Here is a 72,089-nt window from a genome sequence, read left to right as displayed (position 1 = left end):
GCAAAGGTCTGAAGAATACTCCGTCAACACGATGTCAAGTGCGTGTTCAGCCCTTCAGCCAAGATGAAAGCCTTATTGGGATAACTCAAGGATGACATAGGACTTCGGAAACCGGTGGTCTTCCATATATCTTGTCAGCGTGAGAAAACGTATGAAGACCAAGCTATCCTGACGCTAGGGAGAGATGCACTGTTACGGTGGAAGAAACTGAATCGCCTACAGCAGTGCTTATGATCTCGTTTATTATGCAACTACCAATTTCGGTACTTCAGTGTGCCATCTTCAGACCTTAGTTGATGCTGAATGGGTTACTACGATCCATATGTATGCTGCATCAGTGGTCATCATAACTGGTTTAAGCTGACTATCTGTAGCTGTGATGCCAGTACAACCATCATCTGGCAACTGCTTTGAGTTGGAGCTACAGACAGTCTGCGTAAATCAGCTATGTTGGCCACTGATGCAGCGTATATATGGATCGTGATAACCCCTTCAACGGTATGAAGATGGCGCACTGAAGCGCCGAAACGGGTAGCTGCACAACAAGTAAGATTGTAAGGACGGCTGTAGGCGTTTCATTTTCTTACTATAGTGAACGGCCTCGTTCTCCAAGACGTCCAGTCACAAGGATGGGTATACAAAAACTTGTTACGGTGGAAAGCTGATCTACGGAGAACCTAGAAAGCTTGGTGTTTGGAAAGGTGTTTGTCTGTTGCATTCCATTCATGGGCTAAGTGTATCAGCCCTCCGCATTCCTGGCGGTTTATGCTGCACTAACTTGGACGCCGTGAGCCTCCTACGAGAGTCTACAGTTTCCTCGTGCATTTGGCGAGACGCTCAGTCGCGTGGTGGCTGATGCCGCGAGTTGTTTTGGGATGGCAGCATCTACCTTCCTCTTGCGTCGTATTGCTCTCCGGCACTTTATTAATGTTACTGTGAGTACACTTGTTTCAATATAGCTTTAAGGTCATCCATTTGTAACGGTTCCCCTATTTAGGTGTTTGTCATTCTAACCACACAATTTGTAAAAATTCCTCTGCAAGTGGTGATCAGTGCCCTTGCTGGTGACCTTATGGTGTGTTTAAGGTTACCTTACTGAGCTAAGGGCTTCGGCCCACGTCACTGTTGTTTGATATTGTCCACTCCCAGGGCGCTAGTGTCATATGAGTTTCTTCTCATTTGTGTTTAATACTGGTTATTCATCGAATGTACGTTCATGTTTTAATGTGTGTTCGTTTTAGTTATGTTTAAGTTGCGTGACCTGACCAGGTCCTCAAGGTGTTTATTGAAGCCATTAATAAGGAGAAATTGGATATTTGCCGCCATTTCCCTGTCTGATTCTAAGGTAAGCTCTTATTTGGCTTTTTTATGTGACTGCATCCGTTTTCGGCCTTACGCTCATGCCCCAACACCTCAAAATTTTTGGGGTGCTATCTGACCTTTCGCGCTATCCCTCGGGGCAAGTAATTGTAACTATTTTCAATCTAAGTAACTGGTGTTGCAAATTGTATTAAATTTGGTTTGTCTGTTTTGGAGCTTTTACTGAATGATTTTGTTTAACACATAATTTAATTGATTTCTATTTTAATGGACAGTAAGTCGAGTCAGTTTGTTGTCTAAAATGTTGCATTTCACATCACACAAGTGAAGAGGCTTAGGTGTCTATTTATCTTGCGCTTCCTTTGGTGTATTGTGCTTGTATTACTGTTCGGTTTGGAGCTGTCTTACTTAGGCGATTCCTGCGCTGCACTGTTTCCTAACCCGGCAGCGCTTCTCGCCATGGTTGCGATGCCTGGGGCGAATCGGTATCCGGTACTGGACTGGCTGCGTATTCCGGCGTACGTCTGCTCGGCGTGGCGCGAATCCGTCATTCCATCTGTCGGGCAGCGTGAGGTCTGACACCATCACTTACCTCTGCGGGCCCCTTTATGCGCTAAGTCGGCTCGCTAAGTGGGGTTTGCCTTTCCTCCTGAGGCCATTAACCGCTTGTTCCTCAGTGCATCGCATACTGGGATTCTGTCTAGTGCAATCCTGTGATATTAAGAACTTACTGTCCTTGACTGGAACACTTGTTATTCAGTTGAAGAAGTTTTGCTAATTAATTCATTCTCTTAGAAGAGACCTTTCTTAAAGATTTTTGTTCTGAAACTGTTTCGGGCCCCGCTGCTAACTTGATATTGCTTTAAATATAATTTTAAGTGTTTTTTCCCTGCTAGGTTTTGTTAAATTCACAAGTTATTTAGTATTGAATATCTGTCCAGCAGCTTATATGTCAGTTCTGTGGTGGTTGTAGTTGTAATTCAGCACTAACTGAGGATTTTAAATTAATTTTTTGGTGCTCCCCTTTCTCAAAAAAGAAGAAAAAATGGGTTGTGAAGCATAACGTTTGACCTTGTAATGTTATGAACTGTTTTACAATTGTTCGAATTCTTTGGGGCAAATTAGCCCCTTTTCAATTGTAATTACTTCCTTAAAAGATTTCAAATTGTGAGAAATAATGAACTATGCAGATAACCGCAGTGAATGCAACACTAATACGGCCCACACCGCCGAATACGACACATTACTCAAGTAAATCGGCCAATATCTCAAGATGTATTGGATTCTGGATATATAAGTACAGAAATTTCTCATTTTGTTTTGAACAGGACTACTCACTGTAGGAATATGTGACTCTTCTTTTTTATTTTTTTTAACGCGCTATTTATTTTGTGGTTGTGGACGCTTCAGTGAATTACAGTCACATAATGGAACAACCTTCGGTGAAATTAGGAGTGAATTGGGAATTCGATTGTTAAATGCAGAGGAGAGATCGGATAGGTAGAAAGAGTACATTGAAGGCCTCTGTGAAAGGGGAAGAAACGGGAGTCGATATAGAAGAGACAGTGCATCCAGTATTAGAATGAGAATTTAAGAGAGCTTTGGAAGTCTGAAGATGGAATGGAAAAGAAAATTGAGGATGTGTTTAATGACATTAGTTTTGCTGTAGGAAAGCTAATGGCATCAGAGAGGCAGCTTTGACGTCGCAGATGACAATGGAAGCAAGACTAAAAAAAATCAATACACATTCATTAGGTATATAGACCTGGAAAAAGCGTTCGACAGTGTCAAATGATCGAAATTCTGAGAAAAATAGGGGTAAGGTATAGGAACAGTAGGGTAATATAGAACACGTAGAAGAGCCAAGAGTGAATAACAAGACTGGAAGACCAAGAGCAAAGTGCTCGGATTGAAAAGTGAGTCACCCTCGGTCAAAGAGAAGATGAATTACAGGACCTGTTGAATGGAATGAACAGTCTAATGAGTACAGAGTATGGACTGAGAGTAAATCGAAGATAGCCGAAAGTAATGAGAAGCAGAGAGCTGCGAGAAGCAACATCCGCACTGACGATAAAAAACAGATGCAGTTAAGGAATTATGCTACCTAGGCAGCAAAATAACCCATGACGGACGGGGCAAAGAGGACACAAAAAGCAGACTAACATTGCCAAAAAGGGCATTCCGGGCAAAGAGAAGCTACTACTATCAAACATTGCTCTTACTTTGAGGAACAAATTTTTGAGAAGTACGTTGTATGGTAGTGAAACGTGGGCTGTGAGAATACTGGAGATGTGATGCTACGGAAGAATGTTGAAAATTAGCTGGACTGATAAGGTAAGGGATGAAAAGGGTCTCCAGAGAATCTGCGAGGAAAGGAATATATGGAAAACGCTGACAAGAAGAAAGGACAAGATGGTAAGACACCTTTTAACACATCAGGAAATAACTTCCGTGGTACTAGAAGGAGCTGTAGAGGCTAAAACCCGTAGAGGCAAACAGAGATTAGAATTCATCCAGCAAATAATTGGGGACGTAGGTTACAAGTGCTACTCTCAGATGAAGAGGTTAGCACGGGAGAGGAATTCGTGGTGGGCCGCAACAACCCTGTCAGAAGACTGATGACTCAAAAAGTAGGAACAAAACGTCATTGCCTTTTAGACATAATAGGTTACATGTACTTTATAAAATTTGCTATTAATATTATTTATTATTATTCACGTATGGGCCCCATAGGATCACGCGAGGTACAAGACAGCGATGTCATTTTCGACAGTTGACCTTCCTTTGTGTCCAAATTTGTTTCGTCCTTTCAGAATGAAGTCTCTTTCTTTCATCAGACCACTGTGTTCCAGCCGTTTTCTAATTTCCCTCTGACCAATTTTCCAAGTAAATATCTTTTAGCTTAATGTTTTCTGTCTGTAACGTCTGCCTGTGTTACGCCGGATACTTTAAGATCCTTCTTAATCGCAGCGATCCATTTAATTGGCTCAGTTTTGGCCTTGCTTCTGTTTTCGTAGAATTCTCCTATTTGTTTTGTCAACCTAGTGGGTGCCATTCTTTTAATGTGCTCATAAAATTTAAGTCTTCGTTTTCTCGTGTCACCATGTATGTCTGTGTAGTCTTTCTCCATTAGTAATTTTGGGGCCTAATATGTTCCTAATATCTTTCTTTCTTTCTTTTTAATTTCTTCAATATCCCCCTTTCTATTTAAAACAACAGTTTCTGCTCCATAAAGACATTCAGGTTTTATTACAGTGCTGTAATGCCTAAGTTTACTGAATTTAGAAAGTGACTTTTTATTATAAATATTTTGTGTTAATCTGAATGCAGTTGCCATTTTTTGACGGTGATCTTCGTTTGCAGCTTTTTCCAGACCGTTTTCTTGTATGACTTCCCCCAAATATTTAAACTGAGAAACCCTTTTTATTTTTCCATATTTTGTATTCAAAAGCTTTGGTGTTTGTTTGTTTGTTACATGTCATATATTCCGTTTTTTCGAACTTGTTCAAGAATTTCAATTTGCTTCTGAGCTGTGGTATTTAAAATTGCTGGTTCATCTGCAAAGGCGAGGCAGTCTAATATTACTTCTGTCTAACTTGATTGATTGATCTATATTTTGACTCGACTTTTGCTCTCGCCATTCTGTAATCACCTTTCCCAAAACACAGTTTAACAGTAAAAGGGAGAGTCCATTTCTCTGTCTAACACCAGGCTTTATATCAAATGGTTCAGAAATTTGCCCCATGAATTTAACTTTAGAGCTCGTGTCAGTTAACGTTTTCTTAATCAGCATTAGAGTTTTATTATCTAGCCCTTGTTCCTTTAAAATTTGGGAAAGAGATTCACGATCAACTGAGTCGTAGGCTTTTTAAAAATCCACAAATGTACATACAATATTGTTACCAAAAATCCTTTGATGCCTGCGGATTACTTTTAAATTAAGAATTTGTTCTGGACAGGATCTGTTTGGTCTAAAGCTTGCTTGGTATTCGCCAATTTTAGGTCCTAACTGCTCTTTGGCTCGGTCAAGTAAACAATGCGAGAGAATTTTGTATGTGACCAGAAGAAGAGAGATTCCTCGGTAATTATTAACACCGGTTCTCTCCCCTTTTTTACACAATGGATGAATTAGGGCAGTTTTCCAGTCCTCAGGTAATTTCTCAGTTTGCCAGACATGTGCTATTAGCTGAGTGATCTTTTTTATAGAGATAGGGATAGATGATTTTACAAGTTCTGCAACTATACCGTCTTCTCCGGATCCTTTATTGTTTTTAAGTCTCTTAACTTGTTTAATTATTTCAATTTTGTCAGGTCCTTTAGAGTTAGGGTTGGTGCTATTAGTTTGCTGTGGTTGGAATTTATTCGATGGTTCTGGACAGTTTAATAGTTTTTCAAAATAATTAGCAAGTACCTTACAATTTTCCTGGTTGTTAAGAGCCAAACAGCCATTTTCATTTTTGAAGCAAAGACTTTGAGATTGGTAGCCAGTTAGTTTAGTTTTGAATTTTGTATAAAAGTTTCTTGTATTGTTCTTTTGAAGTCTTTTTCTATTTCTAAAAGTTGGGGAGTTTTCGTAGTTTCTTTTAGTCTGCCGGATTAATTTAGATGTTTCTTTTCTTACAGTGAGAAAGGTGTTGTACGAATTTTCAGTTTTATTATTATTCCAATTTTGAATGCCTCATGCCTCAACTTAACTGCTGATTCACAATCCGCTTTCCACGAAGGGTGTTTTTGTTTCTTTTGATGCGGTACTAAATTTTGTGCTGTTGTGATGAACTTTTCTTTTGTTGGATTTTTTTTTGTCAAGTACCCTTCTTAGAGTTGGGATTATTTTAGCTGTGTCAAATTTTGGGATAACATTTTTTGTTTTGAAGAGTTTTTGAGGCTGAAGTTTTACTTTTATTCGCATTAAATAATGGTCAGAATCTACATTTATCCCTTTCCTAATGTGAACGTTTAAAATTTATTTGTAGTATAGGTATGAAATTTCTACATGATAGATTTGAAATTCCCCAATAAATGTATTTGGTGCCCACCAAGTTTTTATTTAGAAGGATTCTTTTTAAAATGCGTTGACATGATTTTAAGGTTAAAATGTTTGCATGTTTCAACAAGTCTTTAGCCAGTTTCGCTTTTCCATATATGCGCAGGAATTCTGCCTACCGTTCTCTTATATTTTATTTCCCAGCCGCGCTGAGTAGCCGCGTGATCTTGGGAGCATTGCCACGGTTCACGCGAATCCACCTGTCAGAGGTTCGAGTCCTCCCTGGGGGCTTCGGTCTGTGTGTTGTTCTTAGCGTAAGTTAGTTTAAGTTAGATTAAGTAATCTGTAAGCCTAGGGACCGATGACTTCAGCAGTTTGGCCACATAGGAACTCACCACAAATTTCCAAACTTTCTCCTTACCTAATTGAGCGTTAAAATCACACAATAAAATTTTAACATGGTTTGAGGGAATTTTCGAGTCGATGCTTTCTAACTTATCCCAAGCTTCATTAACTTCTTCAGGTTTTTTTACGGTTATCCACATTCACTGTCATATGGGCATTAATTAAATTGTATGTCGTATTTGTCATTTAATAGAAATTATCATTAGTCTGTTATTAATGGTTTTTAACTCCATTATTGAATTTAAAATATTTTTGGAGTCTGCAAAAGCAACTCCCAGATGTGGTGTATTATTAAGTTTTATTTTATGTTTTGCTTTTAAAAAGACAATAACTACCGAAATCCATGGTGTTACTGTCCGTGATTCATGTTTCTTGAAGCGCAAAAATTTTAATCTTCGGTTATTTTAATGTATCTCCCAATTTGTGGAGTTTACTTGGTTGCAAAAGTGTTTGTATGTTAAGTGTTGCAAAAAATCTATTTGTTTCGGTTTTAAGTTGTCCAGAGGACTCCAGCTTCCTCTCTTGAATCACACTGCATTTTAACCTGGCCGCCCCAGGATCCGAAATACTAGTTGCTCCAGTAATACTGGCGGTGGATTGACCACTTGAGGTAATAACAAAATGCTTCATGATGATTGTGCCTTTAATCGGGTGGGGTTGAATAGACTCACTGAGTGAATTCAGAGTGGGAGGATTAGTTCTAGAATATAAATTTCAGCGGCACCACTAGTGAACAAACATTCAACACTTTGCCGGTTGGTACAAGACAGATGCAAAGTAGATTTGGTTTTATTTTGCCTTGGTCCAGGACTGCTTATTCTGTATTCGCAGCTCTCCACCATATCTGGTGGGACGTTCACTATCCGGCACCTGTGACCCATCCATTACCCTAGGCAAAATCGGATTCTTAAAGCCTGGACTACTAATACTGTGTATACATTTAGAGAGAAGTGCAACATTCTCACAGTGAATCCTACATAAATAAAAAATTCGATAAACAGCAGATTTTCATATCTGCGTTGAAAGGTATCCGTACGGAACTCTCCTCCTACTCTCTGCAGAATTTTTTCACCGTAATTTAGAAACTGTCAGTTTCAATAACACTCATCTGTACGTAGTGTCGCAAGTTGATTGTTTTTCTTTTTGATTTTTGACAGTGATGTAAATCTGTAGTGACTTGTTTCATGAACAAAAGTCGTTGTCTAACATAGTTTCTAGAAAAACTAAATAAAAGCAGTATAAGTATGTTTAAAAAAGTCAGTTATTCTCTGTGGATCTTTTTTTGGTAACTATGGCGATTTGGAATACAGTATTGCATCGCGTTCGCGTGCACGCATCAGACCCACACACACACACACACACACACACACACACACACACACACACACACACACACACACACACACGAGCGCTCTGGCACACGCATATGTAGCTGGTTCAGAGATAGCTGCGATGCTGTCGACACGGCATATGGAATAGTTCGGTATGTCAGCAGCCGTTGCTGTGGCCGCCCTCGTGAGAGGCGAGTACAGGAGGGCAAGGGACCATTATATCAGCGCATCTGATCACGGACAAGCCATACGTACCGGACGAACACTCCATCTCCGAAGTGGTACAGGCGCTTAGCTTCACACGTGCCACCCTGTTCATGGTGCCCTATTAACTGAAACTGGATGTAGTCAACAATGTCTTGATAGCAGTGATCACCTCGACTCTCGTCTATTATAACCATAAATGGGCAAGCAATAGTGCACGGAGTCGCTCGCCAGTTCAGAGCTGGACAACATCCAGGAATCAGCCAAACCATCCGTTCTAAGGCGATGGAGTACAGAACTCAGCTTACCAAGCGTGTTTCTCCGCTGTCCGTGCATCACAGGGTACAGATTGATTGAGTGATCGATTGATTGATAAGTTTATGGGACCAAACGGCGAGGTCATCAGCCCCGCGATTCCGAAGAAAGAGAGTCCGCTAAAAGTGGACGGATACAATCAGGGGAGCCACTTATAAGATAATGAACTTAAATCACACATAGTAAAAGGCATAAAATGTGAGACCAAATCCAAAAACGAGAAAAAGGAGCGGTCTTTCCATGGTAGAGGGTTAATAGGATCCCAGACCGAGAAGACATGAAGAGAGGTCCCAACCACAACCACTTTGCCCCTGCTCCAAGAATAAAACCTCACACCAGGAAATAAAAACCACTTTCACGGAGTAAACTGAGGGCCAGTTAAGCCATCCGTGAATCGTTTACTAATATTAAATTTAAGGAATCAGGAAGACTACACTCCGCACAAAGGGCCAAAAGTAGAAGACATTCCACCAGTATGTGGGATACAGTCAGTCTGGTTCCACAACCACATTGTGGAGGTGGCTTGTTACGTAGAAGGAAACAATGGTTGAGCCTGGTATGACCAATGTGTAGACGGCATAAAACCAGTGGACTCCTTCCGAGAGGAACAGAAGGAAGAGCGCCAGACCACAGTAGACTCCTTGATTGTGCAGAGTTCATTACTATGAGCTGTAGCACGCCAGATGTCATTCCATTTTTAGGCAAAGAGAGATTTGGAGTAGATCCGCATATCCGCAGCTGGAATTTGAAAGGAAATGGGGATAAGTATCTGCTTATCCAGCCAAATGGTCAGCCAGTTCATTCTCTCGGATGCCCACATGACTTGGGGCTTAGAGAAAGACAACTGAGCAGGCGGCACAGCCAAGGGGACAGAGAAGGTCATGGAAGCAGAGACCAAAGGGTGACGAGAGTAGCATCTGTCGATAACCTGTAGGCTGCTCATTGAGTCAAAAAATTTAAACACTATGGAGGGAGGCCTGAGAAACAAAATGGAAACCTCTGTGAATGGCTAGATGCTCTGCTGTGAACATACTATATGATCCCAGCAATAAACTGTGTTCTAAGCCAGTAAGAGACGTGAAAGGGTATCCCACCTTATCGATTGTCTCAGAACCATCAGCTTAGAAGATGATGGCACCCTGGAAGTGAGCAAGGATGGCACGTACAAGACGCCAGAAAGCCTTGGGGGTGGCAGAGATCCTAGGACCCTGGAATACATCGGTCCTAATGCATGGTCTAGGCACCATCGAAGGTTAAAGAGGGTATGGAAGCAAAGACAGTGGAGATGGAGATCCCGACAGAGGGAAGTGAGACGCATGCCAGCTGACAATCCCACCCATGGGTCAGCAGGTAGACATCCCTCGTTGGCAAGGAGCACAGGGTACATGGGTGGTCAGGGAATTGGCGAATGGTGATTGCGTAAGGAGCCAGGAGTTGGCTCCATCGTATTTGTAGAGGGGGAATCCCCACTTCTGTGAGGAGACCGTCAATGGGACTAGTGTGAAATGCACCAATAGCCAGACGCACCTCACAATGGTGAACAGGATCAAGCAGTTTAAAAAGTGGAAGGAGCTGCTGAGTCATAAACCTGACTACCATAATTTAGTCTGGACAAGACCAGAGCACGGTAAAGGTCGAGAAGCGTGGTACGGTCTGCACCCCAAAAGCCATGAGATGGAGAACATTAACCTTCTGCATGCATGCAGTCTTTAGGTGCCGAATATGGGGCAGCCATGTCAGCTTTTTATCAAAAACATTGCCCAAGAAATTGGACTGTGATACAACATTGAGGAGCTGGTTGCATAAATAAAGTTAGGGCTCGTGGTGTGCTGTGGGTTGACGACAAAAATGCATAACCCGTGTTTTATGGGAGGTGGCCCACGCAGTGGCCCCTCCTTTTTTTATTTTTTTTTATTTTTTTTTTTTGTTTTATGGCGCAAAACTTCTATGGTCATTAGCGCCCAGCCCGTGACTTAGGAAACAGTAAAAAACCGAAATTGAAAACCAGCAGCAATGGGAACAAAGTCATAAAATTGGAGAAACTAAAAGCAGAAGGAATGCTTAAAAATCCAACACAGAAAGGGGTTGGTTGTCCCCAAAAAAAGGCTTCAAATGACTGACGTCATTTCACTGTCACTAATAAACTGGAGAACGCGGTCGGCTGAGCGCGTGTCATCTGCTAAAATCGACGAGAGATCAGGCGATAGCTGTAGACGGACGCGTAACTGATTAAAATAGGGGCATTCAATTAAAAGGTGTCTTACCGTCCACAGCTGAGAGCAGTGGGGACAGAGTGGGGGAGGGTCGCCGCTTAAAAGATGTCGATGGCTAAAAAGACAGTGCCCTATCCGGAGTCTAGTTAAAATTACCTCCTCCCGACGACGCATTCGGGAGGAAGAGGTCCAAGCACAAGGAAGAGCTTTCACGTCCCGCAATTTATTATGGGTAACTGTCGACCAATGCGTGTCCCATAAATGAACAACACGACGACATAGAACGCTCCGTAGATCGGCGAAGGGAAGCGATTGAATAGCTGGCCGAGGAAGTGAGACTACAGCCTTGGCTGCAATATCGGCCGCCTCATTTCCACAGATACCAACGTGTCCCGGGAGCCAGAGGAACGCCACCGAGACGCCCCCCCCCCCCCCCCCCCAGGTGGAGCAAGCGCAGACAGTCCTGAATCCGGTGGACCAGAGGGTGCACAGGATAAAGAGCGTGGAGACTGAGGAGAGAGCTGAGAGAATCTGAGCAGATAACGTACTGTATCCGCTGATGGCGGCGGATGTAGTGGACAGCCTGGAGAACAGCGTAAAGCTCCGCAGTATAAACCGAACACTGGTCGGGAAGCCGAAAGTGATTTGGGGTGTCGCCAACAATATAGGCACTCCCTACACCTAACGATGTTTTAGAGCCGTCGGTGTAAATAAATGTGGCTTCCGTCATTTGTGCACATAGAGCAGCAAATGCCCGACGATAAACAAGTGAAGGGGTACCATCCTTGGGAAATCGACAAAGGTCACGGAGTAGGCAGATCCGGGGACGGAGCCAAGGCCGTGCTGTACCCCAAGTTGTCAAGAAGGTTTTAGGAAAGCGGAAGGAAAGAGGATGGAGTAGTTGACGGAAGCGGACTCCCGGTGGTAGTAGGGAGGAGGGGCGGCCTGCATACCCTACATCAAAGGAGGCGTCGAAGAAAAGGTCATGGGCTGGGTTAGCAGGCATGGAAGACAGATGGCTAGCATAACGACTCAGAAGAACTGCTCGCCGATTGGACAGCGGAGGTTCAGCAGTCTCAGCATAAAGGCTTTCCACAGGGCTGCTGTAAAAAGCTCCAGACACTAAACGTAATCCACGGTGGTGGATAGAGTCGAGACGCCGAAGAATAGACGGCCGAGCAGAGGAGTAGACTATGCTTCCATAGTCCAATTTCGAGCGCACTAAGGCGCGATAGAGGCGGAGAAGGACCACTCGGTCCGCTCCCCAGGAGGTACCATTCAGGACACGGAGGGTGTTAAGGGATCGCAGACAGCGAGCCGAAAGATAGGAAACGTGGGAGGACCAGCACAGTTTTCTGTCAAACATAAGACCCAAGAATTTAGCGACGTTGGAAAACGGAAGGTTGACAGGACCGAGATGTAGGGAGGGCGGAAGAAACTCCTTACGTCGCCAAAAATTAACGCAAACGGTCTTACTGGGAGAAAAACGGAAGCCGGTGTCGATGCTCCAAGAGTGGAGGCGATCGAGACATCCTTGAAGACGTCGTTCAAGAAGGCTGGTCCGTTGAGAGCTGTCGAAGATCGCAAAATCGTCCACAAAGAGGGAGCCCGAGACATCAGGAAGGAGACAATCCATAATTGGATTTATGGCAATGGCAAACAGTACAACACTCAGCACCGAGCCCTGGGGTACCCCGTTTTCTTGGGAGAAAGTACGGGAGAGAGTAGTGTTCACCCGCACCCTAAATGTGCGCTCTGCCATAAATTCGCGAAGAAAAAGGGGCAGCCGACCTCGAAAGCCCCAAGAGAACAGTGTGCGGAGGATGCCTGTCCTCCAACAGGTATCGTATGCTCTCTCCAGATCAAAAAATATTGCTACCGTTTGGCGTTTCCGGAGAAAATTGTTCATGATGTAAGTGGAGAGAGCAACAAGATGGTCAACTGCAGAACGATGCGGGATTCCAGCCACCACGCTAAACGGTAAATCACCATACGCTCCAAAACCTTACAGACACTACTCGTGAGAGAAATGGGGCGATAGCTAGAGGGGAGATGTTTGTCCTTTCCAGGTTTCGGAACAGGAACGACGATAGCTTCCCGCCATCGTCTGGGAAAAGTACTGTCGGTCCAAATTCGATTATAAAGGCGAAGGAGGTAACGCAGACTATGGGTTGATAAATGTAGCAACATTTGGACGTGGATACCATCCGGTCCTGTGGCGGAGGAGCGAGAAGAAGAGAGTGCATTTTGGAGTTCCCGCATGGAGAAAACAGTATTGTAGCTTTCGCGATTTTGAGAGGAGAAAGCAAGAGGTCGCACTTCCGCTGCACGTTTCTTCGGGAGAAACGCTGGCGGGTAATTTGAAGAGCTCGAAATCTCAGCAAAGTGCTGACCCAACGAGTTAGAAATTGCGACGGGGTCCACTAATGTGTCACGCGCGACAGTGAGCCCAGAGACCGGGGAGAAACTAGGCGCGCCTGAGAACCGTCGAAGCCGACTCCAAACTTCCGAGGAGGGAGTGAAGGTGTTAAATGAGCTAATAAAGAATTTCCAACTTGCCTTCTTGCTATCGCGGATGACACGACGGTATCGCGCTCGGAGCTGCTTATAGCGGATACAGTTGGCCAAAGTAGGATGGTGGCGGAAAACGCGGAGAGCACGTCGCCGCTCACGTAGTGCATCACGGCATGCCTCGTTCCACCAAGGAACTGGGGGGCGCCGGGGCAATTCGGAGGTGCGTGGTATTGAATGTTCCGCAGCTGTAAGAATAACGTCGGTAATATGTGTGACCTCATCGTCGACGCTGGGAAAGTGACGGTCATCGAATGTCGCTAGAGACGAAAAAAGTGTCCAATCGGCTTGGGCAAACTTCCAGCGTCGCGGGCGCATGTAGGGCAGTTGAGGCTGCAGTCTAAGGACACATGGAAAGTGGTCACTCGAGTGGTCGCGGGCGAACCATTCGAAGCGCCGAGCTAGCGGAACAGTACCGACCGCAAGGTCCAAATGAGATAAATGTGTCGTGGAGGCAGACAAAAATGTAGGGACCCCAGTGTTGAGGCAAACTAGACCTGCTTGGTGGAAGACGTCTAGCAATAGTGAGCCACGTGGACAAGGATGTGGAGATCCCCAAAGCGGGTGGTGGCCATTGAAGTCCCCAACCAGCAAATATGGGGGTGGAAGCTGACCAAGAAGATGAAGGAGATCAGCTCGTGCCATTGGTGTGGACGATGGAATGTATACAGTACAAAGAGAGAACGTGTATCCGGAAAGGGAAAGACGGACGGCGACAGCTTGGAAGGAAGTGTTTAAATGGATTGGGTGATAATGGAGAGTTTCATGGAGAAGAATCATGAGTCCTCCATGTGCTGGAGTGCCTTCAACAGAGGGGAGATCATATCGGACGGACTGAAAATGAGGGAGAACAAAGCGGTCATGGGGACGCAGCTTTGTTTCCTGAAGACAAAAGATGACCGGCGAGTAGTATTTTAAGAGGATCGACAATTCATCCCGATTGGCTCGAATACCGCGGATATTCCAGTGGATAATGGACATAGGGTGAACAGAAAATGGAGGAATGTGACCAAGGTCGCTGTCAACTCAACGACTGCTCTGAGCTTGCGACCGACAGCATGGAATGGCATTCAGCCGAAGACAGAACATCCTGATCCATAGGTTGGTCAGGAGCAGCTCCTGCCACCAGCGACCGGCCGGTTGATCGGCCGCCAGCGGTGCGCCTCGGCGACACAGAAGACGGCCGAGGGCGATTTCCGCCAGGTGGTGTTGTAGATGGGACACGCCTTGGCGGAGAAGGAGAGGAACTGGGTTTCTTATTAGCCTTCTTGGAAACAGGATGTTTAGAGGAAGGAGGAACCGATGGTTGGGAAGTTGCGGTACGTAAAAACTCTTCAGGAGTATGCTCTTTTGTCGAAGGCTTTGTGTCTGACTTTTGGGCTCGAGATTTAGCAGAACTCGACGAAGGGTGAGCCAGAGAGTGGGCAGGCGAAAGTGGTGAGGTTGAACGTGCGATCTTTGCGCTGGCCGATCTGACGACCGTGGCGCTAAAGGTGAGGTCGCAAGTCTGCGTGGCCGCCTCCTTTGTTGGCCGATGAGAAGCAAGGACAGTGCTGTATTTTCCTTTCTGAGGCACGGTGGGCTGTCGACTGGCGAATAATTTTCGAGCAGCAAAGGTCGACACCTTTTCCTTTACTCTGATTTCCTGGATGAGCTTTTCGTCCTTAAAAACGGGACAATCTCGAGAGGAAGCGGCGTGGTCACCCATACAGTTGATGCAGCGAGGGGATGGAGGTGGACAAGCACCCTCATGGGCATCCCTGCCACACGTAACACATTTGGCCGGATTGGAACAGGACTGGCTGGTGTGATTGAACCGCTGACACCGATAGCAACGCGTAGGGTTTGGGACATAAGGGCGAACGGAAATTATCTCATAGCCTGCTTTGATTTTCGATGGGAGTTGCACTTTGTCAAATGTCAAGAAGACAGTGCGGGTTGGAATGATGTTCGTGTCAACCCTTTTCATAACCCTATGAACAGCCGTTACGCCCTGGTGAGACAGGTAGTGCTGAATTTCTTCGTCAGACAGTCCATCGGGGGAGTGTGTATAAACGACTCCACGCGAGGAATTTAAGGTACGGTGCGGTTCCACCCGGACAGGGAAAGTGTGTAGTAGTGAGGTACGCAGCAATTTTTGTGCCTGGAGGGCACTGACTGTTTCTAACAACAGGGTGCCATTCCGTAATCTGGAACAAGACTTTACTGGACCTGCAATTGCGTCGACACCTTTCTGAATAATGAAAGGGTTGACCGTGGAGAAGTCGTGACCTTCGTCAGACCGAGAAACAACAAGGAACTGTGGCAACGATGGAAGAACTGACTGTGGCTGAGACTCAGTGAACTTACGTTTGTGAGCAGACATAGTGGAAGGTGAGGAAACCATTGCGGAAGAATACCCCATGATTACCGGCGTCTCCGATGGCGCGCTCCTCCCTCGTGGGGGCCCTCTCTGAGGGCACTCCCGCCTTAGGTGATTGTTCACACCTCAGGTCACACCTCCCGACAAACGGACGGAGGGACCAATCGGCACTTTCGGAAGGTATCAGCTCGGGTAATCACCCCTCCCTGGGCCTGGCCGTTACCAGGGGGTACGTACGTGTCCTACCTGTCTACCCGGGGCGGGGAATTACGCGTTACCCCGTCACCGGCTACGCATGGAAGTGCGTGGGTTGGCCTTCAGACACGCACAGGGAGGAAGAAAGAGAAAAGGAAAGGGAAAGGAAAGAAGAGAGGTCTCAAACGCCGCAGCAGAGAAAAGGGGTAAGGAAAAGAGAAGGACAAAGGAAGGATGAAGACTTACAAGCAAGGAAGGCGAAGAATGTGGTATATTTACAAGCGTCCGTCTCCGGACGTAGGCACAAACCATAACCCCAGAGGGGGAGAAAGGGAAACAAAGAGCCAGAGGTGAGGGGGGGGGGGGCGAAGATGGGGGATGGGGAAGGATGTAGAAAGGGAAGGTATGCAGACCGGAAAGGAAGGAAGGCCACATCAGCTCGGGGTCCCGTGCTCGCTACGCACGTATCCACGAAAGAGTTGTGTATCCCTTGGGGAGGTGACTTCAGATGTTAAGTCCCATAGTGCTTAGAGCCATTTGAACCATTTGTCTGGCGCCAACAGGAGAGCGACAGAATCACCAGAAAGTGGTCACTGACACAAAGGTCATCATGGGATGACGGATGTACGGAAGCCTTGAGAGAAGTGGAGGAGATTACGTGATCGTTAACAGCAAAGTTGCCTGCACTGTCCTCCGGTCAGCACGAAAAAACTAACAGTCAATTTGAACACACTTTATTATAATTAAAAAAAACGCCTTCTTGGCATACACTAAGGTTTAAACGTAAGAACAAAAGAATACCCCACAACTCTTGTGATGGCAAACCAGAGAAGGAAACAAGACAATGGAAGAAAATACGGACCAAAATCTACTCTACCAATAACAAAATAAAATGTGCTCTCTGGGCATGCTTACAAAGCTGGATCGGCGGAGTGCTACACAAGTCATATGAGTTCTGATTGGTGGGACACTGTTACATGTTGTCTGGCGAAATAGTTCTGTGTTTACTTGGAAAGCCTGTTGATATCCGCAGGTGATGTTTCTCTCCACCAGCCCATCTTGTGTGTCGGTTGTGTGGGCCTAACTAACAAGGGCTCTTACAACATTTCTCCCCCTAGGAAAAAAATTCACACTAACACAAACATCCATAGGAGTAGGGGGGTCCTGGTCAACATCCATGTGTTCATAGCCAGCATGGGCAGCTGGCGGCAGAGACAGTGGCTGAGGTGGAGGTGGAAGTGGAGGTGGAGGTTCCGCCACAGGGCATTCAGCGACTGGCACTGGCAGCTTCCCAAGGGCGTCATTGCCCACCAGACGGGGGCAGAGCCGTTTGAGGTGCTGGTGGGTGGCGGAACCGTCGGCCCACCAGAGTGACGCCATCGCCCGGCCACAGAGCTTGACCGCAGGCCACAGCACGCCCCTGGGTGAGAAAAGATCAGCACCCAGACCTCCTGCCCAACACAAAAAGAGTGTGCCAGTGTGCGGGTGGGAGGGCTTGCGTATGTTCTCCCCAGTTCAAATTCAGGTCTAAATAAATTCCTAGCAGTTTGACGTATGTGTTTACCGTCCCTTCTGGTGTCAACTTCCTCAAATGAAAATATATTGTCTCTGGTTTATTGCCATTTAGGAGCAATTTATTGCTTTGCAACCATGTGGTGGAGTTATCTACCATGTCTGTATTTTTGTCCTGTAAAGTTTCCAGGTTTCCGTCTGATGTTATTAAGGTGATGTTATCAGCATATGGAATTGATTTGTCTGGCAAGTTATGTGGGAGGTCATTGATATACACTAGAAAGAGAAATGGGCCAATTACTGATCCTTGAATAACTCCGGTTTCAATTTTGAGTATGACTGGTAGTTGGTTCTCAATTATGACCATTTGTTGTCTGTTATCAATGTACGATTCTATTAGCGACAACTGTGAGCCCTTTATTCAGTATAGTTTTAACTTGGAAAATAAGATCTCATGGGAAATAGTGTCGAAAGCCTTACTGAGGTCTAAGAGTGTAATACAAGTAATTAAATGTAGCTCGAAATTGGTAACAATCTCGTTGATGATATTGTATGCGCCAGGGAATAAGAAGCAAGCGTAAGTGACACTGAATGTTTGGCTCAATTATGGTGGCGTACTTAGAAAGCCGTAAACGTTAGTGCTAGTGTTCGCGATAAGCAGCAGACCCGGGTGGCAGGTGGGGCTCATACAGGGTGGCGCACGAAATGTGTTACCAATTGTTCCTTTCACAGTTTACGACGAACATTAGATATCCCGCTGGGATCTCTACAACAGTACCAGCAGAGCTTGGAAAAACAAATGAGTTACGAAATGACGTGTAATTCACGATACTGCCGCTAGGAGACTAGTAAGCAGCAATGACTGACAATGGAAGACTGACGACACCGCAACGATCGGCAATTGTGTTACGTTTTCGTGAAACGAAAAGCCTTGTGACTCAGAGGCGTTTTCGACACGATGGGTCCCTTGCAAGAAGACCATCCATAAGTTTTGCGATAAATTTGTACAGGAAGGAACAGTATTGGAAGCGAAGCGACCTCGGCCTAAACCTGTTTGTTCGCCGGAGAATATTGAAGCGGTACGAGCTGCTGTACAGTCCCGGGAAATCGTGTAGAAAGGCAAGAGTGTAACTGGGAATATCCAGACGCTCCGTTCAACGCATTCTTAAAAGTGACCTCCATGTGTACCCTTACAGGATGACATGTGCACAGAAGCTCTCTGAAGAACACAAGCAGCAGAGACTACTTTTTGCTCAGTGGGCGGAGGATAGGGAAGAAATTCTCAACAATGTTTGGTTTTTCAGACGAGGCGCATTTTCATTTAGACGGTGTGGTTAACAAACAAAATGTACGCTTCTGGGCCACTGAAAACCCACAAGTGCTTCATGAACGACAACATTATGCTCCGAGGATTATAGCGTGGGCAGCAATTTCCAGTCACGGACTTATTGGACCATTTTTCTTTGAAGAAACTGAATAGCGAGCGTTATTTGAGCATGCTTTGCAATAGCTTCATTCCACAGCTTCTTGTTAGTGCTTTGCCCTTCAACACGCAGTGGTTCATGCAAGATGGAGAAAGGCCACATACTGCAAAAACACTGTGTTGGAGTTTTTACACGAGCATTTCGACATGCATATCATTTCACTCAGGTTTTCAGGTCGCTTCAATGACGGACGTGATTGGCCCCCCAATAGTCCAGACCTCAATCCATATGACTCTTTTCTTTGGAGGTACCTAAAGGAAAAAAGTTGCCCGATACGTCCACGTGATTTAATGGAGCTCGGAAGACATTCTTCAAGCTTGCAGTGAAATTACAGAAGACATGTGCCGTAGGGTAATCACTAACTTCAGTGTTCGTTTGAAGCAAGTTAGGAAACAAAATGGTGGACATATTGAGCATGTGCTGAGTTACTGTAGAACAAATCTCCATGGACGGATCTTCATTGCAGTATATGTTCCTTTTAGATTGTATTGACAACAAGGTTTATATTCAAAAACAAAATGGTAACATTTCGTGCGCCACCCTGTACTTTCGTTTGTTTAAAGTTTTCACTTGCACAGTAGTGGCACGCAGTTGTACGGGAGTGTACACTGTAACTGTCGGAAGTGAACAAGCAGACTTCAGTTGCGTGTAAATGGTAAGTATTTATTCTTGCCGCATACTGATTGCCGCTGCGTTTCCGTCCCTCACGCATCGCCACGCACTCTGAATTCTCGAGCCAAGCGGCTCTATAATTTCGCCTCGGCTTTATGAGAGGGCGGTAACCGCCGCAATCCGTAACTGTCAGCCATCTGTAACATCTAGCGGACTGGCTTGCAACGTACTCATCATTCACTATTACCATAACGATCGCTTACGATAATGGTATATCCAGCCAAGCAACAGAACTCACGATCTGCAACTAACCTATTGGTATTACTGCCTGTGTTAATACAAACATTAATTAGCGGACACGTATAAACAGCTCCTTCACTCTCGCCTTTCGTGTGTTATGGGTAGCTGGATAAGTACACTGTGGCTCAGTACTCTGGTGTTTAATATAAAGGACGACTGAGATTTAACATACCATCGGCGACGAGGACACAAGAGTGCTTAGTTAATTTTCTTAGTTCGTTATTCGGTTTTCTGTATACAAATTAAATACTGTTTTTTTTTTTCCTTCCATAGTGTGATCATTTCCCCATTTTACTACATTCATCCGTTTTAACTAACATACTTGACATTATCCATTCTTCCCTATTCTTCTCTTTCTCTACTTCTCCCACCTCTTGTTAAGGCTTCCAGAATCGTATCTTTAATACTTTTATGTTCTTCTGGTACACTAATACTTTCTGCTGTTTTTCTTCGATGGTTTGAGTGTAGGCTTCAAATCCTCCAAACTTCAACGCACCACATTCAATTTTCTCATCATCTTCTTTTAATACGCATCAGCCTTGTTCGTATTTCTGCCACTAGCAAGCTATCACCTGAACAGCCTCTGTCCTGCAGAGTGTTTCCCCCATTTTGATACTGTTTTTGAGTCTTTGGTTGGTTACAATAAAATCTATCTGGTATCTTCTACTATCACCAGAAGCTTTCCACGTGTAAAACCCCCGAATCTTAAATCAACTGTTTTAATTCAGAGTTGAAAGTGACCACAGGAAGTTGTTAGTTTTTCACCACTGTTTCTCTTGCAAAGTCCAAATTCCCAAACTACATCCTTCTTACCTTTCCCTACTCTACTGTCCTAGTCTCCAAGAATTATACTTTTTACTTGTCAATCACATTTTCTTTATATATTTGCGCTATTTGTTCCAAAAATTTTTTATGGCCTCTTCCTTTGCATCAGATGGAGGCGCGTAAACTTGAGTGATCAAAATTTCCACACAGTCCTCTTTTTTCAATACTATAATTCTTTCATATAATGGCAGAGCTTTCGTAAGGTACTTATACAGGTATTTCATGTATATTGATCCAACCACATTTGCTTTTAACTCTCTTCCTTTGAAAATTACTTTATAGTCTCCATGCCCAAACTCTCCTCCTTCTTCCAACAGTATTTCACTTCATCCTACGGTATTAACGATGTACCCTTCATGTCTCTCAACACGTTTTCAGGTTTACCTCATCTGTTCTTTATCCTTATGTTCCACATTCGAATGCTCAATCCAGATACTTTCCTTTTTCTCTACTTTTTATTCTCTAACACACAACACTGCTATCCTGAAAAAGAACGCACCTGAAGGTTCGAGTGTTGGTATATTATTGCGGAATTCTTGCCATGGTTGCGAGATTCGTCCATTAGAATAAGAGATACCAATGCGGTACTTTCCACCCCTCTTCCGAATCATCTGCCGATGACCTTAGTGGATCCATCTGCTTTTAGGAATCGTTAACAGCCTAGGAGAATTCACTTGAGAGTATGGTTTGTGAAAATAGTATTCCAACAGCCGTTAATGTTATAGTTTTTAGTTTTTTATCTAGGCTACCAGTTTCGACTCCTCAGTAGTGTCGTCTTCCTATCCTATACATTAATATATATATTCTAGTGTAATACATTCACTGGAGTATATAACAGATAACAGTATATAACAGTTTGCTCACATAGTGCAAGACAAGTACCCTATGAGAAATAACTCATAAAAACAATAGTGTTATTGCAATGCAGACATTAATCCTACATGTTCACTGTCCAAAAATATATAAGGATATATCTCTTACATTATTTATTTTATTTTACTTTTTATTCATTTTGTAATGGAACTAAATGAACAATTGCTACAGATAACTAACTTGACATAGTAAGAAAGGATACAAGTATAAAAAACGCAAAATAATAGTCGTGTTGGGAAAATAACTATGGTAATTATCCGACGAACATCGTGCGGCAAAGGAGTTACTACCACATAATATAAATAATTCTGTAGAATAGGCATTAGTGTCATTAACCATCAGCGTAGTGTCAGAGCAAGGTAAGTCGTGAGTGGCTGGCGCTCGTGCCATCTCTTACTTTACATCCTGTTCTTTTCGTGTTGCCACCTCGTTATGTTAGTTTCAGTTTCTGTTGTCACTGAGTTGCTGCTTTGTCTGCCCGCCAGCGGCAGCAGCAGCAGCAGCAGCGCCTATCGATATAGCCCTCGCGTGTTATCTTTGCTGCACTGCTATTACTTCGCGGTTGTCGTCTATCGTGGAATCAGTTGGAACGTGCCAGGAGGGCATCTCGGACCTGCCAGCCGTGGATTTGGAACGCGGCACTAGTTCAGTCAGGTTGGAGCAGCAGTGAGGCCCGGATGTCCATGGCTCGCCCGACTGTCGCCGCCACGCATCACTTGAGCCGGGGACGGTCTTCGTGGATCAACGGTCGGTCGTCCTACCGGACGCCGTGAATTGGCCTGCCGATCGCTTATGGGTTGTGTGTGTGTGTGTGTGTGTGTGTGTGTGTGTGTGTGTGTGTGTGTATCGACTTCCGATTTGTCTTCGTGATTGCACAGCCACTGCTGAGTGTCGTTTAAGTCTTCATGCAAGTGTTTGTCAAGCTGTGTGTGTCGTTGGTGTCATTTCCACTGACAACTTGTTTTAAATGGTGTCGGCGTACTAGCAGTCAGTCAGTCGGTGGATCAGCAATCAAGTCTCCGCGCGGCGCAGTCGGCCGGGCCGCTGGCGGACTCTATGCAGTGTCGGAGCGTGTGGAGGCTGTTCAGAGTGCTACGACGTTCGTGGCTCACCGACCCAGCACATGAAAGTTGAGCGGTGATTTAATTACCGAAGCCACGTCTGTTAAAGTTGTCCCCTTGGTTGGTGGTTCGCTGTTGGTGGTATTCCTGGGAGCAACAGCAGGTGTTCGAGTTGGTGAAGATTTAGCCGCCGTGTGGTGGAATTAACTATATTTATCGATTTTAAATTCAAGCGCACCAGCGGAATTTTCTGCCTTGTGGCCGTTAGTGTTCCGGTTACCTGCCCTGGTCGCTGACGTAAATTCAGGCAGTGTCCTTACCTGACCTGTTATCGCTGTCCAACATGGTGTGTAGTTTTGACAGCTTAATGTATATTTCGTTGTGGGCGGCTGTGTCTGTAACGTTTTGGTTTTGGACTCCTCGTATACTGATCGGTGGTTAGCAAGTCGTCTTGTCGCTGAGTCCCTGACTGTCTCTTCGTTGTGTAGCCGGCGGATCGAGTATAGTTGGGCCGACTTCTTGTCTCACCTAAGATTTCAAGGGCAGACTGAGCCCCCTGGAAACTTCTGAGCGCCGTTGCCAATACTGCCTTTCTCGTTGGCGTTTAATTGTGTGTTTTTAATGGCTCATAACCGATGGTTGGAATTTGTATGATTGTAATTGTATTTTTTAAATCAAAGGCCTTCAGCCGTTTTAAAAGTAAGTTTTTCTAAATTCATCAAGTCTTACCTTGTTTGAAGATAAAGCTTGGGCCTTCTGCCTGCTGAAAATTTATTGTATTGTTTTAAAGCATCGGCCTTCAGTCGCTTTAAGTTTTAAGGTTCTTACTTAACAAGTATTACATTCCTTCAAGGTAAAGCTGTGGGCCTTCTGCCTGTTGAAAATTTATCGTAGTCGTATTGTTGTTAAAATGATGTGCCTTCAGCCACTTTAAAATTTTTGGGTTCTTACTTATCAAGTCTTACATCACTTGGGCTTAAATATTATTTAAGGTTAAAAGCTTTGGGCTTTCTGCCTTGGAAAATTGGTTGTAGTCTTTTTTTTTTAAACAAAGGCCTTCAGCCGTTTTTAAGTAAGGTTTCTTATTGGTCATAAAGCTTGAGCCTTATGCCTATTGAAAGGTTATTGTAGCAATGTTGTTTTAAATTTATCGGCCTTCAGCAGCTTTTAAAAATCTTAATCTGTCTGACGAGTCAAGTCTTACATCGCTTGGCCTTAAATACTATTTAAGGTTTGTTTGGACAGCTAAATAAAGTGTTATGTTTGGAGTGTAACTGACAGCCGCTCATTCTGGCCCCCTTCCACAATTCCTACTACTTGTCCTGTGCTGCAGGTTTAGCAGGGCGTCTCACAAGGAAGTACAAAAAATTTGATCTAACAATGAAGGAAAGAGAAGCAGGTCGGGTACTGAGCATGTAGATATGTTGGGACCAGTAGGTGAATCTACAACAAGAAAGCACGTGAGGGCAACCCGATGCACTAGCCTAAAAGTAATAGCTACAACATAGGAAAGCGTCAGCGAAATATCCATACTTACTAGGTACCGCACGAGAGTCAAGAAGGTTAAACAACATGGACAAAAATACGATATACTGACATATAGGAAACATTCAAGAAACGACCTTATTTGGCGTAGTTTATCACGCAAGTAAGTCGGCAAGGCGGCCAAAATAACTAACGTAGTAGCCTACCAGATCGTCTATGAAATAAAGACAACATAAATTATCATCTGTAAAGCAGAACCACCTACAGATAATGGTACTCTTCATTAATTAACATGCTTAAAAGATGACAAATGACAAAGAGATGTAATAACTACGCTGAGGGAAAAAATCACAACACCAAAGGAATTTCGGGAATAGATTAAGCGATTAAAGTTGCAAGATCACGGTTAATATTAAGTGCGAGATAAAACCATCGAAAATGTGAAATGCTGGTTCAGTAATAACCGATGTAACAGCCAGAATGTTGAATTCAAACATGCAAATGCGCATACATCGTGTTACACAGTTGCCGGATGTCAGTTTGTGGGATGGAGTTCCTTGTCTTTTGCATTTAGTCGGTCAATACAGGGACGATTGATAGTCGCTCGGGATGACGCTGGAGTTGTCGTCCAATGATGTCCCATACGTGCTCGACTGACGACAGAGCTGGTGATCGAGTAGGCTCAGGCAACATGTCGACACTTTTTAGAGCATGTGGGTTACAACAGCGGTATATGGGCAAGCGTTATCTTGTTGGAAAACACCCCCTGGAATGCTGTTCATCAATGGAAGCACAACAGGTCGAATCACCAGATTGGAGTACAATTTGCAGTCAATGTGCGTGGAATAACAACTAGACTACTCCTGCAGTCCTACGAAATCGCACACGAAAGCACAAACCCAGGTGTAGGTCCAGTGTGTCTAGTACGCGGACAGGTCGGTTGCAGGCCCTCAACTGGCCCCCTTCTAACCAACACACGGCCTTCACTGGCACCGAGGCAGAACCAGCTTTCAACAGACCTCCACCCTGCCCTCCAACGAGCTCTCGCTAGACAGCACTGAAGTCGAAAATGGCGGTGATGTGGGCTCAGAGGAATGCAAGCTACAGTAAGGCTAGCTCGTAGCTGTTCTTGTAGTAACCGATTTGTAACGGTTCATTGTGCCATTGTGGTGCCATCTGCTGCTCAGATTGCTGCCCCAGATGCAGTCCGATGCGCCACATTCATACGCCGTGCACGATGACCTTCCCTCTCTTAGTGTTCCGTGGCCGTCCGGAGTCTGGTCTTCTTTCGACCTTACATTTTCATGACTTCAGCTGCCTGCGGTCGTGCGCGGTAGCTACATCCCGTCAAGTCTTTCTGTAATATCGGAGAAGGAATATCCAGTTTCTCGTAGCCCTATCACACGACCTTGTTCAAAATCAGTGTGGTGTTGATACAGGCGTATTTGTCTCCTTTTTTGGTCATTCTTGACCAACGTCAACTCACCACGTTCAATGTTAAAGATAATTAACACTTACGACCGTTACGGCGTTCATTTAACACAAACCTGATTTGCAGCCTCACAGCGACGCTAGTTGCGCCACTCTTACGTGACTGGCGCGGATTTTCGACAGACATCATCTTCCAGATGTAGAAATACACCTGTCAACGTTCGTTTATGTCACGTCTGTTTTAGTCTTTCCACTTTTTCTGTGGTGATCTACCTATTGGTTTTCTTTTGACTTCATGTTAAAATGCCTAGTTTCATCGTCCTATTACTTGTGGTTGCTCTGCGATATACCGACTCTTGGTGTCGAGATTTTTTTCCATCGGTGTATTGCGACCAATAATGACAACCATACTCACTACCTACCGAAAGCATGTCAGTAAAAAGAAAATATCAAAAAACTAAAACATGCTAGTATAAAAATGTGAAACAAGTTCGCATCAAACAACCAGTACTGGGCTTGTAGGCATCTTGTGAAAATAAAATTAAAACATATGAAAGAATGTATTAAAGTAGCCTGAAAGTAATATTTGTAACCTGCAAAATAGTTTTCGTAAAACATCAACAAAGACGAAAATATAAAATTCTCACAGGCAGAAAACTTGCAATAACACCTGGTATATAGGAGAAGTACATCAATCAATTGAATCGCTGTAAAGGGGTAAAAATCATCAGGCCGTCTAGTAAAAAGGAATAAGATAAAACACTGAAACATCATATGCACAACGAGAATATTATCATTTTTTGCAAAAACAGACAATGTCTTACGGGATAACCGCAATCAGTGATTTTATAATGTTACTTAAAATCCGTCTTGATTCCAAATTTTTTTTTTATTATTCATATGACCGGTTTCGGTTCATTCAGAACCATCTTCAGATCTGATATTTCAGTTACAGGAGTAACCCGTCCAAATCCAGCAAGCTGCTGGTTCTGAAGATGGTTCTGAATGAACCGAAACCGGTCATATGAATAATAAAAAAAATTTGCAATCAAGACGGATTTTAAGTAACAGAATATTATCAGGTAAAAAATAAGGATTCGTCATCTGAGACTGACAACGTACAGGATAAAACAGTGAACAGTTATACGCGTCAGGAAAACAATATCACCAACATGTTGCCAAATATTACATAATAAAATCTACATATGTCACATGCACTATACACAAAAATTACGTTAAATATACTACATTTCCATGATAAGACCCATCATAAGGTGAAATGGTCATTTAACTATGAAACCCTTCCGTTAAGATACAACTAAGAGGCAAATATCAGATCACTGACGTAAACTAAAGAACAGCAAGGAGTAAAAGTTAGAATAGCAAATGAACCTACGCAGCAATAAATTATGAGAACACAGACCAACGAAAACTAATAAATACCAGCGTAAAGCTAGATGAATACCATATTAGACAGTAAAACCTTTTCCATACCTAGGTTCGCATTACCGTACCCAAACTAAAATACACCAAACTGCCATAATCAGTAAAAGTATGTAAGCATGGTAGAACTTATTCGTTACACAAACAGAATACGTGAACTAATATGTGTCCTACCGGGTGTACACGATACTATAAATGCTTATGTCTGCTCTTGTAAATAGTATCATTTAAAAAAATGAAAAATACATGGGGGCGGGGGTATGTTACAGTTGAATAAGGTGGGAAAAATATCGTAAGCCCCCCGGCAGCAGACTTACATCAAAGGGTGCACTATCACATTTGTATAACAACACCGTGATGGACCAACATCGATTTCCGAGAAGGACATCCCTAATAATGAATCACTAGAAAATATATGTATAAAATCATAACCTGCAGTAGTCCCATAATAGAGGATTGTCGCAAACACATGCGTATACACTAACAATGTCAATGTTGTTGTTGTGGTCTTCAGTCCTGAGACTGGTTTGATGCAGCTCTCCATGCTACTCTATCCTGTGCAAGCTTCTTCATCTCCCAGTACCTACTGCAACCTACATCCTTCTGAATCTGTTTAGTGTATTCATCTCTTGGTCTCTCTCTACGATATTTACCCTCCACGCTGCCCTCCAATACTAAGTTGGTGATCCCTTGATGCCTCAGAACATGTCAAGTTGTGCCACAAACTTCTCTTCTCCCCAATCCTATTCAATACCTCCTCATTAGTTAAGTGATCTACCCATCTAATCTTCAGCATTCTTCTGTAGCACCACATTTCGAAAGCTTCTATTCTCTTCTTGTCCAAACTAGTTATCGTCCATATTTCACTTCCATACATGGCTACGCTCCATACAAATACTTTCACAAACGACTTCCTGACACTTAAATCTATACTCGATGTTAACAAATTTCTCTTCTTCAGAAACGATTTCCTTGCCATTGCCAGTCTACATTATATATCCTCTCTATTTCGATCATCATCAGCTATTTTGCTCCCCAAATAGCAAAACTACTTTACTACTTTAAGTGTCTCATTTCCTAATCTAATTCCCCAGCATCACCCGACTTAATTCGACTACATTCCATTATCCTCGTTTTGCTTTTGTTGGTTCATCTTATATCCTCCTTTCATGACACTGTCCATTCCGTTCAACTGCTCTCCCAAGTCCTTTGCTGTCTCTGACAGAATTACAATGTCATCAGCGAACCTCAAAGTTTTTATTTCTTCTCCATGGATTTTAATACCTACTCCGAATTTTTTTTTTCCTTCACTGCTTGCTCAATATACAGATTGAATAACATCGGGGATAGTCTACAACCCTGTCTCACTCCCTTCCCAACCACTGCTTCTCTTTCATGCCCCTCGACTCTTATGACTGCCATCTGGTTTCTGTACAAATTGTAAATAGCCTTTCGCTCCCTGTATTTTACCCCTGCCACCTTCAGAATTTGAAAGAGAGTATTCCAGTCAACACTGTCAAAAGCTTTCTGTAAGTCTACAAATGCTAGAAACGTAGGTTTGTGTTTCCTTAATCTAGCTTCTAAGATAAGTCGTAGACTCAGTATTGCCTCACGTGTTCCAACATTTCTACGGAATCCAAACTGATCTTCCCCGAGGTTGGCTTCTATCAGTTTTTCCATTCGTCTGTTGAGAATACGCGTTAGTATTTTGCATCCGTGACTTATTAAACTGATTGTCCGGTAATTTTCACATCTGTCAGCACCTGCTTTCTTTGGGATTGGAATTATTATATTCTTCTTGAAGTCTGAGGGTATTTCGCCTGTCTCATATATCTTGCTCACTCGATGGTAGAGTTTTGTCAGGACTAGCTCTCCCAAGGCCGTCAGTAGTTCTAATGGAATGTTGTCTACTCCCGGGGCCATGTTTCGACTCAGGTCTTTCAGTGCTCTGTCAAACTCTTTACGCAGTGTCATATCTCCCATTTCATCTTCATCTACATCCTCTTCCATTTCCATAATATTGTCCTCAACTACATTGCCCTTGTATAGACCCTCTATATACTCACTCCACCTTTCTGCTTTCCCTTCTTTGCTTAGAACTGGGTTTCCCTCTGAGCTCTTGATGTTCATACAAGTGGTTCTCTTATCTCCAAAGGTCTCTTTAATTTTCCTGTAGGCAGTATCTATCTTACCCCTAGTGAGATAAGCCTCTACATCCTTACATTTGTCCTCTAGCCATCCCTGCTTAGCCATTTTGCACTTCCTGTCGATCTCATTTTTGAGACGTTTGTATTCCTTTTTGCCTGCTGCATTTACTGCATTTTTTTTATTTTCTCCTTTCATCAATTAAATTCAATATTTCTTCTGTTACCGAAGGATTTCTACTAGCCCTCGTCTTTTTACCTACTAGGTCCTCTGCTGCCTTCACTACTTCATCTCTCAAAGCTACCCATTCTTCTTCTACTGTATTTCTTTTCCCCGTTCCTGTCAATTGCTCCCTTATGCTCTCCCTGAAACTCTGTACAACCTCTGGTTTAGTCAGTTCATCCAGGTCCCATCTCCTTAAATTCCCACCTTTTTGCAGTTTCTTCAGTTTTAATCTACATTTCATAACCAATAGATTGTGATCAGAGTCCACATCTGCCCCTGGAAATGCTTTACAATTTAAAACCTGGTTCCTAAATCTCTGTCTTACCATTATGTAATCTATATGAAACCTGTCAGTATCTCCAGGTTTCTTCCATGTATACAACCTTCTTTTATGATTCAATATAAAGTGAATATGGGGAACTGTACCCCTCAAAAGCCATTACAAAAGCTATTCTGTGTAAATCATAGATAAAACCACAAACCAAAAATCAAAAACTAACTGACATTGTGACAGTGTGACAGTAAACGGAAGTCCATGTGGGGGTGCCAAGTACTGTCACAGTGAAGAAACAGCGTAAGTTTGTATATCACAATGAATATGTACGGACGAATCCCTTACAAATTAACAGTGGTAAACTCGACAGAAGGAATGACTGGAACCTTTACTCTTGGAGCATTAATGAGGAACTGTATAAATATGATAGCTCAGCAACAAGAGTAACACGAAATCAGTGAGGACTAAAATACTACGAAAAATTAGACAAATGCGAAATAACGCAGGACATACCTATTTTCCAAGAATTGCGCAAGGTAAAATATATCGAACAATAAGCAGAAAACCAGTTTTATAACAATAGGGTAGTACGTCCATTAGAACATAATTAATCAAATGGCCATAAATCAACAAGGAAGAGTACACTCATTTGTAGTATCAACGCGACAAAAAGCATCCACTTCTACAAGTATGTAACAGGGAACCAATATGTAAGACTGATTTCAGTAGACAACGAAACAGACAAGTCAAAATAACTAACAGAAAAAAAGAAAAATACCGAAAAATAGTCATGGCTTACACGTACTTTCACGAGCAATGTGTGCTCTTGACACATGTAACAACAACTGTCAAACGAAATTCCCAAAATTCCCAGTGAAAGATGACTCTGCAAGACATTACTTGTAGGATAAAAGAACCCAGCCCAAAAGTAAAAGAACTATGAAACTAGGCATTTTAACATGAAGTCAAATGAAAACCAATAGTAAAATCACCACAGAAAATGTGGAATGACTGAACCAGACGTTCAAATAAAAAGCGATCACCGGAGATAGTATCGTCAAAGTGCAAAAATCGCGAAAAGTTGTAGGATAATATTCCTTTACAATTAACTTTACTGTATGACGAAGGCGGTCAGGAGCGGAACATAAAATACATGAGAGCAAGTCTTGTGATTGTCGGAATTATATAAAATGTAGGAACATATCAAAGAAATATTTGTTTCTAGAATCCAAGTGTTCATTTGAAACGTCCCCAGGCTCTTTCCTCAAATGGACAAAGCTCTCAGTTTGCTCCAGCAGATCCATCCTTCACCCCTTACCTACCAAGTGCAAACTATCTAAACTGTTATGGATACTAGTTTAGAATGCTTAGTAGTCATTAGGTATTCCTTAAGCGTTGGCTGTTTTACTATGTATATGGGGATGTGTGTTTACGGAACCGTTCCGTAAATGGTGTGACGATGTGGCCAACGTAATATGCATAACAATCACTACATACAGTTTTATGAATGCCAGATTTCCACGTTCAATCGAATGTGCTAATACTGTGCCTAAAGTGTAGCTGCTACTGTAACCTACACTGATTGTAAGTCGCTTATAGGCACTTGCGATCTTATTAGCCACTCTGCACTTATACTCCATGCTTTAATAAATTTTATGAACGGAGTTGTGACAACAAAGAGTAATCTCTTTTAACAGATTCGAATTATTATTTTAGTAGACATCTACGGTATAAGGTGAGAAGCCGTTATTCATTGCAATGTCCATGAGTACATTGTTTTTATACTTTTTCGTTTCTAGAAGTTTCAAGTTAATTACCTGAAGCAATACTTCATTTTATTCCATTAAAAAAATTTAAAAAATGTAAATATAAAAAGTAGTCTTTGGCGCTTATATCCTTAAATAGTTTTGGACAGTGAACGTATGGGATTAATGTTCGTATTGCAATAACACTACTGTTTTCATGAGTTATTTCTGATAGATGACTTGTGTCTTCTACTGTGTGTGCAAGCTTTATGTACCCATAGTATATCCTTGATTGTACCCTGAACGTATTACGTTGATGATTTCTTTTGCTTACATATTTACACTACTGGCCATTAAAATTGCTACACCACGAATATGACGTGCTACAGACGCAAATGATTGGCTTTTCAGACAATTCACACAAGGTTGGCGCCAGTGGTGACACCTACACAAACAGCAGTTGACCGGCGTTGCGTGGTGAAACGTTGTTGTGATGCCTCGTGTAAGAAGGAGAAGGGTCGGACTGTAGCCCATCGCGATTGCGGTTTATCGTATCGCGACATTGCTGCTCGCGTTGGTCGAGATCCAATGACTGTTAGCAGAATATGGAATCGGTGGGTTCAGGAGGGTAATACGGAACGCCATGCTGGATCCCAACGGCCTCGTATCACTAGCAGTCGAGCTGGCAGGCATCTTATCCGCATGGCTGTAACGGATCGTGCAGCCACGTCTCGATCCCTGAGTCCACAGATGGGGACAACAACCATCTGCACGACCAGTTCGACGTTTGCAGCACCATGGACTATCAGCTCGGAGACCATGGCTGCGGTTACCCTTGACGCTGCATCACAGACAGGAGCGCCTGCGATGGTGTAGTCAATGACGAATCTGAGTGCACGAATGGCAAAACGTCATTTTTTCGGATGAATCCAGTTCTGTTTACAGCACCATGATGGTCGCATCCGTGTTTAGCGACATCGCGGTGAACGCTCATTGGAAGCTTGTATTCGTCATCGCCATACTGGCGTATCACCCGGCGTGATGGTATGTGGTGCCATTGGTTACACATCTCGGTCATCTGTTGTTCACATTGACGGCACTTTGAACAGTGAACGTTACATTTCAGATGTGTTACGACCCGTGGCTCGACCCTTCATTCGATCCCTGCGAAACCCTACATTTCAGCAGGATAATGCACGACCGCATGTTGCAGGTCCTGTACGGGTCTTTCTGGATACAGAAAATGTTCGACTGCTGCCCTGACCACCACATTCACCAGATCTCTCACCAACTGAAAACGTCTGGTCAATGGTGGCCGAGCAACTGGCTCGTCACAATACGCCAGTCACTATTCTTGATCAACTGTGGTATCGTGTTGAAGCTGCATGGGCATCTGTACCTGTACACGCCATGCAAGCTCTGTTTGACTCAAAGTCCAGGCGTATCAAGGCCGTTATTACGGCCAGAGGTGGTTGGTCTGGGTACTGATTTCTCAGGATCTATGCAGCCAAATTGCGTGAAAATGTAATCGTATGTCAGTTCTAGTATAATATATTTGTCCAATGAATACACGTTTATCATCTGCATTTCTTCTTGGTGTAGCAATTTTAATGGCCAGTAGTGTATGTATCTTTTGTTTTGTACACTTAGGTAACAAAAGTCATGGTACACCTATTAAGACTGTGTCGGATCCCTATCGCACGGTATGGAGCAGCAGCTCGAGAGGTCGCACGGACTGTGGAAGTCGTTGGAAGTCCCCTGCAAAATACTGAGCCACGCTGCCTCTACAGCTGCCCATAACTGTGAAAGTGTTACCGGTGCAGGATTTTGTGCACGAATTGACCTCTCCAATATGTCCTATAAACGTCGACGGGATTCAACTCAGACGATCTCGGTGGCCACATCATTCGCTCGAACTGTCCAGAATGCTCTTCAAACCGATGGCGAACAATTATGGTCCGGTGGTATGGTACATTGCTGTTTGAGAACATGAGGTCCATGAATGGCTGCAAATGGCCTCCAAGGAGCCAAACATAACCACTTCCAGTGGAGATCTGCTCAGCTGGGCCGGACGACCCAGCCCATTCCCTGTAAACACGATCTATACTCCCATGAAGCCACCGCCATGTTGCACAGTGCCTTAGTGAAAACTTGAGTCAATGGCTCCGTGGGGTCTTGACCACACTGGAACCCTACCATCAGCCCTTACCAATTGAAGTCGGGACTCATATGATCAGGGCACGGTTTTCCAATCGATATGGTCACGAGCCGAGGAGAGTCGCTGCAAGCGATGTGATGTTGTTAGCAGAGGCACTCGCGTCTGTCGTCTGCCGCCGCAGCCCATTAACGACAAATTTCGGCGCACTGCCCTGAAGGATACGTCCGTCCGACAATTCTGCGCAAACGACACAGCTCTCGATCGTTAAGTGCAGGCCGTCTGCCGCTGCCTTGTCCGTGGTGAGAGGTAACGCCCGAAATTTGGTATTCTCGTCGCACTTTTGACACTATTGATCTCGGAATATTGAATTCCCTATGGGTTTCCGAGATAGAATGTCCCATGTACCTAGTTCCAACTACCATTCAGCATTCAAAGTCTGTTAAGTGCCGTCGTGCGGCCATAATCACGTAGGAAACCATTTCAAACGAATCACCTGAGTACGAATGACACCTCCGCCAATGCGCTGCTCTTTCATGCCTTGGGCACGTGATACTGCCGTCATCCGTACACGTGCATGTCGCTATACCATGACTTTTGCCACCTCAGTTTACAACACTACGTGTGACACCTTATTTTGTAATTGCCTGATGTAATTGTTACCGAATAGGGCCTGAAGACGACTATTGTGTAATCGAAACTGGTACCCTAACAAAGAGCTATAAAAATAACAGCTATTGGCATATTATTTTTACAATACATCGTCAGCGTAAAGCTCCGCAGTATAAACCGAACACTGGTCGGGAAGCCGAAAGTGATTTGGGGTGTCGCCAACAATATAGGCACTCCCTACACCTAACGATGTTTTCGAGCCGTCGGTGTACATAAATGTGGCTTCCTTCATTTGTGCACATAGAGCAGAAAATGCCCGACGATAAACAAGTGAAGGGGTACCATCCTTGGGAAATCGACAAAGGTCACGGAGCAGGCAGATCCGGGGACGGAGCCAAGGCGGTGCTGTACCCCAAGTTGTCAAGAAGGTTTTAGGAAAGCGGAAGGAAAGAGAATGGAGCAGTTGACGGAAGCGGACTCCCGGGGGTAGTAGGGAGGAGGAGCGGCCTGCATACCCTACATCAAAGGAGGCGTCGAAAAAAAGGTCATGGGCTGGATTAGCAGGCATGGAAGACATATGGCTAGCATAACGACTCAGAAGAACTGCTCGCCGATCGGACAGCGGAGGTTCAGCAGTCTCAGCATAAAGGCTTTCCACAGGGCTGGTGTAAAAAGCTCCAGACACTAAACGTAATCCACGGTGGTGGATAGAGTCGAGACGCCGAAGAATAGACGGCCGAGCAGAGGAGTAGACTATGCTTCCATAGTCCAATTTCGAGCGCACTAAGGCGCGATAGAGGCGGAGAAGGACCACTCGGTCCGCTCCCCAGGAGGTACCATTCAGGACACGGAGGGTGTTAAGGGATCGCAGACAGCGAGCCGAAAGATAGGAAACGTGGGAGGACCAGCACAGTTTTCTGTCAAACATAAGACCCAAGAATTTAGCGACGTTGGAAAACGGAAGGTTGACAGGACCTAGATGTAAGGAGGGCGGAAGAAACTCCTTACGTCGCCAAAAATTAACACAAACGGTCTTACTGGGAGAAAAACGGAAGCCGGTGTCGATGCTCCAAGAGTGGAGGCGATCGAGACATCCTTGAAGACGTCGTTCAAGAAGGCTGGTCCGTTGAGAGCTGTAGTAGATCGCAAAATCGTCCACAAAGAGGGAGCCCGAGACATCAGGAAGGAGACAATCCATAACTGGATTGATGGCAATGGCAAACAGTACAACACTCAGCACCGAGCCCTGGGGTACCCCGTTTTCTTGGGAGAAAGTACGGGAGAGAGTAGTGTTCACCCGCACCCTAAATGTGCGCTCTGCCATAAATTCGCGAAGAAAAAGGGGCAGCCGACCTCGAAAGCCCCAAGAGAACAGTGTGCGGAGGATGCCTGTCCTCCAACAGCTATCGTATGCTCTCTCCAGATCAAAAAATATTGCTACTGTTTGGCGTTTCCGGAGAAAATTGTTCATGATATAAGTGGAGAGAGCAACAAGATGGTCAACTGAAGAACAATGCTTTCGGAAACCGCATTGGGCAGGTGTTAAAAGACTGTGGGACTCCAGCCACCAAGCTAAACGGCAATTCACCATACGCTCCAAAACCTTACAGACACTACTCGTGAGAGAAATGGGGCGATAGCTAGAGGGGAGATGTTTGTCCTTTCCAGGTTTCGGAACAGGAACGACGATAGCTTCCCGCCATCGTCTGGGAAAAGTACTGTCGGTCCAAATTCGATTATAAAGGCGAAGGAGCTAACGCAGACTATGGGTTGATAAATGCAGCAACATTTGGACGTGGATACCATCCGGTCCTGGGGCGGAGGAGCGAGAAGAAGAGAGTGCATGTTGGAGTTCCCGCATGGAGAAAACAGTATTGTAGCTTTCACGATTTTGAGAGGAGAAAGCAAGAGGTCGCACTTCCGCTGCACGTTTCTTCGGGAGAAACGCTGGCGGGTAATTTGAAGAGCTCGAAATCTCAGCAAAGTGCTGACCCAACGAGGTAGAAATTGAGACGGGGTCCACTAATGTGTCATGCGCGACAGTGAGCCCAGAGACCGGGGAGAAACTAGGCGCGCCTGAGAACCGTCGAAGCCGACTCCAAACTTCCGAGGCGGGAGTGAAGGTGTTAAATGAGCTAATAAAGAATTTCCAACTTGCCTTCTTGCTATCGCGGATGACACGACGGCATCGCGCTCGGAGCTACTTATAGCGGATACAGTTGGCCAAAGTAGGATGGTGGCGGAAAACGCGGAGAGCACGTCGCCGCTCACGTAGTGCATCACGGCATGCCTCGTTCCACCAAGGAACTGGGGGGCGCCGGGGCAATTCGGAGGTGCGTGGTATTGAATGTTCCGCAGCTGTAAGAATAACGTCGGTAATATGTGTGACCTCATCGTCGACGCTGGGAAAGTGACGGTCATCGAATGTCGCTAGAGACGAAAAAAGTGTCCAATCGGCTTGGGCAAACTTCCAGCGTCGCGGGCGCATGTAGGGCAATTGAGGCTGCAGTCAAAGGATACATGGAAAGTGGTCACGCGAGTGTGTATCATCAAGGGCGAACCATTCGAAGCGCCGAGCTAGCGGAACAGTACCGACCGCAAGGTCCAAATGAGATAAATTTGTCGGGGAGGCAGACAAAAATGTAGGGACCCCAGTGTTGAGGCAAACTAGATCTGCTTGGTGGAAGACGTCTAGCAATAGTGAGCCACGTGGACAAGGATGTGGAGATCCCCAAAGCGGGTGGTGGGCATTGAAGTCCCCAACCAGCAAATATGGGGGTGGAAGCTGACCAAGAAGATGAAGGAGATCAGCTCGTGCCATTGGTGTGGACGATGGAATGTATACAGTACAAAGAGAGAACATGTATCCGGAAAGGGAAAGACGGACGGCGACAGCTTGGAAGGAAGTGATTAAATGGATTGGGTGATAATGGAGAGTTTCATGGAGAAGAATCATGAGTCCTCCATGTGCTGGAGTGCCTTCAACAGAGGGGAGATCATATCGGACGGACTGAAAATGAGGGAGAACAAAGCGGTCATGGGGACGCAGCTTTGTTTCCTGAAGACAGAAGATGACCGGCGAGTAGGATTGTAAGAAATCGACAATTCATCCCGATTGGCTCGAATACCGCGGATATTCCAGTGGATAATGGACATAGGGTGAACAGAAAATGGAGGAATGTGACCAAGGTCGCTGTCAACTCAACGACTGCTCTGAGCTTGCGACCGACAGCATGGAATGGCATTCAGCCGAAGACAGAAGATCCTGATCCATAGGTTGGTCAGGAGCAGCTCCTGCCACCAGCAACCGGCCGGTTGATCGGCCGCCAGCGGTGCGCCTCGGCGACACAGAAGACGGCCGAGGGCGATTTCCGCCAGGTGGTGCTGTAGATGGGACACGCCTTGGCGGAGAAGGAGAGGAACTGGGTTTCTTATTAGCCTTCTTGGAAACAGGATGTTTAGATGAAAGAGGAACTGATGGTTGGGAAGTTGGGGTACGTAAAAAATCTTCACGAGTAGGCTGTTTTCTGGAAGTCTTGGTGTCGGACTTTTGGGCTCGAGATTTAGCAGAACTCGAAGAAGGGTGAGCCAGAGAGTGGGCAGGCGAAAGTGGTGAGGTTGAACGTGCGATCTTTGCGCTGGCCGATCTGACGACCGTGGCACTAAAGGAGAGGTCGGAAGTCTGCGTGGCCGCCTCCTTTGTTGGCCGAGGAGAAGCAAGGACAGTGCTGTATTTTCCTTTCTGAGGCACGGTGGGCTGCCGACTGGCGAATAATTTTCGAGCAGCAAAGGTCGACACCTTTTCCTTTAATTTCCTGGATGAGCTTTTCGTCCTTAAAAACGGGACAATCTCGAGAGGAAGCAGCGTGGTCACCCATACAGTTGATGCAGCGAGGGGATGGAGGTGAACAAGCACCCTCATGGGCATCCTTGCCACACGTAACACATTTGGCCGGATGGGAACAGGACTGGCTGGTGTGATTGAACCGCTGACATCGATAGCAACGCGTAGGGTTTGGGACGTAAGGGCGAACGGAAATTATCTCATAGCCTGCTTTGATTTTCGATGGGAGTTGAACTTTGTCAAATGTCAAGAAGACAGTGCGGGTTGGAATGATGTTCGTGTCAACCCTTTTCATAACCCTATGAACAGCCGTTACGCCCTGGTCAGACAGGTAGTGCTGAATTTCTTCGTCAGACAGTCCATCGAGGGAGCGTGTATAAACGACTCCACGCGAGGAATTTAAGGTACGGTGCGGTTCCACCTGGACAGGGAAAGTGTGTAGTAGTGAGGTACGCAGCAATTTTTGGGCCTGGAGGGCACTGACTGTTTCTAACAACAGGGTGCCATTCTGGAACAAGACTTTACTGGACCTGCAATTGCGTCGACACCTTTCTGAATAATGAAAGGGTTGACCGTGGAGAAGTCGTGACCTTCGTCAGACCGAGAAACAACAAGGAACTGTGGCAACGATGGAAGAACTGACTGTGGCTGAGACTCAGTGAACTTACGTTTGTGAGCAGACATAGTGGAAGGTGAGGAAACCATTGCGGAAGAATCCCCCATGATTACCGGCGTCTCCGATGGCGCGCTCCTCCCTTGTGGGGGCCCTCTCTGAGGGCACTCCCGCCTTAGGTGATTGTTCACACCTCAGGTCACACCTCCCGACAAACGGACGGAGGGACCAATCGGCACTTTCAGAAGGTATCAGCTCGGGTAATCACCCCTCCCTGGGCCTGGCCGTTACCAGGGGGTACGTACGTGTCCTACCTGTCTACCCGGGGCGGGGAATTACGCGTTACCCCATCACCGGCTATGCATGGAAGTGCGTGGGGCGGCCTTCAGACACGCACAGGGAGGAAGAAAGAGAAAGGGAAAGGAAAGAAGAGAGGTCTCAAACGCCGCAGCGGAGAAAAGGGTAGAGAGAAGAGGTAAGGAAAAGAGAAGGACAAAGGAAGGATGAAGACTTACAAGCAAGGAAGGCGAAGAATGTGGTATATTTACAAGCGTCCGTCTCCGGACATAGGCACAAACCATAACCCCTGAGGGGGAGAAAGAGAAAGAAAGAGTCAGAGGTGAGGGGGGGTGGGGCGAAGATGGGGGATGGGGAAGGATGCGGAAAGGGAAGGTATGCAGCCTGGAAAGGAAGGAAGGCCACATCAGCTCGGGGTCCCGTGCTCGCTACGCACGTATCCACAAAAGAGTTGTGGATCCCCTGAGGGGCACGAAGAAACTGTTGCGTAACGTTAGCACGATGTGCGGGTGCGTTGTCTTGGTGAAACAGCACACGCGCAGCCCTTCCTGGACGTTTTTGTTGCAGTGCAGGAAGGAATTTGTTCTTCAAAACATTTTCGTAGGATGAACCTGTTATCGTAGTGCCCTTTGGAACACAATGGGTAAGGATTACGCCCTCGCTGTCCCAGAAAATGGACAGCATCATTTTTTCAGCACTGGCGGTTACCCGAAATTTTTTTGGTGGCGGTGAATCTGTGTGCTTCCATTGAGCTGACTGGCGCTTTGTTTCTGGATTGAAAAATGGCATCCACGTCTCCATCCATTGTCACAACCGACGAAAAGAAAGTCTCATTCGTGCTGTCATTGCGCGTCAACATTGCTTGGCAACATGCCACACAGGCAGCCGTGTGGTCATCCGTCAACATTCGTGGCACCCACCTGGATGACACTTTTCGCATTTTCAGGTCGCCATGCAGGATTGTGTGCACAGAACCCACAGAAATGCCAACTCTGGAGGCGATCTGTTCAACAGTCATTCGGCGATCCCCCAAAGAAATTCTCTCCACTTTCTCGATCATGTCGTCAGACCGGCTTGTGTGAGCCCGAGGTTGTTCCGGTTTGTTGTCACACGATGTTCTGCCTTTATTAAACCGTCGCACCCACGAACGCACTTTCGACACATCCATAACTCCATCACCACATGTCTCCTTCAACTGTCGATGAATTTCAATTGGTTTCACACCACGCAAATTCAGAAAACGAATGATTGCACGCTGTTCAAGTAAGGAAAACGTCGCCAATTTAAGTTTTTAAAACAGTTCTCATTCTCGCCACTGGCAGTAAAATTCCATCTGCCGTACGGTGCTGCCATCTCTGGGACGTATTGACAATGAACGCGGCCTCATTTTAAAACAATGCGCATGTTTCTATCTCTTTCCAGTCCGGAGAAAAAAAATCGGAGGCCTTAGAACTTGAATGCACCTCGTATATCTACATCTTCACGATTACTCTGCAACTCGCACTTAAGTGCCTAGCAGAGAGTTCATCAGATCACTTTAACACTATTGCTCTACCGAACAGCGTGTGGGAAAAATTAACACTTAAATCTTTCCGTGCGAGCTCTCATTTTTCTTATTTTATTACGATAATCATTTCTATGGAAGTCGGCGTCAGTAAAGTACTTTCGAATTCAGAGGAGAAAGTTGGCGATTAAAATTTCGTAAAAAGATTTTGCTGCAACTAAAAACGCCTTTGTTTCAATGATTTGCCAGCCTAATTCGCTTATCACATCCATCACACTATCTCCCCTATTTGGTGATGATACAAAACGAGCTGCCCTTCTTTGGACTTTTACCGTGTCCTCTGTCAATCATATCTAGTAAGGATCCACTACCGCACAGCAATACTCAAGCTGAGGATGGAGAAGCGTAAAAAGGTAAAAGTAACATTAAAACTTTCTTTTTGCCAGAAAGTTACTTAACCAGTTTATTCCGCACCTTATTGCCCTGTGGTAAATAGAATTAAAATTTCCAGAATGAGATTTTCACTCTGCAGCGGAGTGTGCGCTGATATGAAACTTCCTGGCAGATTAAAACTGTGTGCCCGACCGAGACTCGAACTCGGGACCTTTGCCTTTCGCGGGCAAGTGCTCCACCATCTGAGCTACCGAAGCACGACTCACGCCCGGTACTCACAGCTTTACTTCTGCCAGTATCTCGTCTCCTACCTTCCAAACTTTACAGAAGCTCTTCTGCGAACCTTGCAGAACTAGCACTCCTGAAAGAAAGGATACTGCGGAGACATGGCTTAGCCACAGCCTGGGGATTGTTTCCAGAATGAGATTTTCACTCTGCAGCGGAGTGTGCGCTGATATGAAACTCCCTGGCAGATTAAAACTGTGTGCCCGACCGAGACTCGAACTCGGGACCTTTGCCTTTCGCGGGCAAGTGCTCTACCATCTGAGCTGCCAGGAAGTATCAGCCGTAGTCGGAACAGCGTTATGTGCAGTCGGAGCTAAGTGAATGCGTACGTGGGTAACTAGCTGCTGCTCGGAGCTGGGCGCCTCTGTAACCTAGGTAGCCAAAGTGTTTGGTGTTTCAAGAGGAACCCAACATATGGAAGATTTAAACTGCACACAGGAAAAGAGGAAAAACTTTGTCCGCTAAGTCGCAAAGCGGACGAAAGTGCCTGTTGAGTGATCCTGACGGACGGTCATTGAAGTGACGAAAAACAAGAGGACGTCAGGTGTGGAAGTCACTAAAGAACTTAATGTCGCACCCGCGAACACTGCCAGAAACAAAACAACATGAAAGGAGCTCTATAAGCTGCGAATTGCAGGGCAGCTGAAACTCCAAAACGACACATCAGTGGTGCAAATGTCAGTAAGGGGAAAACGTGATGCCGAAGCCATAAAACGTGGACTATGGAGAAAGTCATTTGGTTTTACGAGTCTTGTTTCAGACTGTTTCGAACTTCGGACCGAGTTTACTATCCAAGACGGGAGTGAACTGATCGGAGCCACGGCCGGTAACCGGTGGTCGTAGAAAGGTCGTAAACGACACGGTCCAGTTGTGCCTCCATTCAAATGATACGAGGCATCGAGTGCAGAACTCTTGAACTCGTAGGAGGGTACAGTTAAGGACAAAGGTGATTCTGTGATGTTTTGGCGGCGTTTTTCGTACGATTGGGCTCACTCCGTCACGTTAGCGTGAACATTAACCTGGATGTCTATTACCGTATTCTCGGTGACGAAGTGATGCTTTTTCTTCGGAATTTTCATGATGAATATCCTCTGGACATTCCCGTCTTCCAATATTACTGGATTCGTGTTCACCGGGCAACACGCTGTAACGCCCCAACGACAATTAAGAAAGAACATGAAGTAGGGAAAGTTATCTTGGCAGTTACGACATCTTTGCCGATGAACTATCACGAAAGAGTTTTGTCAACAACTACATTGTACACCACTGAGCATATTTGTTAGCGAAAGAGAAAGAAGAAACATCGTATTTCAGCAATGGACAAAAATCCATGTGACAAATTTGAAATTAATATCTCAAAAGTTAAGTCCAAAGTAATGTCATCAGAGATAACTTTTATGTGGAAGAGAGTTGTAAGCGCAACGAAGAAATTCAATGCGCCTACAACGCTCTTCCACAGAAGAAGTCGCTTGCTAGAACTCATCCAGTGCAGACGTACGAGAGCAGTTCTGATCTGAATTATTGAGATTGCGAATCGTGACGAGATTGTTTTCGAGTTTAGAAGTGTTTGTTGCGTGACGGGATTCACGGCTTAAGACACTGATTTTGTGAACTGAGACAGGAACAGATAGACTCATTTAACTGTGCACTACGGATTGATTGAAATCTAATAACGGAATTAGTGAACATTGGACTTGACTTTAAATTAGTTGTACCTTAAGGAGAAGTGAACATTCTATGAAAGAATACACGCAATTACTCTTGGGTAGGACCCAAGTACACGACATCAAGAAGATAAAACAATTACGCTAAAGTGTTCAGTTGTGGTAATTGCCAAGACACAGTACCACCAGTGGGGAACAAAGAGTTATAAACTCAATCGGACTGACTTAACTGAACTATTCCGTGTGCGTGTGGTGCGGGGGTTCTAAGTATTTAGTGATAAAATAACAATAAACTGTTCGTTACCAGAATACCCGGTGTGGACTACATCATTAAATAGTTTGATAAACGACTAAATCAACGACTACTCATGAAAAACTATTTCACTGAAGTGCAAATATTCACGTCATTAGTTGAGAAGCGAACTTTAAAATATTTTCGTATTACGACGCAGTCTTACAAAGACTGAATCAAAGAGTATCTCGGGATCTCGCTGCATACCAGCACAACAGTTTCATAGCAACGAGACAACAGCGTAAGAAAAAACTGTTAACTAAAATATTTCCTCGCAATCAGTGGTGTGTGCTATGCGAACGAGAGAAGAATTAATAACTGCGGCAAATCCGGGCAATAAACAATACCATATTAATAATAAAAAGCATCAAATGTACGAGTTCACATAAGTGGAAACGCTGCGGACTTGTGATTGAGATACAACGACTACGCGAGGAACGCCTTTTCGGAAGTTTTTCAGGTTTTTTTCTCCCGTTAATCTACGGGGACTGACGTTATATCGCATCGTGTCTCTACTCTGTCGCGAGAGCTGTGGAAGTAGCAGCTCTACGGCGTCGGCTACATCAGCACGCGGTTGGAGTCCGGGGGCACACGCCACAACGCATACGTTCCTGCTTTGAGGAAGACTCTGACATTTAACCACACATCAATTGGCTCGCTAACTCGTCCGATCTTAAACCCATGTCAGGGACTTACTGGAACAACGAGTGAGACGTAGATCTACACATTACCGCAATTTCGTAGCTTTGCGTCATCTAAGCATCGATGCACGGCTTCAGGTGGGTATACAGGCAGTGGTCTAAATATGGAAACACAGAAAACACAATACAGTACCGTGCTTAATATAGCGTAGGAAACCCGTTGGGATTCGGAACAGCTTCTAGTTGTTTCGAAATGCGTAAATACTTTTCGCGGAAAGCTTACACCATTCTTCCTGTAAAATAGTCGAAAGCTGAGGTAACGATGATGGACATGGACAGCGATCACGTACCTTTCTCGCCAAAGCGGAACACAGTGGCTCAATGATATTGGGATACGGTGACTGTAGCCGGCCGGAGTGGCCGAGCGGTTCTAGGTCTTTCAGTCTGGAACCGCGCTACCGCTACGGTCGCAGGTTCGAATCCTGCCTCGGGTATGGATGTGTGTAATGTCCTTAGTTTGGTTAGGTTTAAGTAGTTCTAAGTTCTAAGGGACTGATGACCTCAGATGTTAAGTCCCATAGTGCTCAGAACCATTTGAACCATTTTTTTCTTTTTTTTGTGACTGTGGCGGCCAGGGGACATACGGATGTTCGTCCTCGGTCACGTGAACCGTCCTCGACGAAGCGAGCTGTGTGGTGAGGGACGCTGTCGCCTTGGAACACAGTAATCTCGTGGTCGTGCGGTAGCGTTCTCGCTTCCCACGCCCGGGTTCCCGGGTTCGATTCCCGGCGGGGTCAGGGATTTTCTCTGCCTCGTGATGGCTGGGTGTTGTGTGCTGTCCTTAGGTTAGTTAGGTTTAAGTAGTTCTAAGTTCTAGGGGACTTATGACCACAGCAGTTGAGTCCCATAGTGCTCAGAGCCATTTGAACCATTTGGAACACAGTACCACCAGTGGGGAACAAACACTGTACCATGGGATGGACCTGATCATCCCAAATGGTCACATAATCCACGGCAATAATACGATCCTGCAGAGTTCTCCTAGGTCCCATGGAACACCACGTTACGGCTGTCCAAATCATCATAAAACCCCCGTCATGTTTCACTCCTGAGTCGTAAACTCTGCAGAAGTTGTAAACAGTGTGAAACATGACTCATCGGATCAAATTATTTTCTTCCATTGCTCCATAGTTCATATTTTACGGCTTCGACGCCACGTTTCCCTGTTACGAACATTTGCATCACCGATCTGTGGTTTTGAAATTTCAGCTCACCCTATAATTTCACGATTATGGAGCTCCTTTCCTATTGTTTTGGTACTGCTGTGGTTCGTAAGTGTGCTATTCTGCAGTGATTTTTTGCAGCTGCTGTCATCTTATTTTTCGTCAAAACCATCTTCAATGACCGTCTGTCACGATCACTCAACACACACATTTTCGTCGGTGTTGTGACTTAGCAGATAATTCCAGCATGAGATAGTCACTCTGCAGCGGAGTGTGCGCTGATATGAAACTTCCTGCCACATTAAAACTGTGTGCCGGACCAAGACTCGAAATCGAGACCTTTGCCTTTCGCGGGCAAGTGCTCTATTATCTGAGCTGACGACGGTTCAATCCCGCGTCCGGCCATCCTGATTTAGGTTTTCCGTGATTTCCCTAAATCACTCCAGGCAAATGCCGGGATGGTTCCTTTGAAAGGGCACGGCCGACTTCCTTCCCCATCATTCCCTAATCCGATCAGACCGATGTCCTCGCTGTCTGGTCTCCTCCTCCAAAAACAACAACAACCATCTGAGCTACCCAAGCACGACTCACGACCCGCCCTCACAGTTTCAATTCCGCCAGTACCTCTTCTTCCCAAACGGGTCGTGAGTCGTGCTTGGGTAGCTCAGATGGTATAACACTTGCCCGCAAAAGGCAAAGGTCCCGGGTTCGAGTCTCGGTCCGGCACACAGTTTTAATCCGCCAGGAAGTTTCATATCAGCGTACACTCCGCTGCAGAGTGAAAATCTCATTCTGGAAACATCCCCAGGCTGTGGCTAAGCCATGTCTCCGCATTATCCTTTCTTCCAGGAGTGCTAGTTCTGCAAGGTTCGCAGAAGAGCTTCTGTAAAGTTTGGAAAGTGGGAGACGAGGTACTGGCAGAATTGAAGCTGTGAGGACGGATCGTGAGTCGTGCTTGGGTGGCTCAGATGGTGGAGCACGTACCCGCGAAAGGAAAAGGTCCCGAGTTCGAGTCTCGGTCCGGCACACAGTTTTAATCTGCCAGGAAGTTTCTTAGAAAATAATGTTTTCCCGCTTTTCCTGTATCCGGTATAAGTATTCTTGAAACACCATAAAATGCGACTACCTTGGTTACGGAAGCAATAACTCCGAGGTCGAGCTGAATTCTGGGAAATGCTGATTAGTGTGTGAGCTTTCTTCAAAAGGAGAGCACCATTCTTGAAATGCTTACCGGTATAAATTTCCGGTGACATTATGTTAACTACCAATCTGTGAACGAATGACAATAGATAATGTTACTGTCAGTGACAGACGCTGTTCGAACCTTGCCGAATGAAACGTCGATCATCAAAAATTGTGCTTGCCCAGTAAGTAATCCGATCAGAACTACTGCTTGTAGTCAGTCATTTAGGGAACTTGGCTAACAATATTGCGAGCTGTCACTTTGTTCAAGTATTAGCTGCAGTAAACGGAGACAGTTTAATTTCATTCCTACATTACCATCGTTTAATAGGAATTAGTACCGCAAAACCACTATTTTGGAAGCTCGCATACTGTAAGCGGGGACCGCAGTCTAGCGGTCCACATAATATAAAACAGAGATGCTCGCAACAGACTTAGACGAAGTTACTATTGCTGGTGTATTCGGCTGATTTCTTAAGTGAACAGTCGAACTGAATAGAGCTAGCATTCAACTATCAAACAGCTCTCTCCTTCGCGCCAAATTCCCAGTGGCGTCCGGTCAAACGGTCGGCAACTGAGTTAGCAAAACCACTTTTAAAAATTTTGCTAGCGGAATTTTAGAAATTTGAACTGAGTTCCATTTCTCGGAAAGCTTATGCGTTCTTTAGCTCATTTTGTCCGAAGTAGGGCCCATAATATTATTTAGTTCCTCTGGCCGGAAACATACTCTCTAGCTCTTCAAGCTGAGGACAACAGCTTTCAGATACCTTTATTAGCTAACGAGATATTGCGGGAAGCGTGCAAGTAGTCTTAAGAGCCATAGCGTCTGGCATAGCGGAAATTCAAAAGTCGAATAAACGCATTAAAAAATTCTAATGTATTTTTATAAAAAATGTGTTTGGTTGTAATAATTACCGAGTTTCTTTCCCGGGATTAAAATGTTCCCGGGTTGATGGGACCGCCACCCTCTCCCCGCTATTGCTGCGCCGAAGAACAATGGTTCAAATGGCTTTGAACACTATGGGACTTAACTTCTGAGGTCATCAGTCCCATAGAACTTAGAACTACTTAAACCTAACTAACCTAAGGACATCACCCATGCCCGAGGCAGGATTCGAACCTGCGACCGTAGCGGTCGCTCGGTTCCAGACCGTAGCGCCTAGAACCGCTCGGCCACTTCGGCCAGCGCGGCGAAGAAAGGTTTCAGTGTTAGCCCAGTAGCTCAGTCAAGCGTTTGCTCCACAGACTTTATGATAATTATGCTACTGCCAACTGGAAACAGCGGCAAAATTGTGTCAACATCCCTTTTACATCATTGTGGCGCAATACAAGGTGATGGCTGTATCCGTCATCCTACGCGAATGACAACAACGTAATATATAAGTAAAGCTTTCACTGTAATAAGATGGTTGTCATAAAGGATGTTTTGAAACTAGAGGACACAAGTTCAGGTATTTGTTCCCCTTATGTACACACAAAAAAGTTCAGGAAATGCTTCGTTTCCGAGTTATGTTATTCAAGACAGTGATTTTCACCGTAAAGTTTTTCTCCCCACAGGTAATTGTCCTTCCGTAAGATGTTCGAAATGCCCAATTGCTGCTTGAATACAGGTCCCAAATCGATGTCTCATATCCCTGCGAACGCCATACCAAATTCCATTAGCGTTTCATGTTTTCTCACAACCTGCCTTAATTTGATTCCGAAAAGAGTCTTTTCCAATTCTGACCTTTGTGTGCTGACGGAAGCAGTAGTGTGGACAGCATCCAGAATCCCCTCATCAACATCGTCGCCTCTCCAAAACATGAAATGTAAACTTCCCAAGAGCGTACACAACGTGCCCTGAACAGCTCCACTGTGGTTGCTTCTCCTGGCACTAACGAAGAGCCAGGGAAAACTTGTAGCCCGACTTACCATATGTGAAGAGCTGCCTGGCCAGCTCCTGATTTGAGCACTCTTCGAACGCCAAATATAACACTTAATGTACGCTTCCCTTCGGAATTAACGCTCCTGTTAATATTTTCTGTCGTGGCAACTGCCTGTGCGAACAATAACATATCAATACCACTGTTTTCAAGTCCATAACCAGGAAACCAAGCGTTTTCGGACACATGTTTTAATTTATTTCTTTTGTTGGTTAGGCATGGGAAATACAAAACTAAAATAATGCCTTCCATATTTGAAACACACTGTACATTTTCGTGCATCTATTGTAACGTTCCTAACTTTTAAACGAAATTTACCCAAAGGATATAACTATAACAGACACCTCTGGATAATACATCGATAGTCATAGAAAGATCATAAAGTGTGAGTAGCATAAATAGCAGTGAAATAAGGGCACCACACCCTTTCTTGCCTTGCTCTTTTGCTCTTTTCTTTTTACCATTGTGCCTGTCTGTCTCTGTTACTTTCATTCATGTTACGTAATTCTGCGGATTTTATGAAATGGTCATAGAAGATCTTTCTTGGCCTGTTATTTATTTGCAACTGGAACTGTCATTATACTAGTAAATCAGAATACCAAGTGCGTGCAATTGAATATCGCGCGTTTCATGTAGAGGATCTTTCGTCTTAGATATTAGCCTGTGTGGAATCGTGAAAACTGACTTTTATTTCTTAAAAATATATTGTTAAAGTTTAACCATATGTCATTTACAAACTTGTTCTTTCTTTGCAGATTCACAATTTTGTGTGTTTTCGTAAATACGGAAGCATTTCTTTTGCCCATCAGAGTTTGCGTGCGCCATTTCGTGCGCCGTAGTCTTTTGTTTATGAAATAAGAACCTGCAATCATTTTAATATTACAAAGTTTAATAATAATTTTCGCAAAGAAACCTTTAAATTCACAGTCAGTAACAAATTTTCCTAAAAGATTTGCTCTTCAAGCCAGAACTGTGGGGCAGTTGCTATTTTCAGAAGAAATTGCGTTAACTTTCGTAAAAGTTCAGAAGTAAGTCAATCGTTTATCGACAGAGGCCCCAGTTTCTTTTAACGTTGCCACCATTGCTTTTCATTTTAATATAAAAAGAGTTCACAACCCAAAATGGCCTTCCATGTTAATTGCAATTAAAATAACTAAATCCAATTAACGGGCGATGACATTAAACTGTTTTTACATACCACCATAAAATTCAAATTAATCGTCATAAAAAGAAAGATTTTTTAGTATCATCAATTCATTAAACCATAAATTCTATAGTACCACTTTACGTGACTAAAAAAGGGATGATTTATATGCTTGTAACTCAAAAGTTGCCCAAAAATTCAATTTTTGCGGGTATCTATGACAAAATTTGCCCCAATAAGACTCTTATCACAAGTTCAGCCCTGCGGTCTGTTGACTGACTGTGACTGGCCAAATGTAGGCTACGCCAGTATGATGCATGGCGATTGGCACTATATCCTCTTAACGCCTAAGATCATTTTGCCGGAGCAGAACCCGAAATTGTAGCATTGCGGCCCACTAGCAAAACACAGAACCTCATGATGGTACTTAGTCATACAACTGAAGAACACAGGTCAGAAAGCAGCCTTCTTCTAAAAGATTTAAAGTACGGTTTGAAATCGCTGGCAGCGCTTTCCGCATCGGGGTACAATTTTACCCAATACCTAAGAAATCTGCCACACATTTTTAAAATACCTGAACAGTAATACGTAATGTGAAACTATATACCCACTATACTTACTTAATTATAAGCAACTCCAGTGTTCGACGTCTTTTCCATTTGTGCCTTACGTCTCCAGAACGATACACTCGGTAAACTGCACGTGACCCGAAACCACACACAACTGAAGAGGAGATGAGTGCTCTAAGCTCCTTTCTGTATATCTGATAAATCTTCTTCTTGTCCAGTGGTGTGTATTCCAGTTCCATCCTCAAGATTTCTGTTCGTTTCTGTCCTCTCTTCTGTCAGAATTCCTCAGTTCAACAGAATTTTCTCTTAACTCTAAATTTCTCTCTTACAACTTCCATTAATTATGTTTTACCTGTCTACTACTCGCGAGCAAACTGTTCTGTCATTTCTGCTCCCATTGATCAATTCCCAGTACCGGTATACTACTCACTGTTGCTTGTACTATACCGTTTGTCTCCGCAGAGATCTTTGAGGCGAGACTGGGGGCGCTGTTGTGACGTGCACGGCTTGCGAACTTGCTACGGAACAAGCCTTCTTCTTCGTTCTGTTCTGTTCGATTCTGCTCTGGAGTGAACTTGTCCCTTTGCTTGTGTTTGATAAAGTGTGCTAATGAGAGTGACTCCACTGAAATCTACCGAAGAAAGATGGAGAGCGATGCATGAAAGCAGACTAAGAATTATATTCATGAAGCTATACTGAGAACTGTACACGGTATTTCTCCATGCGCCTACTCTGGAAGACAGTTACGAACTTGAAAGCCACAATGGAAAAGCAACATTCCTTGTGTACTGATTAATGTGGGGCAGTTTCTGTTCAGCTTACATGCTGTGTTGCATTCGTATTCGAGTTATGGAAACCGGTATTTCGTTCATCGAAGGTTTCTTGCAATTTGTATATTTCAGGACTACCCTAAAGAGCAGCTGGTTTATATGATTGTGGCATCTGTACCACGTTCTCCAAGTAATATTAATCTTATTGTTATATGCAAAACATGTGCAGTTTTTGGGATTTAATAATCAGAAGTCATATCTTTATTTACATTTTGTTCCTTCATCAGTTTAATTCAATGAAGTATACTTTTTCGTGATGGTGGTAGTGGGTAACCACGAGGTCTTTTACTGATATCTTGCACATTAATAATAAAAGAAAGGTCTTGTGCTTTCAGCTCAATCTTTAGTTCTATGAGAACCACTGCTCACGAGATTTCTACTGCTGTAATAACTTGTTTTCAGATTCCAGAGGGTAAGTTAGCCTTGAAAATTACAGTTCGGCAGTTGTTTCACTGTAGTGATACAATGTGGGAACATTGTATTACGTTTTATTTCAGCGAAGTGTTATAACTGAATCCACAATTATGGCACTTTTTTTTACATGACATAATCTAGATGATGCTTATGAGAGCCAAGATTGGGTTGAGCGGTGAGAAGTTCGCTCAGTTAACAATAGTTAATCGTTTCAGATACCAAATAATACCCGTTGTGCTAAGTATATGCATCTGTATCGAATCGTACCTGAAAAATGCTCAAATCGCGTAATAATATTACTTCTGGAACACTAGATAGCGAAAGAATATTTCCCCATACTAGCTTCGATTTGTTTACAATACATGTATTATAACCGACTCACTTAGAAAAGAGGACATCGTCAATCAGAGCAATTTTTTGTCGAACTTAATGACCATCACTACATGTGAAAGTCGTGTTACAGACTCCACATACTGTTTCTCTTTAATTTTCTTGCCATTTTCCCTATTCCATGCCAAGCTATAGAAGGTTCTGCAACCTGTTATTGTTGTGTTGCTGATTGGCACTCGTCTTGGGATTTTTGGCCAACGGTCATTTAATGTTATTTTTTCTTTTTTTCTTGACGTTTCGCCAGAACAAGTGCGAGGTGCCGGGGCTAGCAGTGTATTTGACACTAAATTCTTCTTCAATCTACATATGTAAATGATGCTCTAAGCCCCCCCTATTCTAACTCCGACTTTTGCTGTTGCACAAGGATAAAAAAAAAACACGCGAACTGACTCTAATCAACCCTGCCAGTGGAGTAGAAGAGTGTTTGGCACCTGCAATAATTTAATTTGATAAATAAGTTAAATAAACGAAGGTTTCATTAACATAGTGGGAAATGATGGGTTGCTCTACCGATTAACAGAATGAAAGTTCTGTCCAAAATAACAGTATGATTTATTAAGACTAAACACAAAATAATAAAAAAACACATGCAATATTTATAATACATCAAATTGGCTCAAATTGGAGACTCACACAAACACTGTAAAGGTGAAGTTGTCCCTAAACTAGATCGTGAGGTTTAAGACGAAGTGGTATGTGGAGCCAATTCCTTGCCACTCAAATCTCAAGAGAGACACGCAGCTAACCCAACAGTAATTGCTGCTACTCAAGACAGAACAAAGTTAGAGAAAGACGAACAGGCGCGCTCTGCTGAGCTCTGATTGACTAGGAAAATCCCTATCTGCCGGTGCTGCGGACATACATTACCAAACTGTCTTCTTGACTGCCAGAACACGATCTGGCGTATCGGCGGCGATGGCTGGTTGCTTCGACGTCCTCGACCGAAAGGCGAGAGCCGACTACCCACAAGAGCACCCATACAGGCCGAACACAGAACATTCCCGCCCCCACGACAGTGGCCGTGGTTAAACATTCCAATCAGCAACTCGAAAACCGGCGGAAAATTCCACCCCATTGCCGGAGCACTACCATTCCACCAATGGAGATTCTTGGCGCCAATTTCTGCGCTGATTTTGCTACGTCACGGAGCTATGCCCTGAGCAAGCCAATCACAGTTACTATTTTGCAGAATGCGCGGGAATTTTCCCGCCACAACTGCCTGGGTACACAAGTCATTCCCACGCCTCGCTGGTAGCCCGCCAGAAAGTGTTTTCGCTAAGTTTCTGCGAAGTAACGGAACCTCTAGCCCAGCCGCTACTTCAGGCACCGGTGGGCGTGTCTTTTGACAATGTCGGCGTCTGGAAAGCATTCACTCGACTGCCTCACACACGTCGGCTTAACCCTCTCGAGATCAGTGGAGCCCGCCTGTCACCGGACCACCTGGGTGACGAGAGACGCTGCGTGGGAAGTCCGCGTGTGAAGGAATAGCAACTTTCCACCGCATGCAATTAGAGAGGAGAATCGTAAGATAGAAATATGAGAGGGGGCTCATGCCACCTCTCACAAGTGGATAGCATTTTCACCCTCCAGTACCATAACTAGGGATGAATCTTTGACTATGCTGGTTACTTGTGCTGACATCAATTCATTTTCATATCCATGTCTACTCTTGACTGTTGATTAAGTAAAATAGCCATGCCGACTCTGGGCCATTATGGCCAATGTTGAACCCTGGCGGTGCCATGTGTTGTCACTGACCTTCCACAAATGACACCACATAAACAGGTCAATACCGTACCCATGACGTCACAAGCCATGCCCCCTTTCCTATGATGTCATGTCATGACAAGGCATGCCCTCTTTATATGACGTCACTGTGGTGAGATATTCAAAATATCGGCCGGTCAATCACAGTCTTTTACAATATTTTACTCGTTGAGAAAACGAAACATCCAAGCAACGTGTAGCCGCCACGTTCAAAAGTATCCGAACAATCTAAATCTTGTGCAATTGTCTTAATGAAGTCGATTATTTATCGAAATATGCAAGCTTCACCTGATCTGCGTAAATCAGATTCAAGTTCAAAAATATTCGAAAGATTTGAATTTTACATCTTGGCCAAAAGTATTCAAAAAATATGTAACGAGTGTAACTTACAGTATTTCCACATCAAAAACACGTAATCACACACACACACACACACACACACACACACACACACACACAAATTGTGTGTGTAAGTTTTCAGTACTGCTTAACCTCAGCAACCAACTTTTTCTGGGAGGGGAGAAGGGGGGAGGAAGAAGATAATACATCATGTTCTGCATTAGAAAAATATAACTGATGTTATTAATTGGCTAATTAATTGATGTTATTAATTGACTATTGTTTCTGAGACCTATCGGTGGTATCATGTTTGTCCATCGATGTGACATTTTTCCAACACCTTAGCACAGTAAACTGTGCCGAAAATTATGCATTGTGGTGAGATGTTTGATGCATTATATCACTTAAACAACATGTTTTCGTAATACATGAAGATAATTTCGTAACGCTCCAAATACGAAATGTAAACACAACATGACCAAAGAGAGTGATAGACAAGATTCCACAAGAAGGAAAGTTCGATATCTCTAAAACGCGATCCTTGCATCAAAACAAAGTTCTTTATCAAAATACATAAAGATTTCGACTACAAACGCATGTAGATCACTTATCACAATACACAAGTGCAAGGTGTCTCAAAAGATACAGCACAACTTCAAGATGTTATAGCATGAAAACTAATTAACTGTTCAATAAAGGGCTCAGTGTGTGGAATGGTTTATTCAGACCAAATAAGACATGCAATTTCAAAGGAATTTCCAAACACAGTGTAGCAAGTCACACACATCGATACGCTGGTGGTGCGGGAATTTTATGCAGACAGGAAGTGTTGATGTGGAAGTGTTTATGTGAAGTATCTTACTGGACACTCTGGAGCAAGCGAAGCCAACGCAGAAGGGATACAACCGGGTTTTCAATGTCCATCACAGAAGTCTGTTCAGAGGGCGTCAGAGGAGCTGCAAATCCCTTGGGTGACTGTGCACCGGATCCTTCGAACTGGTTTACACTTGTATCCATACTGACTGCAACTGTCGCACACATTGAAATCAGACAAGCCACAACATATGCAACTTGTAGCTGGCGTTCTTCACCATTCAGAGAAGGATGGAAATTTTCTAAATAACCTACCATTTTCTGGCGAAGCAACATTCCACGTGTGTGGTAAGCTAAACAAACACAGTGTTTACATATGAAGATGGTATCTGTTCTTTCGGACATGTGCGAAAGAACGGATACTATATAAGGTTCACCGGCCATTTGACCATCTTCTTCTGTGTGGATACACAAACAGTGCCCGAACTCTTACGGGAATCGGCGGTAAAGCCGCGAGTAATGAGTATGATGGGCAGGGGTACTATGAATATAGTGCGGGACAATAAGTTGCGAATGTGGGTCTCCCAGGAGGCATGCCAGAGACGCAGAGTCCCAGCAGTCGCACTATCCTTTGTATCCTCGGTGGCTCAGATGGATAGAGTGTATGCCATGTAAGCAGGAGATCCCAGGTTCGAATCCCAGTCGGGGCAAACATTTTCAACTGTCCCCGTCGACTTATATGAACGCCTGTATGCAGCTAAGGGTATTCATTTCATAGTGAACACAGTGTTCGAGTCTCGGGCGCAACCAATCGCCAAACTGTGATGGAAGAGAGATCTGACAGCCTGAAAGTGAGTTTGTATTGATTTTTGATGGTTGGTTGTATTGTGGAGCCATTTTTTCTCGGTAAAAAACGGTTAATTCTAACAGTTAGCTAGAGATGCTGGAGTTGTTTGCATTACACAACTGGATGACCACCAAGATACATACGTTTTCCAACAAGATGGTGCACTACCACATTTGGCACATGCGATATCTACACCACCTGTTTCCAGATCGCTGGATTGACAGGGCTCGTCCAGTTCCCTGCCTTCCTACACCGCCTGACGTTACAGCAATGGACTTCTTTCTGTGGGGTAGGGGGTCAAGGAAAGAGTCTACCAGATTCCTGTCAACCACTTCAGTGATTTGAAGAACCAAATCAGCAATTGCCACAGCTGACGTGGGTATGTTGTGCCGAATGTGGGTAGAGCCTGAATACAGACTGAATGTTGTGCATGCCACCAAAGGCAAAAATACTGAAATTGATTGAATGCCACGAAAATTTTGTGAGGTAGTGTGTCACATAATCGAAACATGGTGTGAATACCTTAATTAGTCTGGATGCTATAGCATATTAAAATTGTAATATACCTTTTTAGGCACCCAGTATGTCTATAGATCCCTGATCTTTAACGAAAATTCGATCTTAGCAGAAGATAAAATTATCTGCATTATTTATGAGAATACATAAAAATATGTTCCACTGCATTACCACACACACTTTACACTATGGCTGATCTAACATACAGCATAAAATGCATTGTATTGATGAGAATAGTTGGATCATTGTACCAAAGTAAGCAATGTAATTCCTATGACTAAACTCTCTGTATTATTTGTCATCTTTGACTGGCTAAAGCCGATATCAAATGGTTCAAATGGCTCTGAGCACTATGGGACTCAACTGCTGTGGTCATAAGTCTCCTAGAACTTAGAACTACTTAAACCTAACTAACCTAAGGACAGCACACAACACCCAGCCATCACGAGGCAGAGAAAATCCCTAACCCCGCCGGGAATCGAACCCGGGAACCCGGGCGTGGGAAGCGAGAACGCTACCGCACGACCACGAGATGCGGGCGATATCAAAGTCAGCCATACATTATAGTGAGTCCCATGCTAAGGTAAGAATTATACCTTTGAAAACAAAACGTTTCTCATCTCCTGCTCATAATAATAACATGCTAATGCACTGTGAAGACTACATGACACTTCATCCCATACAGCATCATTTTTACAGTAAAATGATAAATTGTCCCAAGCATCTACATATTACAGCATATTGGTAACAAATTATCCCATACATAAGCATTGTTACATGAAACTGCAACAAATACCCCCAGTCAACATGAACGTGTGATGTATATGATTGGAGCAATAATGGTCAGTAGGCTTTGTGAATACCGTTACCCAAAACACATTGCGGATAGTCTTGTAGGTCAATGATGGTAAACTGACTGGTAACTGTCTACATCTACATCTACATTTATACTCCGCAAGCCACCCAACGGTGTGTGGCGGAGGGCACTTTACGTACCACTGTCATTACCTCCCTTTTCTGTTCCAGTCGCGTATGGTTCGCGGGAAGAACGACTGCCGGAAAGCCTCCGTGCGCGCTCGAATCTCTCTAATTTTACATTCGTCATCTCCTCGGGAGGTATAAGTAGGGGGAAGCAATATATTCGATACCTCATCCAGAAACGCACCCTCTCGAAACCTGGCGAGCAAGCTACACCGCGATGCAGAGCGCCTCTCTTGCAGAGTCTGCCACATGAGTTTGTTACACATCTCCGTAACGCTATCACGGTTACCAAAGAACCCTGTGACGAAACGCGCCGCTCTTCTTTGGATCTTCTCTATCTCCTCCGTCAACCCGATCTGGTACGGATCCCACACTGATGAGCAATACTCAAGTATAGGTCGAACGAGTGTTTTGTAAGCCACCTCCTTTGTTGATGGACTACATTTTCTAAGGATTCTCCCAATGAATCTCAACCTGGTACCAGCCCTATCAACAATTTCATATGATCATTCCACTTCAAATCGTTCCACACGCCTACTCCCAGATATTTTACAGAAGTAACTGCTACCAGTGTTTGTTCCGCTATCATATAATCATACAATAAAGGTTCCTTCTTTCTATGTACTCACAATACATTACATTTGTCTATGTTAAGGGTCAGTTGCCACTCCCTGCACCAAGTGCCTATCCACTGCATATTTTCCTGCATTTCGCTACAATTTTCTAATGCTGCAACTTCCCTGTATACTACAGCAACATCCGCGAAAAGCCGCGTGGAACATCCGACACTATCTACTAGGTCATTTATATATATTGTGAAAAGCAATGGTCCCATAACACTCCCCTGTGGCACGCCAGAGGTTACTTTAACGTCTGTAGACGTCTCTCCATTGATAACAACATGCTGTGTTCTGTTTGCTAAAAACTCTTCAATCCAGCCACATAGCTGGTCTGATATTCCGTAGGCTCTTACTTTGTTTACCAGGTGACAGTGCGGAACTGTATCGAACGCCTTCCGGAAGTCAAGGAAAATAGCATCTACCTGGGAGCCTGTATCTAATATTTTCTGGGTCTCATGAACAAATAAAGCGAGTTGTGTCACACGATTGCTGTTTCCGGAATCCATGTTGATTCCTACAGAGTAGATTCTGGGTTTCCAGAAACGACATGATACGTGAGCAAAAAACATGTCCTAAAATTCTACAACAGATCGACGTCAGAGATATAGGTCTATAGTTTTGCGCATCTGCTCGACGACCCTTCTTGAACACTAGGACTACCTGTGCTCTTTTCCAATCATTTGGAACCTTCTGTTCCTCTAGAGACTTGTGGTACACGGCTGTTAGAAGGGGGGCAAGTTCTTTCGCGTAATCTGTGTAGAATCTAACTGGTATCCCGTCAGGCCCAGTGGACTTTCCTCTATTGAGTGATTCAGTTGCTTTTCTATTTCTAGGACACTTATTTCGATGTCAGCCATTTTTTCGTTTGTGCGAGGATTTAGAAAAGGAACTGCAGTGCGGTCTTCCTCTGTGAAACACCTTTGGAAAAATGTGTTTGGTGTTTTAGCTTTACCCGTGTCATCCTCTGTTTTAATGCCATCATCATCCCGGAGTGTCTGGATATGCTGTTTCGAGCCACTTACTGAATTAACGTAAGACCAGAACTTCCTAGGATTTTCTGCCAAGTCGGTACATAGAATTGTACTTTCTAATTCACTGAACGCTTCACGCATAGCCCTCCTTCCGCTAACTATGACATCGTTTAGCTTCTGTTTGTCTGGGAGGTTTTGGCTGCATTTAAACTTGCAGTGAAGCTCTCTTTGCTTTCGCAGTAGTTTCCTAAGTTTGTTGTTGAACCACGGTGGGTTTTTCCCATCCCTCACAGTTTTACTCGGCACGTACCTGTCTAATACGCATTTTACGATTACCTTGAACTTTTTCCATAAACACTCAACATTGTCAGTGTCGGAACAGAAATTTTAATTTTTGTCTGTTAGGTAGTCTGAAATCTGCCTTCTATTACTCTTGCTAAACATATAAACTACTATTACTACTATTACTCTGAATCCATGGAGAATACTGTAGCACTGCAACTGTTTTCCGTCAAAAAATGGCTCTGAGCACTATGCGACTTCTGAGGCCATCAGTCGCCTAGAACTTAAAAGTAATTAAACCTAACTAACCTATGGACATCACACACGTCCATGCCCGAGGCAGGATTTGAACCTGCGACCGTAGCGGTCGCTCGGCTCCAGACTGTAGCGCCCAGAATCGCACGGCCACTCCGGCCAGCTGTTTTCCGTCACTATGGAGGGAAATGGCAGTGCTACTATGACTGTTACAACAAGGATACAGATGCTAATAGGTGCATTGCAGACCAAAACATCATTACTTCAGATGCAACAATGCCACCAAACTACTTCCACATTGTGGACCAGGGGCGAACACTTACAGAACCTAAGACACAGCAGAAAGCTGGGCTGCCCACAGCAAGTGTAGGCCAGCTGCCACATCTTCTGGCTGCCACTTGATTTGAAGTACTTGATTTGCAGCTGTGCCTCAGCACAACAGATAGGGACTGGACCTGTGTAAATATCTCTTTTTTTAGCCAAGAGGATCGCAGACCAAGACTTCGGCTCCACCACCAACAAGCCCACTTCTGGTTCTAAGTCCACTCCCCTGGACTTGGCGCATTCCAGCTGGGGGGGGGGGGGGGGGGCACGTTCATGCTCTCATAAGTGGCACCTGGACTTTGCCTTAAAGAGCAGCCATGAATGGCTGAGGCAGTGCAGCCACTGATCCATCTGTGTTTCTGCAGGCAAAATGGCTTTGCACACCTCCACTGGCAAGGGCAGACATCACCCGCAGGGGGTGTCTTCCTCTGCAAGAATCATGGTGGGGTTCCCCATCTGCACCGGCCGCTGGTGGCCGAGCGGTTCTGGCGCTACAGTGTGGAACCGCGCGACCGCTACGGTCGCAGGTTCGAATCCTGCCTCGGGCATGGATGTGTGTGTTGTCCTTAGGTTAGTTAGGTTTAAGTAGTTCTAAGTTCTAGGGGACTTATGACCTCAGCAGCTGAGTCCCATAGTGCTCAGAGCCAGCCCCATCTGCAGGTGCGCCCAGCCCTATGCTGCTAAGTTGCGATGGAATGGTGCACAAGCTGCTGCAAGCATCCACATCAACATTCTGGCCCAGCTGCCAGCTGGGCACTGGCCACCTGTTGCCTTAGAACCATCGACAACGCATTGTCAGCATGCACCGAAGGCTGGTGCTACTACAGAACGATGCTACAAGTGCTGTAGCTTCTTTTCTGATATAGTTTGTGGTGGATTTGGCACAATTTAGTGGCAATTCCAGGGAGCACCATTTGCAGCCTGCAAGGTGCTCGCAGGACATGGTCCATCACGTGCTAAGTCGGTATCAAAAAAAAATGGTTCAAATGGCTCTGAGCACTATGCGACTTAACTTCTAAGGTCATCAGTCGCCTAGAACTTAGAACTAATTAAACCTAACTAACCTAAGGACATCACACACATCCATGCCCGAGGCAGGATTTGAACCTGCGACCGTAGCGGTCACGCGGTTCCAGACTGAAGCGCCTTTAACCGCACGGCCACACCGGCCGGCCAAGTCGGTATCAGTGGTGTCTTATGTGGCACTGTTATGGCGATAGTGCTTGGCAGTGTACTGAGTCAAAGTGACTGATGGTTGGGTGTAAGGTGTTGGCTGCTATTCTATGTTAATGGCTATTGTCCTGATGATCTTATACTTGGTTGTGTATTGGGGATAAAGTTTCTGCAATGACAGAGTCTGGGATGCAGGACGTTTCTGAGTAGGAGGTGATTCAGACATTAATAAATCAGGAAGCTCATCAGTAGGTAAGGCAGAGATGCATAGGAAAATGGCTGCTATCAACTAAGGGGGGAGATCATCTACTCCATCAGTAGATCCAGCTGTCGCTAATCTAATTGCTCCCTTTCCTGGCAAGCCAACTTTATTGTTCTTAATGAATGACCTTGACGCAACATGAAGATTAAGTTTTGGTCAATTGATCAGCTATTACAGATGACTACATTGTCATCGATGAGGGAGAAGGGCCAGAAGCATTTGTGAGGCATAATGAGGAACTGAGGAGACGAAGAACATACTGACATTTGAGCAGTATGGACAGGAGCGCAAGCAACACTGTAGGAAACAGAATAGTGAGAGGTTTTTTGGGAGTAGTTGACTGAAATGTCACAGAAGTGCAGTGAGTCAGTAGGGGGTTTCAGTGATTTTATAATAAAAATCAATGATCATACTTGCAAATTACTGGAAAGTGATGATGCGAATAAGAATACCCTCCAGGAAGTGGAACATAGGGCTCTAGTTGCTTTCCTGTGGGACCTGTCAGCCTATAAGTGTAAGAGGGTTCCTAAAGTCGTTACGATAGCCACAGAGCAGGAGGAGATATATGTAGCAAACGAGGTGCACAGTAGGTGAGGTACGTTATCTATGGACTGAAGGTGTTACATGTGTGGGCATGCAGGTGGCAGTATTGCAAGCCAAAATGTGAGAAATTTGGTGTGGCTGGGCACCAGTGGTGGATTATAGAGGCAAGGGGGTAGAGTGGAGAAGGGTGGAACGTTCAGGCAAAAAACGCAAATGGCAGCCTCAATTCCACCAAGCAGCATTCCCATTAAGTTTCAACGCCACAGAATCACGTGCAGAGATGGATTATAGCATACTCATAGTAGAAGTCATAAGTGGTAAGAAGCATAAATTTTTATTGGACACTGGGGAACGCGTATCAGGGGCAAGTCAGGACCTAGTAACAGTTAAACCCACCTCATTATGGTTTGAATGGAGCAAGAGGTAGTAACGTGAAGTCACTGGTTCAGTAATGAAAGTTTCCAAATTAAATGGCTCCTAGCACTATGGGACTTAACATCTTAAGTCATCAGTCCCCTAGAACTTAGAACTACTTAAACCTAACCTAAGGACATCACACACATCCATGCCCGAGGCAGGATTCGAACCTGCGACCGTAGCAGTCGTGCGGTTGCTGACTGAAGCGCCTAGGACCGCTCGGCCACACCGGCCGGCGAAAGTTTCCAGGTTGGGCTGGAATGATTTCAGTAATGCATAGAAATGGTGCATTGTGTAAGTGAAGGTTACTGCACAATCCTGGGATTAGACTTCCTGTTTAAGCATCATACAATGGAACGCATGCGGACAATGTTCCAACTGGTGGAAACTGTCAGTAGTGAAACACTGTCACAAGATTTGTCTGTGCTAAAGAACAAACCATTTAAACTGTGAACAAAATCGATAAGGTATAATTTGCATGATATAACGCCAGCAGCCACCTGAAAGCTGCTCTGGATGAATTTAGGACCAGAACTACCTGTTAACATGTTGTGCCTGATAGAGCCCCTGGAAGAGAATGATGTGTTGGATGCATCATGATGTTTCTTACCAAATAGTATTGTATTCATACAGGAAATGGATGGTGAAAGAGTGGTACCAATCAGTTTAAATACACTCCTGGAAATGGAAAAAAGAACACATTGACACCGGTGTGTCAGATCCACCATACTTGCTCCGGACACTGCGAGAGGGCTGTACAAGCAATGATCACACGCACGGCACAGCGGACACACCAGGAACCGCGGTGTTGGCCGTCGAATGGCGCTAGCTGCGCAGCATTTGTGCACCGCCGCCGTCAGTGTCAGCCAGTTTGCCGTGGCATACGGAGCTCCATCGCAGTCTTTAACACTGGTAGCATGCCGCGACAGCGTGGACGTGAACCGTATGTGCAGTTGACGGACTTTGAGCGAGGGCGTATAGTGGGCATGCGGGAGGCCGGGTGGACGTACCGCCGAATTGCTCAACACGTGGGGCGTGAGGTCTCCACAGTACATCGATGTTGTCGCCAGTGGTCGGCGGAAGGTGCACGTGCCCGTCGACCTGGGACCGGACCGCAGCGACGCACGGATGCACGCCAAGACCGTAGGATCCTACGCAGTGCCGTAGGGGACCGCACCGCCACTTCCCAGCAAATTAGGGACACTGTTGCTCCTGGGGTATCGGCGAGGACCATTCGCAACCGTCTCCATGAAGCTGGGCTACGGTCCCGCACACCGTTAGGCCGTCTTCCGCTCACGCCCCAACATCGTGCAGCCCGCCTCCAGTGGTGTCGCGACAGGCGTGAATGGAGGGACGAATGGAGACGTGTCGTCTTCAGCGATGAGAGTCGCTCCTGCCTTGGTGCCAATGATGTTCGTATGTGTGTTTGCCGCCGTGCAGGTGAGCGCCACAATCAGGACTGCATACGACCGAGGCACACAGGGCCAACACCCGGCATCATGGTGTGGGGAGCGATCTCCTACACTGGCCGTACACCACTGGTGATCGTCGAGGGGACACTGAATAGTGCACGGTACATCCAAACCGTCATCGAACCCATCGTTCTACCATTCCTAGACCGGCAAGGGAACTTGCTGTTCCAACAGGACAATGCACGTCCGCATGTATCCCGTGCCACCCAACGTGCTCTAGAAGGTGTAAGTCAGCTACCCTGGCCAGCAAGATCTCCGGATCTGTCCCCCATTGAGCATGTTTGGGACTGGATGAAGCGTCGTCTCACGCGGTCTGCACGTCCAGCACGAACGCTGGTCCAACTGAGGCGCCAGGTGGAAATGGCATGGCAAGCCGTTCCAGAGGACTACATCCAGCATCTCTACGATCGTCTCCATGGGAGAATAACAGCCTGCATTGCTGCGAAAGGTGGATATATACTGTACTAGTGCCGACATTGTGCATGCTCTGTTGCCTGTGTCTATGTGCCTGTGGTTCTGTCAGTGTGATCATGTGATGTATCTGACCCCAGGAATGTGTCAAAGTTTCCCCTTCCTGGGACAATGAATTCACGGTGTTCTTATTTCAATTTCCAGGAGTGTAACTTTGGCACATCATGTTATCTTCCAGGCTGTTGCATGCAGCGACTGTTATATTGAGTTGTAAATAATAGATTTCAGATATCAGTCGTCCTTTTGAAATTTTATTGGCAGATCTAGATTTCAGCTAGAAACTAGCCATTCTCAATGCACTATTATTTTTCATCAATGCATGTAATGCCTGTTGGTTGGGCTTCATCCACAGTTCATTGAATACTAAGTATTCAATACTAAGTATTCAATTAACTGTGGATGAAGCCCGACCAACAGGCATTACATGCATTGATCAAAATAATAGTTCACTGAGAATGGCTAGTTTCTTGCTGAAATCTAGATCTGCCAACAAAATTTCAAAAGGAAGACTGCTAGCTTCAATCTATTATTTAGAAAACTTTGGCACAGATTAGTTGAAGCTAACCAAAGGACTGTTGGTAGCAAGTTTAGACATTTTGGACAAAGTTGGCTTTTAAACATTACATGTCGGCCATAATCATATGCGCCACCACTACAGATGCATTACGTGTGAAGGTAGAGCATTTGAAGGTAACAGAGTGGAAATGGAAGAACTATTACTGGGAATCGAGGATCTATTTGATCATCAGCACATATTGCCAGCAATCCCCATAATGCAGCACAGAATTCCAGTGCAGACTGAAGCTCCTGTGTACCAGAAACCATGTTGTATATATTAGCATTTACAGCCACTTATGGAGTTCATTAACCAAGAACTGAGCGATTGCATAACAGGGAGATCACTAACCCCTTGGGAGCAGCCATCATTACTGTATCCAAAAAGTTGGCAGATGAGACAAAAGAGTGTAGACTTTGTTGTGACTATTGGCAGAGACGTATCCAATACCCAACTTTACAGAAACCCTTGACAACGTGTAGCAGTGCCAGTAGTTTTCTAAGATAGATTGGTGTGCATGTATCGTCACTTGGATGTAGCTCTGGAGACCAGCCATAAACTGCATTTTTCGTCCTCTGGAGTCATTAACAGGTGTCAGAGACTGCCGTTTGGGTTGAAAAATGCCCAGCCACATATCAGTGGTTGCTGGACAGAGTATAGAGGGGTCTGAAACCTGAGCAATGTATGGGGTACCTCAATGACGTGATTGTGTTTTTGAGGGATATTAAGGAACATAAACGGCAGTTGAGAGAAGAGTTTACGATACAACAAGCTGTTCGACTTACACTGAGTCCCAAAAGTGTCATTTTGCCCTGGAAAAAGTGAGACAGTTAGGATGTGTGATTAGTCAGGAAAGGATAAAAACAGATCTCGAGTTAAGTGTGAACAGACCAGGATGTTCCAGCTCCCAGACAAGTAAGGAGTTGCAGTCAGCCTTGGGATTGGGCAATTATTACAGAAAATTCTTTAAAGAGTTTGCGGACATTCCATGAGCACTTACACAATCACTAAAAAAATGGTGTAAAATTTCAGTGGGCAACAGGGTGCTGAAAGAGGCTGTAATGTCGATCCCAGCTCTGATCTTTCCAGATTATGATTTGGAGTTTGTATTATCACATGCCCAGGCATTGGGATGTGTTTTGAGTCACGTTACAAAGGATGATTAACATCCTGTGGCTTATTCCTCAAGGCAGACAAACACAGCTGAGAGAAACTACTGGCCGAGCAGTTATAGGCACTTCAGTGGAACCGTGCTGCTGCTGTGGTCGCAGGTTCGAATCCTGCCTCAGGCATGGATGTGTGTGATGTCCTTAGGTTAGTTAGGTTTAAGTAGTTCTAAGTCTAGGGGACTGATGACCTCAGTTGTTAAGTCCCACTGTGCTTAGAGCCATTTGAACTATTTTAAGAGAAACTACTTCACAATGTAGAAGGAGATATATAGGATTACACATTTTAGATGTTATTTGTATGGTGAAAAATTCAAAGCGATATCCTGTCACACAACATTAAAGTGATTGTTGGTGTTTGAGGAACCTTCAAGTAGGCTCACAAGTGTCAGTTGAAAACAAGTGAGTATGACTTTGAAGTTGTTTAAAAACTAAGCAAGGAAACTGGAAACATGGATGAATTGAGCAGGTATGTTACTGTAGTATGGGCACTGTGTCACAGCCTTGCAGAGGGTCAGACACAGCAGGCTGGTGATGTGGACTGCAAGCCATTTACAATGCAGCTACAGTTCATTGTGTATGGTGGGTTATTATATAGGTCAACAAGACAGACTGCTTGTAGTAGTACCTGCTAAGTTAAAGGAAGAAGTATCAAAAGAGATGCACACTTACGAATCATCTGGGTAAGTGGGCTGTAGGGCTATGGATCTAAGAGTGGTACTGCATTACTGGTAGAGGACAAGTAAAAGAAATTTAGATCAGTATGTAAGGAATTGTGCACTATTTCCACAGTGAGTGGATCTGAGACATCAGCAAGAACTTCTACAGAGGTTACTAGAGGCAATCAAACCTTTCGAAATTATAGGAATGGATATTTTAGGACCTTTCAGCCAGACATCAGCAGGAAACTATTGCGTTATGTCTATTATTTGTCATTTCTCATGCTACATTTCAACAACCACCATTCTGAACCAACAAGCAAGTACAGTGTCACAGGCCATGGTGAACTGAAGTCTGGTGTCCCTGTAATGGTAATCATGAACCAAGGTACAAACTTTATGTTAGACTTGATGCAGTTACGTCACTTATTACAGGTTCAAAAACTAAGGACTAGCCGCCTGCACCTAAAATCTAATGACAGAACTGAGTGCTACATCATATTATTGGTAGGATGTTGAGTTACTATGTTAATGGCTAGTCATCATAATGATTGGGATGATTATTTACCATTTGTCATGGCCACATATTGTTCTAAATTGCACACCTGCACGAGGAGCTCCCCATATGAGGTTGATGTATGAGAGGAAGATGCCTTCACTCTTCAGTATAGTCAAGACAAAGATTGGGAGGAATATAGATCCAGTTCACAGTTTTACAAAGACGTTAAGTGAAATGAGTACAATTGGCAAATATGAGAGCCATGGAAGCGTCAAGAAGAGGGAGAGAAACGTCCAGGGAAGTTGCCAAAGTGTAAATGGGGTAACAGATGATGATATCAAGTCTATGTACCCCAAAGGTTAAGACCAAGAAGTCCACGACACAGCAGTAGGGGCCATGCCAAGTGATCAAGATGATGTCACCAGTCAACATCAGGTTAAAAGTCAGGTTATTCACTAATTAAGCTAAACAGAAAAATAAACTAGCATAATGATCTACTGATGATAAAACTAGACACTTGGTTTTGCAGAATGAGAAGTGAGTTTACCGGAACTGATGTCTGTTGTGGACTGAAACATCTCAAATGGTTCAAATGGCTCTGAGCACTATGGGACTTTACATCAGAGGTCATCAGTCCCCTAGAACTTTACTTAAACCTAACTAACCTAAGGACATCACACACATCCATGCCCAAGGCAGGATTCGAACCTGCAACCATAGTGGTCGCGCTGTTCCAGACTGAAGCGCCTAGAGCCGCTCGGCCACAACGGCCGGCTTGAAACATCTCATTTCACTTTTTAGTATCGCATATTATTTTCTAAGACCACAAATACTTTGAAGCAATATTACTTCCTTTTACCCTCCCTTCCATATAAAGCACACCATCAGAACAGCTTCCTGGTATTTCTTCTTTCTCCTAAGCACAACTGTTCACCGTTCAGTGACAATTTTTCTTTCTAGGCATCTGTGTATTAACATCAGCACGAACGTAAAGCATGAGATGTTCGAATGAAACCCTTAAACCTCCTATTCACATGCTTCTAGCAGCATGACTCTGTAAATGAACCAGTGTCAACATACCAAAATGTACTGATTTCCTTGAAAAATCTAGGATGCAGTTAAGGGCAGAAAAAAGTAATCTTGTGCCAAATAGCATAATATCATAAAATGGAGGTACAAAAGAAATTTAAAAGCAGTCTTGCATGAGGCTAATTTAGTAACGGGCTGTAGAATCGAATTAATGTTAGATGCGACATTATGAATACATAGTTTAGCGCTTATGAGTACATGTGATGATGTTCACTAGTGAAAAAGGTACATCAGTTTTTTTACCAAGGTCGCCATTTTTCAATTGTTGTCCTAATGAACAAGGAAAAGATTTGACTGGCCTTGAAAAAGTAAATGATTATCCATTCTCGCCCAGAAGTAGGGGGAGAAGGTGTGATCCTGCTAAAATGTCAATCTGTGAAATAAGTGTACATCACTATGATGAAGGTGTGCCATGAGTATATTAATGACTCCATTGTGAATAACAGTCTCAGTGGAGTTCCAAGTGCCACTGACGGTCACTGTTGATGTATAGTCATGTATGCTACAACAGAGCTGTTCATCATCCAAATAACGTAACAAAATGTATGGTGATATGGTCGCAGCAATACTTTATTAGTTCAGATTATTACTTCCTTTGGGGGCAATATAATATACCAAAATAATATTAAGACATATGATAATCAGAATATCTGATTAGGCAGTTGGAAGTTGTGGTCAAATGCACTTATACATAAATTGTTATTGCCGCCACCATTCTTTTCTTGTGCAACTTGAGCAAGATCTATGCTTGCAGATTTATTCTGCTTCTGTCTTTCAAGCAAAGAAGTATATCTGATTTTCGCTGCTGAATACTATCATATTGCACGTTAAATGATGTAATCAACATGCGCTATGGAATATTAATTGGACATTGAAAACTGAACATCCAGTCATTGCTGAGACTCAAGTGGCTTGCTGAATTTATTTATAGATGACTCTCCTCTGTTTACGTTCCATGAAATTATGACAGCGACTGGTACGGAATTGTTGCTGGCTCATGGTGAAGAGTCAAGAGACTACATCTACGGAATTTGGTTCAGTTTTCTATTGTCTTTTCAATGAGGCACTAACTATTAACCAAGCAACACAATTATGAACTGCACAAATGCATGACATTTAACGAGGCATGTCAATTGAGGCAAGTTTAAAGATAATCTAAAAACAAATACTGAAATAAAACCCAAGCAATTTAGCTTTCAGTCATAGTTATTATCGTGAAATGGCAAACGTTTTTACAGGAACTGTCTATATGTGATAAATGTAATAAAAGAATAATTGAACCGTACTATGTGCATCGTTGTACGTACTTTTACTGCAAATGTTGTACATTCTTGTTGCTTATACCTTCATTTAAGCAATGGAGAGTAGAAATAAGGTAAAGAGGAGCACTAACAATGGTAAAGACCACGTCAGTGGATTCAAAATAAACTCAAAAATATATATGTATTGCTTTTGTCTGATTGCTGTATTACTTGAACTAAGTTCGTTAAGAAGAACTTCAGAATTCAGTACATAGATCTAGAAACTTACTTTTGTGATTTAGCAACAGAATTTTTATGTAGTGTTCACACATGGCTAATACTTAAGTGCTTCATGATTTATTTCTTCCTTGTAATATTTAAGCTTAAATGTCTAAGTCAGTGTATAACATTTATTAGTGTTGTTTTTAGGGAGTATAGGTCATTTTCTAATTTTTGGAGAAATTTTGATGGTTATGATGAAAATAACAAAACAAACAAATGGATTTCATGATACAAAAAGACATCGGCCACCTGCTGAAAATATAGTTCAAGTTGCACAGACAAGTGAATTGAAGGGTGCGTCAGCACAAATGGAATGGATGTGTTAGCAGAGACAGTGGATGCAGTACTGAATCAGGTTGGGCCACTTCTGTGATGCCTACAAAAGAGGAAATCTTAGTGAAGGAAAGTTCTGAGTCACAGAATAAGCTGGAAGGAAATTTCAAATCTGATTCATCAGTTAGGACAGGCTCAGGCTGGGTTGCCTGCAGCAATAGGTAAACTGATAGACCAGATAGCTGAAATACGAACTGCACAAGGGCCTTTATCAGAAACTGTTCAAAAGTTGTCTGAACGAATAAACGATTTATGTCTAGAGCAAGAAAGGTCAGTTAATAAGCAGTCTGCATTACAAAGTGAATAGATTACTGCTGAATTTGCTAGCTTGATATAAGGGAAGGAAAACAACTAGTGGAGGACACTGATAATAGAGTCCAGGCAGCAATAGAGTGTGTAACCTATGAGCATGATGGTTCTGAAAAGATGGTAACAGCAGAGCTGCAAGATATCAAAAATGGTTCAAATAGTTCTGAGCACTATAGGACTTAACATCTGAGGTCATCAGTCCCCTAGAACTTAGAACTACTTAAACCTAACTAACCTAAGGACATCACAAACATCCATGCCCAAGGCAGGATTCGAACCTGCGACCGTAGCGGTAGCGTGGTGCCAGACTAGCGCCTAGAACCGCTCGGCCACACCAGTAGGCAGATATCAAAAAGCAATTAGATATAGACTCCTTGTAATGGTGTGATACTACTAGTGAAAAGAAGAAGAAAATAAATTAAGAATTTTTCTCTTTACAGGACATCCGCAATATTGTTGTTCCTCATCAACGATAAGATCCAATATAGATGTAAAATTCTTTATCCTAAAGAGAAAGCACGTCCCATTTTGGGGCTTATGTCACATCTTCAGGTGCATCTGCAAAGTTATAAATAAAGATGCCTATCCAAATTGTTAGCAATAAATAAGTTAAACAGAACCTGGCCGGCCGCGGTGGTCTAGCGGTTCTAGGCGCGCAGTCCGGTACCGCGCGACTGCTACGGTCGCAGGTTCGAATCCTGCCTCGGGCATGGATGTGTGTGATGTCCTTAGGTTAGTTAGGTTTAACTAGTTCTAAGTTCTAGGGGACTAATGACCTCAGCAGTTGAGTCCCATAGTGCTCAGAGCCATTTGAACCATTTTTTTAAACTGAACCTGCTAAATTTCTTAAGAATAAACACCATGTACATGCATAAAATGTAACTCCATAAAACTCTGTTGGTTTATTTCATTTTAGGAAATAAAAAATTTTACAACTGTCGTGCATTTCATCATTGATGATAAATAATGGATTTTCTGAGTTCAGAGGGGTACTGCAATATAACTGGCTGACAATGACAAACTGACAGGAATCCATACATCAGAGCTACTGCTGGTGAGCCAGCCTCTCAATTGTTAACATCGCCACAGCATGCGGTGAAGGCCACACACAGTTGCACTCCCATGCTAATGGACGAAAATCTCATAAAACATTGGCACTTCCATACTTTCCTGCTATACAAGAAGAGCATACGCCTAGTTGACTTCATAATGGCATCTTGTGGTCTGTTATTATGAACATAGAATGGTATTTTTAAAAAATAGATTTGATGACTGCTCATATACATGGGAACGCTGCTCTTTTTGCAACAGAAGTCACGGAATAGTGTAAGAATTGTGATGAATTTTAGCGCACCTTCTTGGCCAATTATTGGTCTCAGCGACGTGACAGTAGCACCTGAAGATGGCGGGCAGTTGTCTTGCTGAAATATTGTGCGGTTTCTAACATTTTATCCGGCGTAATTCCCGGGAAACTATGAAGCAGATGCAGCGCCGGGAAAGCCTCAAACAGCACAATGTGAGACATGCTTTCAAGTAAAAGACGATATCGTGGAAGCCTCTGCCACATCCAATGGGCAGTCACCATATGTTGGTGAGAAACAAGTGGGTCGGGATATTTGTCACACCCGACTACATAGAGGGCGTAGTGTTAGAGTCCCTGTCTGAGGGAAAAAGGGAAAAGTCTGGCTATAGAAGAAGATCAAATGAGAAAGCAGCTTCAGCTGATCTGGTAAGGAAAGCCAGTTGTCGGCAAATCCAGTGCCAGTGTTCTCGTCCACAAGAGACAAACCTGTGTGGTAATGTATCAGGTTGATGACATATGTCGCAAAGATCATTCAGATTAAGACCAATGCGATGGAGGAGTTTGTTGATCGGGATTCGATTATGAATGACCCTATAACAAGATGAGGCGACTTCCAGCATGAGGATAGGAAAACTAAAGTGAAACCACTCTGTTTTGAAGGATACCAATGGCGTAGCCATTTCAGCTAGGGAGCGAGATGATTTCATTCCCCAATGAGAAAGCAAGGATAAGGTGGTAAGGTGTGTCATTGATAAAATGTCAGCTCCCAGAAAACTTATTATAACAAAGTACACGCACATGCCGCAATTGAAAGTCGATCTGGCCAACATCGGCAGGCGGAATCAGACCGGCCGCTCGAAGATGCGAAAGTAAGTGAGGTGTTCAAATGGTTCAAATGGCTCTAAGCACTATGGGACTTAACATCTGAGGTCATCAGTCCCCTAGAACTTAGAACTACTTAAACCTAACTAACCTAAGGACATCACACACATCCAAGCCCGAGGCAGGATTCGAAACTGCGACCGTAGCAGCCGCGTGGTTCCAGACTGAAGGGCCTAGAACCGCTCGACCTCACCGGCCCGCGAGGGTTGACAGAATGAGCTGCTCGAGTACACGTTCAAACGGTACGCCGTATAAACAATACTGAAGCCTTCACTTTTATATTGGGAAGTCTCAACTCTCCAACGGGATGGGGCCTTGCAACATCATACCGAAGTCGGAAAATACGATTTTGTGTTCACGAATTGTCCCTTGAATTCGATTAATCACCTTCTGCGCCAATTTAGTGCAGCCATTTTCATCAAACAGCG

The sequence above is a fragment of the Schistocerca nitens genome, chromosome 8 (genome assembly GCF_023898315.1).
Source record: "Schistocerca nitens isolate TAMUIC-IGC-003100 chromosome 8, iqSchNite1.1, whole genome shotgun sequence".
Classification (NCBI taxonomy): domain Eukaryota; kingdom Metazoa; phylum Arthropoda; class Insecta; order Orthoptera; family Acrididae; genus Schistocerca; species Schistocerca nitens.
The sequence above is the reverse complement of the archived record's forward strand: the minus strand, read 5'-3'. Positions refer to the sequence as shown.